The sequence below is a fragment of the Mirounga leonina genome, unplaced genomic scaffold (assembly GCF_011800145.1).
Source record: "Mirounga leonina isolate KUSES-001 unplaced genomic scaffold, KU_Mleo_1.0 Mir_154, whole genome shotgun sequence".
Lineage (NCBI taxonomy): Eukaryota > Metazoa > Chordata > Mammalia > Carnivora > Phocidae > Mirounga > Mirounga leonina.
This window is the reverse complement of record NW_023270389.1, coordinates 24,344,855-24,414,977: the sequence shown is the minus strand read 5'-3', so window position 1 is coordinate 24,414,977 and position 70,123 is coordinate 24,344,855. Positions and strand designations below refer to the sequence as shown.

At 49.7% G+C, this 70,123-nt stretch overlaps 2 protein-coding genes across 4 annotated transcripts; both read right to left on the bottom strand.

The window, feature by feature from the left end:
* Positions 1-17,985: 17,985 nt before the first annotated feature.
* RAB7B (RAB7B, member RAS oncogene family) lies at positions 17,986-39,590 on the bottom strand. Of its 2 annotated transcripts, XR_004680211.1 has the most exons (7): positions 39,437-39,590; positions 34,217-34,285; positions 33,698-33,824; positions 32,783-32,998; positions 25,076-25,201; positions 19,714-19,928; positions 18,728-18,802 (listed from the first exon to the last, which is right to left on the bottom strand). XR_004680211.1 is itself a non-coding variant. In XM_035010198.1 (6 exons), the coding sequence occupies exons 2-6, from the start codon at positions 34,267-34,269 to the stop codon at positions 18,722-18,724; spliced, it is 603 nt and encodes a 200-aa protein (XP_034866089.1). In that variant the 5' UTR covers positions 34,270-34,285; positions 39,437-39,590; the 3' UTR covers positions 17,986-18,721. The 2 variants fall into 2 exon arrangements, 1 of the variants encoding a protein (XP_034866089.1); XM_035010198.1 differs by lacking the exon at positions 19,714-19,928 and having other exon boundaries at positions 17,986-18,802.
* Positions 39,591-49,724: 10,134 nt separating this feature from the next.
* CTSE (cathepsin E) lies at positions 49,725-60,970 on the bottom strand. Of its 2 annotated transcripts, XM_035009516.1 has the most exons (9): positions 60,903-60,970; positions 60,098-60,254; positions 59,400-59,517; positions 58,338-58,456; positions 56,412-56,611; positions 54,302-54,424; positions 52,970-53,111; positions 52,791-52,889; positions 49,744-49,908 (listed from the first exon to the last, which is right to left on the bottom strand). In XM_035009516.1, exons 1-9 carry the CDS (start codon positions 60,968-60,970, stop codon positions 49,744-49,746), a joined length of 1,191 nt encoding a protein of 396 aa, XP_034865407.1. The 2 variants fall into 2 exon arrangements, with proteins under 2 accessions (XP_034865408.1, XP_034865407.1); XM_035009517.1 differs by lacking the exon at positions 52,970-53,111 and having other exon boundaries at positions 49,725-49,908.
* Positions 60,971-70,123: the final 9,153 nt, after the last annotated feature.

The following is a 70,123-nucleotide window of genomic DNA, read 5'->3' as shown; positions in this document are numbered from 1 at the left end:
ATCCTGTCCCTCCCAGTGGGGTTCAGAGTGAGAGCAGGGTGCCAGGAAATCTGGACTCTAGCTCTGCCTCTCCCTCCCAAGGTGACTTTGGGCAGGTCACTTCCTGTTTCCCCATCTGTAAAGTGGAGGTGGGAGGGGGATGTGGTCTCTAAGTCTCCTTCCAGCTCTAACATTGAACATGCTCTGGAAAGTAAAAACTATTGCAAAACGTCCCAGTTCCTCGTACTATCATTTGGCTGTGAGCAGAATGGTCTCTGCTAGTGGCCGGCACTGCCGGGAGTGGGGGGGTCTCTCTTTCACTAAAGCCACCGAATAGGAGCAGTGAACGCTGGCAGACCCCCAACTAGAACGACCCCCCAGTCCGGTCCTGAATTTCTGTGCTGGGTCACTGTGACCTCACCTGATGCTGCAGAATCCTCTGCCAGCTTCCGAGTCCCCAGAGAGGGACGGGCTTGGGGACGGTTTGTGTGATGTGTCTTTCATGACATTTGAATTCTTTGGAACCTGATCATTTGAGGTTGGGATTAAACAGGCAAATCCCAGAGTCTGCTCTTGGGGAGGGTGGAGTCTCTGCGGGGAGAGAAGGCTGACAGGTAACCTGGTCTGGGGAGTGATGGAAGAACTCAGCGCGGGCTGGAGTCTACAGGCTTCGGAGTTGCTTAGGATTTGGGTTTACAGAGGGAGGGTGTCTGAAGGCCAGGGACAAGGCCAGGCCAGCTGAGGCTGAGCGGCCAGTGTCTAGGCAACAGAACACGCATCTGTTTGATCGATGAAGCACTCCCTTTCCAGAGAGTGCCAGACACCCCCCAGAAGGAGCATTGGCGAGGACATCTTTATTTGGAAATCACCTCCTTGGGCACCAGAGAAGCTGAATAGACGTCTCCTTTCGTTGGTTCCCTGGGCAGGCCTACGGTAGGAACACGGAGAACATTCAAAGTGAGTGCTATACACTAGGCTCCTCCCGACGGTTTATCTCATGATTTGATCCTCAAGGGCACTCTGGGCCCTATTTATAGATGAAGAAACCAGGGCTCGGAAATGCCAGGACCCTGCCCCAGGTCCCACTGCTTGTTGGCGGCAGAGCCAGGATCCTGGGCCAGGCCTCTGTCCTGAGCACCATGCCACCCGGGACTCCTTGGGGCTCCCCGATGTGTGTGGCTGGGGGGCAGCAAGTTCGCACAGAGCCTGGCTGAATCTGGGGGTCGGAGTGTAGGACTGTGAAGGGGTCCCCGGACCGGATGGAGTGAAGGGGCAATGGGGGAGTGTTTTCTGCTCGTCTTTAGGCTGGGGGAAGCTCAAGAGCCTTGAGCTGGTCTGTTGGAATGACTCCTGAAAGACAAAGGCAGAGACTAGAGGGACAACTGGACAGCCTTACAGGTCACTGCGGGACCTCTCCCCCGGGTGGAGGTGGCCCATCGCCCTGCCCTTGCCCCCTCGTCCAGCAGTCAGATGTCCCCGTCAACGGGGCAGCCTATCTGCACCTGTTTGTTGCCCTGGGCTTGTCTGCCTCTCTCTCTCTGGCTTCTTGCTACCCTAGGCCCTGAGTTGGGACATGGTGGGAAAGGGTTTCACTTTCCCCCGGTGGCTAGATTCCAGATCCCGGCTGGTGTCCTGCCCCACCTCTCCGTCTGCCTCCCGCCTGGCATGGGCAGCAAGACCAACTCTCTGCTTCCTTTCGGGAGCCATGCACCTCTCATCCCGCTCTCTGGTCTCCTAGGAGAGGTGGTCTGGGGGCAGTGTTCTGGACCAGCAGCACCTGGCAGGCTGGTTAAGGTCAAGCTGGTTGGGACTTACCCCAGAACCTTGGGATCGGAATTTTTGAGGATGGGGCTCGGGCATCTGCATTCTGACAGGCTCCCTAGAAGAGTTCTGAGGAACTGAAAGTCAGGAGCCAAGAGCCCCGGCATGAGATGGCATGAGATCATCACACCGTACCCTGCTGGAGGGACTAATTTCCCAGGATGCCAGGAAGGAGTCTGGGTTGGTGGCAATGATATAAGACCGGTTGAATGAGCAGAGTTTCAGAAACCCAGGCAGGAAGGCAATCCCCTGGCTGGAGGCCCTTGAAGTGGAAAATTGCTCTCACCTCCCGGTCACCACCTCCACCCCACCCCCACCGCAGGCTTCTTCACAGGAGAGCTCTCTTGGGCAAAGCCAGCCAGGAATGCTTAGGTTCGGGTCCAAAGAGGAAATGTGAGGAAGGCCTTGGAGATGGGCCAAGAGGAGAGCCAAGGAAGTGATGAAAGATATTTTTAGGATTACTTATTCCAGCAAAGGCTGAGGGGGCGCCTTATCGCCATCCAAGAACTTGGAGAGGCTTATTTATTAGGCTCTTGACCTAACAATCAGAGATTAAACAAGAAAGGACCGAGGTGAGACGCAGGAAGGGAACTGTGAGGTGCTGACACAGATCCAGGACGAAGGCTGTGGGAGCTTCTATCCTGGTGTTTTTTGAGGACCGTTCATTCAGCTGTTCTCCTCAGATATGGTTTAATGTCTGCTCTGTGCCCGCCACTTGCTCAGTACAAGGAAGAGAACGATCAGCAAGGGCATGATTCCTGCCCTCCCGAGCTGAAGTTCAGGTGGAGAGTCCCTCCCGCCTGGAAAGCCTTTGTCCTTGTGTCCGCCCAGGGCAGACACCCGGGTGGCAGTGGCTCGCAGAGGTGTGGTTTTCGCCCAGAGAGACTGGCACAGTTTGGATCCCCAAAGCGGGAGGGGGGAGGACGAGGGAGGCTGGGTGGGGATCCTGGTGGGCATGGGAGGTGGTGCTCGGAAGGCCGAAATGCCCTTCTGCGCCGTCACTCTCCTCCCTGGGGAGATACCCGTCCCTCCCAACACTGCCTTCATGATCCTGTGGGGAAACATCTAGAGAGCTGGACTGGCTGTCAGCTTTCAAGCATGGGGCCACATTTCCATAGGGGCCTCCTTCCCTACGACGACGAGGCCTGTGGGCAAGCAGCCCAGCCTGCCCTGGCCTCTGACTGTCCCCTTGGGGATACTCCTGCCTCAGAACCAGTGCCCCCAGCCAGGCCTAGGATCTTCCCGGAGGTCCCCCGCCCCATGGCCGCCAGAGTCACCAGGGCACTGCTCCCCACTGCTGGATACCTGGGCCACTCGGGCACCCCTGTTGGGTGCGGGCGTCCTCAGCTCTGTTCAGGTTTCCCTGGGGAGCATAGAGTGATCAGGGAACCACTTCTGCCTTGCCGTCTGTCTGTCCGTCAGCCTCCCCCCTATTTAGTTTCTGAGGGTTTCTACAGCCCAGCACTGCCGAGGGGTTAAGAAGGACACAGGAGAACCATCTGTCGCTGCCTCCTGGGGTGGCCTGGACTTGGACGCATGAAGTAATGAGAGAATGATTCAAGTCCCAAACCACAAGGAAATGGGAGTAGAAACTGGGGCACCCTAGGTCCGTCCAATTCCCCTTCTTGAGTCATCGGTAACCTGTGGTAAGTTCCGGAACCTCTCTGGGTTCTCCTTCTGTAGAATGGGGGGATGATCTGTGTGTTTCCCCAAACCGAGGCGAGGCTGAGTACAGGGACAGAGTGGAACAGTGGCTTGTCCTCCTGGAGCACTTCTTAGGTGCCGGCAGCCCTGCTAAATCTTTTTTTTTTTTTTTTTTTAAAGATTTTATTTATTTACTTGACAGAGAGAGAGACAGCTAGAGCAGGAACACAAGCAGGGGGAGTGGGAGAGGGAGAAGCAGGCTTCCCGCTGAGCAGGGAGCTCGATGCGGGGCTCGATCCCAGGACCCCAGGATCATGACCTGAGCTGAAGGCAGACGCTTAACGACTGAGCCACCCAGGCGCCCGCCCTGCTAAATCTTTTAATCGTCTCATTTAAGCTTCTTGGCGGCCCTGGGAGACAGCACTGCGATTACTTCTGTTTTACGGGAGCAGAAGCTGAGGCAGAGAGGAATGAGTAACTTGGGGCCCAAGTGGTTGGATTCAGCCCCCATCTGCCCAGGCTTTATTGCTTCCGGTAACCAGGAGAGTGAAGGGGCAGGAAGAAATGGGCCAACTGCTTTCAGGCCCGAGGGTTGCCTCCTGGGGTTCCCGGTCCTGGAGGCTGCAGACTTGGCCTTCAGATCTGGAAGCAGGACCCCCATGTCTCCACCCAGCTCCTGTGACAGGTGGCAGCTGGGTGCCTGCTGGAACCTCCACGCCCTGCCTGAAGAACCCTGTTTCCTCTCCTGAGGTGGCCCCCTTGCCCCGAGCCAGGGTCCTTCACATCTCCCTACGTAATGGCTCATGCATTAACTTCTTGGCCATTTCCAGAGCATTCTCTCCATCTTCCCAATGTTATTCTTCCCTTTTGCCAGACGAGGAGACTGAAGCTCGTGGTGTGTGTGTGTGAGGGGATGGGGGGGATCAGAGACTTGCCCAACATCCTGTGGTTGGTAGACGGACTCTCAGCCCAGTAATATTCACTAGACGGGAGTCTCCAGAGAAGGCTGTGGGAGAGTCTTGGTACTTCCCCTCCCTAGGTCCCTTCGTGACTCTACATTACTTTGGTCAGAATTCTGAGGACTCAAGGCCCAGGCATGGCCCACACCTCTGAATTCACTCAACCATTCATCTATTCAACCATATTTATCTGCCGCGCTCTGGGAGTCGTACCATATGTGGGTGCTGTGGGGAACTGCCCCGGGTTGCTCAGAGGCTGGGGTGTGAGAGGGACAGGGAAGCTGACTCCGAGCAGGCAGTTATATTACCAGGTTCGAGTACTGAGGAGGGACCCCTAAATTTGAGAAGCAAAGATGGCTTCCTGGAGGAGATGATGAGGCAAAGTCTAAGCTGAGACCAGAGGGATGAGGAAAACTAGCCTCGGAAAATTAGGCTGGTAAGTGGAAGGGAGGAATGTTCCAGGCATGGGTAGCAGCATTTGGGAAGGCCTGATTGCAGGGGAGCCCTTGGTGTCCCTGCTGCTGTGTCCTCAGCTCCACCTGAAGCTCCCTCCCCCCAGATCCTTCCGTCTCCCAACCTCCTGTGCTCCCCACCCCACCCACCCCTGGGTGCCCAGCCCCCACTTCCTCCCTGCTGGGCAAGTGGGGTGTGGGCACCATTGCATCCGCCGGCCCGCTGCCTTGGCATAGAGCTGTCTGGTGTGAATGTGGATTATTTCCCTCCCGGCGGTAACTGGAGAAGAAGCGGCAGGTGAGGCGGCAGGTACGGTAGCCAGGAACATCCTGGCGCTGGCTCTGTCCTAGAGACCCGCGAAAAGCCTTTGTTCCCAGGGCCTGTAATGGGTTTCAGGAGAGAACTTTAATATTTGCAGCAAACAGAGGCACAAAAGACGTGGAGGGCTATTGTGGGCTCTCCAAAGAGGAGCTAATCCTCAGGCAAGCCAGCTCGGCCAGAAGGGGTTCAAGTGCAGGGCGGGCTGCTGGGGGGTGTTGTCATTTATGAGCAACTGTAGGAGATAATAGCATTGAGGGCGCAGAGCTCCACACAGGTGGAGGGAGGTGGTGAGAGGCACAGAGGCACTCCCCACCGAGGGTGGGGGGGGGAGGTAAGGGGGGTAGGACCTGTCCTGAAAGCTCAGGACACAGGCGACACTCCCCCACCCCCACCCATCCCGCTGTGGGCCCCAGCTCCCCGCTCCTCCGGCTCCGTGCCCCGAATCTGCAGCTCCCTCTAGGCGGCCAGGACTGCCTTGTGGGCTGGCCTTTGCCTGGGGTGTCAGCTGAGTCTGGGGGTGGGGTGTCCATCAGGGCTCTTGGTCTCTCTTTCTTCCCTTTCCTTCTCTCTAGCTCTCTCTCTGGGCCTCTTTTCGGTCCACTGCACATAGACAAGTCATTTCTTGGCTCCAGGGGGCCAAGGAAAGAAAAAAAACAAAACAAAACACTGCTGTATTTGCATATTATTAGCATAAAGAGACTCTATTAGCATGAATCTGTTTTCAGCTCCTCCCTCCTCCAAACCTGCCCCACCAGGTCTAAGTATGGTACATCAATGTCCTATCCAGTCACTAGGACAAAGGGAAATCTTGGGGGGGCGGGCCGGGGTTGGGAAAGGGGCTTTGCCCTGTGGCGGGTGTGGAGGAAAATAGCCCAAGTAAGAAATCTGCAATCCTGGGAGTGAGAGGTTGAAAAATTCAACTCTGCAAGCTTTGCGTTATTAGGACAGCGGGTTCTGCCAGAATCCCCTCACCCCTAAACAACCTTAGGGGTACAAAAAGCTAGGGCTGGAAATAATGAGGAGGAAATGTGACCGTGTACTGATTGGCATTACAACTTGCATAATTCTTTGTAATTTGCGGGGGTGGGATTATTCTGTTTTCTAGAAATTTTGAAATACAATCTTTTTGCTTCTTAAAAGTTTCTTTCTTGGAGTTTTCTTTCCTTTGCTTCTTGTCAGCTTCCTAAGATGCGGATCTGCTTCCTCTCTAGGAGGGAGAAGAGGCCTGGATAGGAGCACGGTGAAGGGGACAGGGAGAAGCCAGGCAGTAAGACACCTGACTTGGAGAAAGAGAGGCAGGGCTCTGCCAGGACCCAGGACACCCAAGGATCCTGAGGTGTGTGGGATGCCCTCTTAAAGCCCTCCCTTGGCCATAGCTCTGTGGGATCTTGTTTCTACTCATAAATTCATGGGAGTGGAGCTGAGATGAGGCCGGGTTTGTCTGTCTACTTCCCATCACTTCGCATAGGGCAGCCAAGGAACATAGGATAAGAACCCAGAGAAAGCCTGACTCCCAGGCCATGCTCTAACAGAGAGTGAACTGATGGAGAAATCAAGAGCCTTGCTCCTGGGAGAAGGGTCTTGTCTTAAGAAGCATCTTCCAAAGGGCTCAATAGATACCTCCTCCAGAGAGCAGGAGATGGGTCCCCTCCTCCCCCAGGGTTATGAGCCACCTCTTTCCTTGGGGGGGAAAGAGAAGGGAGAAGAAATCTGATCCCTCTTGTAGTGGAACCCTGGACATTGATTTAGTCATTTCCATCTGCAGCCTATTTTTATTATATACAAGATGAATGAGGCTTAATTCAGTTGAACGTGAGCTGAAGGAAAACACCTGCAAAGTCCTTTGTTAGCCGAATGACTTTCTCCACTCCCACCCTACTCCACCTTTTCTGCCCTCTTTTGTTCACTCTCTCTCTTCTAAACACATTATAAATATATTGTTATATTTACTATTAACAAACCTGAATGCTATTTATTTATTTATGTTTTTTTTTATTTTTTTATTATTTTTTAAGATTTTATTTATTTATTTGAGAGAGAGAATGAGAGGGAGGAGGGTCAGAGGGAGAAGCAGACTCCCTGCTGAGCAGGGAGCCTGATGCGGGACTCGATCCCGGGACTCCAGGATCATGACCTGAGCCAAAGGCAGTCGCCTAACCAACTGAGCCACCCAGGCGCCCTATTTATTTATGTTTTTAAAAAGTTTATTTACACCCAACATGGGCCTCAAACTCACTACCCCCGAGATCAAGAGCTGCGCCCATTTCTGACTGAGCGAGACTGGCGCCCCTCCAGTGCTATTTAAACAATAATAATATCTCTTTTAAAACACAAATCAGATCACATCCCTCTTCTGCCTGGAAATTTTGGATGCTCCTTTTTGCCTTCTCTAAGGACTTGCATGGTGTGGGTCCAGCTTCTTTTCTTACCTCACCCCTTACTGCTGTCTGTTTTTCTCATGACTCTTTATTCATTTTTATTTTTTTTAAGATTTTATTTATTTGAGAGAGAGAGAGAGAGGTGTGGGGGGGGAGAAGAGGAGGAGGAGCAGAGGGGGAGGGAGAGGGAAGGGGATCCCCAGCAGACTCTATGCTGAGAGCAGAGCCTGACGCAGGGCTTGATCTCATGACCCTGAGATCATGACCTGAGCTGAAATCAAGAGTTGGATGCTTGACCAACTGAGGCACCCAGGTGCCACTCTCAATACTCTTTAGGCTCACTGGCCGCCCTATGGCTTGGAGAAGCCCACCTCATTCCCACCTCAGCTTCTTTGTCTTTGTTGGTTCTGCCTGCAAGGTCTGCTGGAGACCAGATTCTTCTTATCGCTCAGGGCTCAGCTCTGCAGGCCCCTTCTCAGACAGATCCTCCTTTGCCTCCCCACCCGGACAGCAGTGGCAATCTTATTCATTTGTTAAATTATTCATTCTGTCTTCTGTATGGACATTCTGTATGGACATACCTCATTGGCCTCCTCCATCTCCATGTAAAGCACCTGGAACGTGCTCATGAAATATTTGTTGCATGAATGACTGAGTGTGGATAACAATACCCAATGACAGCTTGGGGTTGGTGACAGAGCATGGATTTTGGAGTCAGAGAGATGCAAGTTCCTGTCATGGTTCAGTCACTCACTGGTGAATGGCCATGGACAAGTTACTACCCCTCTGAGCCTCTGTTCCTCCTCTGGGAACAGGGATAATAGTAACTTCTACACTGAAGATTAAATTCAGCATTAGGTACCAGGGGCTCATTACAGAGCAATTATTAGCATGAATAATTATACCTCTATTTCCTACTTATTCTGTACCATGATCTGGTCCTGCCCTCAAAAATTTCAGTTTACCGAGAGACACAGAAACCTACATGGCCAACTATGAAACAAGGGGGAACACACCAAGCAGAGATATGAACCAAGTAGTACAGGAACAAAGAGGCAAAGAACAGCAAACGCCACAAAGCCTGCGTTGGGATAGCATTTCACAGTTTATACATCACGTAGACCTCCTGAGACAAAGCAGATCTCAGTATGCCCACTTGACAGGAGAATAGCGGCCCAAAGAGCTGACAGCATTGGCCCCTGGTCGCCCTCTAGCCCCCTGCCCTGCTGTGTGTGTGTCTCCCCAAAATTTGTATGTTGAATTCTGAAGTTTATTTATTTATTTTTTTAAATAATCTCTATTCCCATCGTGGGGCTCGAACTCACGACCCCGAAGTCAAAAGTGGCACACTCTTCTGACGGAGCCAGCCAGGCGCCCCCAGGTGCTGAATTCTAATCCCCAAGCTGATGATGTTAGGAGCTGGGTCCTTTGGAAGGTAGTAAGTCATGAGAGTGGAACCCTCCTGAATGGCACCAGTGCCCTTATAAAAGACACCCCGGGGAGCTAGCACACTTCTTCCACCGCGTGAAGAAAGAGCAGGAAGTCAGCTGTCTGCGCCCCGGAAGAAGGTTCTTACCAGAACCCGACCGTGCTGGCGCCCTGATCTCGGACTCCCAGCCTCCAAAGCTGTGAGGAATAAATGTCTGTTGTTTATTCTTATTATTTATACCCAGTCGGTGGTATTTTGTTATAGCAACTCCAATAGACTACGACCCTTGCTTTGTTTTTCTTCCACTGCACTTGCCCCTCCGGACACTTTATGGGATTCTTGGTGTGTGGTCTATCTCCCACACTGGAATGCAAGCCCCATATCAGTCCGTTTTATTTCCTGGGGCAGCACCTGGCACAGAGTGAGTGCTCGGTAAATATAGGTGGCATGAGTGAATGGAGGATAGAAGAGGTAGTAAATGGCAGAGGTAGGCTTTAAAACTCTCAAGCAGGAGGCAGAATAGTTGGCTAAGGGCCAGCCTCTGGAGCCTGACAACCTAGGTCTTGATCTCAGCTTTGCAACATACCAATTAGTGTGCAACTTTGGCAAGTTACTTAACGTCTCTGTGCCCCGTTCCCCCAGCTGTCTGATGGGGGTGATAATTCACCCCTTAGTTCATAGGATTGTTGGCAAGGACTACATGAGTTAATATTCATAACGTGCTTGGAACAGTGGACGGTATATAATAAGCCTTAATTCATTATTGACAGCTTAAAAACAACCAACCAGCCAACCAAGAAATCAAGCAACCAAGCTACCAACCAATCAAGGTATCTTGACTCCAAATGCAGTATTCTTTCTCTACATCATATTTTTTTAAAAAAGATTTTATTTACTTATTTGGCAGAGAGAGAGAGAGGGAGGGAGAGAGAAAGAAGGAAAAGCAGACTCCCGCTGAGCGGGGAGCTCAATGCGGGATTCAATCCCAGGACCCCGGGATCATGACCTGAGCCAAAGGCAGACGTTTACTCGACTGAACCACCCAGGCACCCCTCCTCATCATATTATATAGAGCTGTAGAGTTTCCAAATCACCAACATAGTCATGATTTTCTTTTATCTTCATATCATCGTTGTGAGGTAGGCAAGAAATAATTATTGCCCCATTTTATAGAAGAGAAAACTAAGATGATACTAGAAAGGATACTGACTCAAGATCACACAAAGGCTTAAGATGATGTGACTTCAAATATACAACTCTGGCCATGATCTCACACGTAATTCCCTCCCCTAGATGTATCGTCTGAAACAGGGGGGAAAAATCAAATCAGAGACTGGTAGGGACTCCAGAAGGCCTACAAATATCAGTCTCTCCTATTTTCAGGGTTTGGAAATCCACTTACATTTCCTCTCATCATGGGCTGTCATTGTATGTAAGACAAATGTTGCTGAGACTTGAAGGTCAAGGGAAACTCCTATGGATTCAAGAGTGACGGCCCAAGGCTGCAAGAAGGTCTGGGATGCTCTCTGCACACCAAAGGCCTCTTTTCCCCCACAGCAGCTGTCTTGGTGAGCAGCTGTGTGGACCCAGAACTATGCCAGCCGCCATGGGGGCAGGGAGGACCCAGCGAGTTCTTCCCACAGGGATCTTTGGTCCAGTTTGGAGAGCGGAGGCAGGATCTTCCTGGAGCTAATCTTGCCAGCTGCCTGCTTCTAGAGACTCTGAGTGGGTGTGAGAATGGTATTTTAAATTTTGTTTGAAGTGACCACAATGCTAACCAGACCATTTGGGTCCCAGAGCTCACTCAGGGGAGGACATGTAGAGAAATGGATGGAATGAAGGAGCTCATTTGTTTGTTTCACTCATTCATTCATTCAGTTCCCATTTATTCACCCTTAGCCTGCAATGGGGATGCCAGAGTCTTATGCCTTTATTCACAAATAGATTTAAAACAAACATCCCTGCAGCTGGTCCTGACCCAATGCAAACCACCGTCTATTGAGTACTGACCACGAGTTAGTCACCGTACATACAGCGGTCTCCCCTTATCCGCAGGTTCAGTTACCCGCGGTCAACTGCGGTCTGGTAGCTGATGACCTTCCTGACAAATCTCAGAAGGTCAGTAGTAGCCTCATGCTTCGTCAGAGCCTACATCATTCCCCTCTCTTCGTCTCATCATGTACACATTGTATCATCTTACATCATCACAAGAAGGGTGAGTACGGTGCAGTAAGAGATTCTGAGAAGGAGACCACATTCACATAACCTTATTTATTATACTATACTATATTTATTTCTTTTTATGGTTATTTTTTATTTATTTCATATTTTTAAATTTTTGGACTATCTTCTGTCTTTAGGGTGTCTTTATTTTTCATGATTATTATTTTTTTATTAATTTTATTTTATTATGTTAGTCACCATATGTTACATCATTAGTTTTTGATGCAGTGTTCCATGATTCATTGTTTGCATATAACACCCAGTTCTCCATGCAATATGTGCCCTCCTTAATAGCCATCACCGGGCTAACCCGTCCCCCTACCACCCACCCCTCTAAAACCCTCAGTTTGTTTCTCAGGGTCCATAGTCTCTCATGGTTCATCTTCCCCTCCGATTCCCCCCCTTCATTTCTCCCTTCCTGCTATCTTCTTCTTCTTCTTCTTTTTTTAACATATAATGTATTATTTGTTTCAGAGGTACAGGTCTGTGATTCATCGTCTTACGCAATTCACAGTGCTCACTGTAGCACATACCCTCCCCAATCACCCAGCCACCCCATCCTTCCCACCCCCCACCACTCCAGCAACCCTCAGTTTGTTTCCTGAGATTAAGAATTCCTCATATCAGTGAGATCATATGATACTTGTCTTTCTCTGATTGACTTATTTCGCTTAGCATAATACCCTCTAGTTCCAACCACGTCATTGCAAATGGCAAGAGTTTGTGGGTTTTTGATGGCTGCATAATATTCCATTGTATATATACACACCACGTCTTCTTTATCCATTCATCTGTCGATGGACATCTTGGCTCTTTCCATAGTTTGGCTATTGTGGACATTGCTGCTATAAACATTGGAGTGCACGCACCCCTTTGGATCACTACATTTGTATCTTTGGGTATTATATTATACTGTATTTATTTATTATACTATATTGTTATAATTGTTTTATTTTGTTATTCGTTATTGCTGTTGATCTCTTGCTGTGTCTCATTTGTAAATATATATATTGAGCTTTATCATAGGTAGATATGTATAGGAAAACAGTGTAATACATATCTGCGGTTTCAGGCATCCCTGGGGGGGGGGGTCTAGGAATGTATCCCTTGTGGGTAAGTGGGGGACCGACTGTACCTAACTACAACCCTTCGAGGTTTAGCATCACGATTCCCACTGTACAGGTGAGACAATGGAAGCTCTGAGTGGTCCCGTCATACACCCAAGGTCACACAGCGATGGAAAAGACAGGGTTCAAACTCAAGTGAGCTTGACTCCAAAGCCCAGGCTGTGGTTGAAGTTTTAAAATTTGGATATTCGAGTCATAAAAAGAATATGTGTAACATACATCTAAGATGCAAAGTGTAATAATAAGATGACTGCCTGTGGCCCCACAGCCCCACTGGGGACAGGACGGTTCCCACATTGTCTAGTTGCCTTGTGTGTCTGGTGCCTCTTGCATTCGCCTGCTTCTCTCCAACGCTGACCCCCACCCAAGGTAACTGCTTTCTAAGTTTTGGGCTCATCATCCCCTTGTTTGTATGTTTTTTATTATTCTATGTTGTTTTACCAGATGTGTTTGTGATAAATATGTGCAAAGATAAACCGTCTAGTTTTGCTTGCTTTTGAACTTTACTTAAATGGTAACTGTACGTCTCCTTCTGTGCTTGTTATCTTCCATATGCTTTTTTTTTTTTTAAGATTTTATTTATTTATTTGACAGAGAGAGACACAGCGAGAGAGGGAACACAAGCAGGGGGAGTGGGAGAGGGAGAAGCAGGCTCCCCACTGAGCAGGGAGCCCGATGTGGGGCTCGATCCCAGGACCCTGGGATCCTGACCTGAGCCGAAGGCAGACGCTTAATGACTGAGCCACCCACGCGCCCCTTCCATATGCTTTTGAGATTCACCCAGTTGATGTATGTGGCTTTAGTTTAATCATTTCCATCTCTGTGAAATTCCATGGTTTGAATATATCACATTTTATTTATCCAATTTTCTGTAGAAGAACGTCTGGGTCATTTCCAGTTTTGTTTTGTTTTTCTTTCCTTTTCTTTTTCTTTTTTCTATTACAAAAAATGCTACTAGGAAAATTCTTGATCACGTCCTCTGGTGCCCACCAGCAAGGGTTGTATATGTCAGGGCTGGAGTTGCAGGATCATAGAGGCTGTATGTGGTGCTTTTATTCAATACAGCCCCAAAGTAGCTATACCAGTTTATCTTGGAGCCCATCCTTGGAGGAGGATCTTTTCTGGGGTCAGGGTTGGGCTTAAGAAAGTGGGTTCCAGACTGATGACTAACTGGTAAGTCCTGATACTAAGTTTGGGGAATACCTACCCTGATGTGTAGTCATTCACATGGTAATTCACAGAGCTGTGTGCAAACTTGATAGTTTCTCTCCAGTGCTGAGCCTCTGGGGTTGGAAACACCTGTTCAGTTATTGACCAACATCCCAGGCGAACCAAAAAACCCCAGCTGATCTTGTCCCACATGGGAGACTTGGCATGTTGGCCAGAACATGTGGGCTTGGGGGATTTCATTTTCCTTTTTTTGTTTTTTTAAAGATTTTATGTATTTATTTGAGAGAGAGAGAGAGCGAGAGAGAGTGAGAGAGTGCACAAGCTAGGGAGGGGCAGAGGGAGAGGGACAAGCAGACTCCCCGCTGAGCAGGGAGCCAGACATGGGGCTCCATTCCAGGACCCTGGGATTATGACCTGAGCCGAAGGCAGATGCCCAACCGACTGAGCCACCCAGGTGCCCTTATTCATTTTCCTTTTAAAAAATGTTTGATTAGGTAATACATTCAAAGAGTTAAAAATTCAAAGTATAAGATTATATAAGGAGAGTCTTACTCCTATATCTATCTGACTCCCACTTGCCCCATCCCCCCTCTGAAAGGTTGTCACTTTTATTAATTTCTTATGCATCTTTCTAGAGTTTTCTTTATGTACAAGCAAAAATGAATGTGAAGTCTTATTTACGCCTCTTTTTACTGAAAAGATAGCATTTTCTACATATGATTCCACCATTGCCTTTCCACGTGACGATGCTTCTTGGCTGTTGTACTCCGTGTCAGGACACAGAATGTTCCATCATTCTCTTTAAGATCTGTGTGGTATACTGCCGCGTTCCACAATATTTATGTATCATCTACTATGTGCCAATGTCTCTGCTGAGTCCTGGGGTTAATGATGAATCAAAGCAGACTTTAGGGAGCCCACAGTCTGAGGGCATGCAGACCAACAATTAGGATGAAGTATTCTAGGAGCCGATCTTCCAGAAATATTTACTGAGTACCAAGTAATTGTCAGGCATTGCTCTGGGCGCAGGGTGGATGATGGTGAATAAAGCTGATGAAACGCCTCCGCCCCCTGGGTGGAGCTGGTGCTCTGGCACAGAGAGTGGGGGACTCTGGGGGCCCGCGGAAAGCCCCTGACCTGGTCTGGGGGTCCGAGAAGCCTGGCTAGAGGAAGTGATGTGTTAGCTGACGACTAACAGCTAAGGAGGAAGAGCCAGGGGAAGCGCCAGAGACGGGCATCCTTGGGGAACAAGTTCTTGCATGTGGAGCTGAGGGAGGCGGTGAGAGCTGAGGGGAGCAGGCAGCGGCCAGTGGGGAGGGCGGCGGGGAGGGCCTTGGGGACCACGGAGGGATTTTGTCTGTGTGGACGCCGCGGGGAGGGCTGGTGTGTGGAGTGGCTGGAAAGGAACAAGAGGGCTGGCAGGAGCCCCACGGAGAGGGCTGAAGGTGGTCTAGGCAGGATACGCCAGCCGCCTGGACCAGGTGGAGCAGAGGGGAGGGGGGAAGGGAATGGCTTCCAAGAGAGTGAGGAGGTGGTGTTGCCAGGACTTAGTGGGCTGTGCAGGCAAGGCCGGAGGGAACCTCAGCCATCTCCTCGGAGCCTGAGGCTAAGCCCTCCTCGGTGGGCTGTTCTGGGGCCTCACTGACACAAGGAAGGCTCTCCACAGTAACTGGTCCATCCCTCACCCCTCACCCCTGCACTTATTTTCCTGCTTTTGTCCAATCTTAGGAGCTTCTTTAGAATTTTTCTGTACTTCAATGAGGGAAACCCACTGTCTGGCCCTCTCAGTCCCTACCCCCCCCCCACCCCATGCAGATCCATAGGCACACATGTCCCCCCACCAGCACACGTCCTAGAGGGAGCCTCCAGGTGTGCACCCAGCAGGCAGGTCCTCGTATCCTCAGCCTACCGTCACAGCGGGGCCAGCCACACGCGGCTATGAGGTTTGGGTGTCGCCGCCGGCATGGCTGTTCCATGGCTGCCACCGGCCTGTGTGTTCCTGGGGACAAGACCGCCGGGTGGGTGCTGGCCACACATCTGACTCTGCTGGGAGTGGCCTGTGGCTGGTGACAGGGCCGCGAGGAGCCTCTGTCGAGGGGGAGCAAAGAGCAGAAAAAGTCAGCATTCCACCAAACCCCCTGGGGCAGCGTGGCACCCAGCCAGGCCCAGCTCAGTTTATTTGGTGATAAGATTTGTTCCCCCCGACCCCCCAGCCCCAGGGGTGTGTGCCGCCCAGAGCTCTGGCCTGGATCCTCCCTGTTAGTCATTAGCAGCCTGGAGCTGCCCCTTGGAGCAGGGCTGTGGTGGGACAGGGGAGGCCTGGGTCGGAGCCGTCTTATTAACTGGGGTCTTCCTCTCTGAAGGGATGGTGATGGATGGGCCCCCGCGGAAGTGCTGCGCACCCCCCACTCTGGGCTCCAGTGGTTTCACTTAGCCCAGAGGGGCAGCCCCCCACTTGCTGCCTCCCTCTGCCAGCACCTGCCCCTAGTGGGTCTGTACCGAGTCACATGGAAAGTTCTGTCCTGCTCCTGACTCTGGAGAAAACTCAAAATGCCCAGTCTTTAGGCCTGGGGTCGACTCTCCACGTGGCTCTGGCAAAGACAGAGCCCTCATCCTCAAGCTGTAATGTGTCTGCAGGCCGGGTGGGCCTGGCCAGGGGCTCTATCACTCCGGAGAGCACTGAAAACAGAGCTGCTTCCTCAGGGACAGCTCCGAGTGTGGGTAACCTGCTGTCCGAGGACGGTGCGCTTGGTTTAAAGATCCGCTGTCACTGTCTTGAAATTGTTAATCATTTTTGAACAAGGGGCGGGGCATTGTCATTTGACACCGAGCCCCGCCTGTTATGTAAGCCAGTCCTAAATTTTGTTGTCTTCTCTTTAATATCTTTTGAATTTTGAACTATGGAAACATGTTTGTTTGCTTTTTGTTTTATTTCACTTTTATTTTATTTTTTTAAAACTTTATTTGAGAGAGAGAAAGAGCACAAGCAGGGGGAGTGGCAGGCGGAGGGAGAGGGAGAGGCAGACTCCCGGTGGAGCAGGGAGCCCCATGCGGGGCTCGATCCCAGGACCCCAGGATCATGACCTGAGCCGAAGGCAGACGCTTAACCGACTGAGCCACCCAGGCGCCCCTTGTTTGTTTTTTAAACTTAATAACAAAACACCAAAAAGGAGAACAGTAAAGAAAGACACCTTTATTGTTTGTGGTGCACATTTAGGAACGGGTCATGTGTCCACTGCGGGCCTGCACACCATACCTGCAATCCGCAGTCGGACGGACTCCCAGCAGAGCCTGTGTGGCATGCAGAATGCCACCCCCGTGAAGGACACAGAGATGGTGCTTTGCTCCCAGACCCATGCCACTGCCCAGGATGAGCCAGTCCTTACTCCACAGCTGGGTGGGGAGACGAGGCTCCCCAAACTCTCCTGCTGACCCCTCCCCCCCAGGATTCCCCACCTCCGGGGCTATCTTCAGAGTCAGATGACATCAGAAGTCCTATGCTAACATCCCAGCTCTGCTGGGAACTCAGGGCAGAATACTTCTGTGGAGACAGGAGACTTCCATGGCGGGCATTGATGTGGCCTGGGAACCTCTGAGCGGTCATCTTGTCCACCCCCTTCAGGCTGGGCCCTGTCTATGCTGTCTGTTGCCCAAAGAGTCTGCAGGGACAGGGAGTCTATGAATTTCCCTGGCCCCTCATTCTAGTATTTGTCACTGATGTGGATTTCTTGCCTGAATCATTCATGTTTCAGTTTTTGCCCATTTCTTGCTAGGCGTAAGAAATTGGGATTCTCCTACCCCACAGATCTCACAGGGTTAAACATGCCCACAGCCTGAGGACCAGTTTTGAGGATCAGAACAGAGAGAAAAGCACCCCCCTTCAAGTGTGACGCCTCCACGGCTGGCCACTCAGCCTGCAAGGGAAGGAGCACTGCTGCCCTCTGGTGGCCAGTCAGCAGAGGCTCAGGGAGCAGCTGGGGGGCGGGGTCCCCTTTGCTTGTCATGGGACAGCAGCTTTGAGTATTCGTGTAAATGTCCTTTCACTGTTCCTGGAACACAGCAAGCTTGTCCTCACCTCAGGGCCTTGGCTCTTGCTGCCTCCTCTCCCTGGAATGCTCTTTGTCTAGATCTCTAGTGTAGTCTGTTCATTCTCTAGTCCTTGGGCCAACTGACACCTCCTCAGGGAAGCCCTCCTGGACCATTTTGTCTGAAACAGCACCAACCCCAGTTCCTGTCCCTTTCTATCCCATTTCCTTGTTTGCTTTGTTCAAACGCTTATCTACTATTTGAGAATATCTGTTTCAATTCTGTGTCTACGGCTTCTCTCCCTTATCAGAATGTGGGGTCCTAGAGAGTAGGGTCCTTGTTGATTTCATTTGTCACTAGACCTCCGTGCATTGTACATAGTAGACACTCAACAACACTTGTTGAAGGAATAAATAAATGCGTATCAAAGACAGCAACTGAGATTTAAGCAGAGCTTCTGGTCCTCAAAATCATGTATTCTGAGGTGGGCACATACCACCCTCATTTGACCGACGAGCAAGCCAAGGCTCAGAGAGATTTATAGGAGTCGTCTGAGCATTCAGCAGAGAGGAATGAGCCGGTCCTTGGTGGCTTTTCCTGGGCTCTCTCAGTCCCATACCTTGGAGGGGACTGAGTGACGTTCCAGGCCTGAACCGTGGCCGCCGAGGGTTGAGGCAGGCCCCCACGTGAGGTCCAGGCCCTCACCTTCTGGCCCTGGTGACCAAGGGAGCCTGAGCTGGGCCCTGTTGCAAAGCTGTGCTGTGGTTTGCGGGTGTGTGGGGCGGGGGCAAGGAAGGCCCGTTCACAGGAGAGTAGAACAGGACTCCGGAGACAGTGGCCTGGCCGTCTGCAGAGATGTGCGTTCTGGAGCAGGGGTGTGTTCAGGGAGGGTGGGTGGCAGGAAGGCTGGAGCCAGTGAGGGAACTGTGCCTCCTCCGGGGCCAAGATTTGGCTGTGACATTCTGGGTTCCATTGGGGCCCCTGAGGGCCCAGCCATGTCCTCACTACACTCAGCCTGAGGCAGGGGCTGCACTCTGATCTGGACCCAGTACAGACTCGAGGGGGTGGAGGGCTCTGGCTGCAGAGCCCAGGCTGCTGGGGCTGGGCTTGGGCAGGTCGGGGGCTGGTGGGGGCCGGGATGCCCAGGCCCCAGGCAGGCTTCGCTGAGCACCAGGGCGGGAGTCTGGATGATCAGCAACATCTACTCCTGGACTGGTCTTCTGATGAGAGCTTGATGGAGTCTGTGAGGTAATTCTCTAAGATGCTTCGATACTGGGGAAGGAAAAGAGAAGCCAGAGTTCACACCCTGAGGGGCAAAGAGCCTCACTTGCCTCTGTCTCTTACTGGCTGGTGGTGGTTGGGCTTTTTGTTCCCTCCCTATTGTGTTGTTAGGAAGCTGAGGCCCCCAGGGAGTGAGCACTGGTGTTCCCCACCCTCTTCTTTCCTCAACTCCTCCTCAGGTTTTTCCCAGGAGCCCAGAGCAGGTGGACGGCATGAGTCTCCTGACCTCCAACGAGGCCCCACAACTCTCCGTTCTCCAGAGGGAGCAACTGAGGTGACATCTGACCTCAGGCAGAGATGATGACAGCCCACTCCTCCTTTCTGCTGGAGACCTCTCCCCACAAACACCCCCACACCCCAACCTTCTCTCACCACGTCCACCTCCCAGCCTCCCCCCACCACTGCCCGGGCACCTGGAGAAGCCCCGTCAACCCTCTGCCCTTCCCATGGCCTCTACTCTCCCTAAAATAGACTCAGCGTTTCCGCCGGGCCCTATTTGCTTCTCTGCCCACCTCCCCAAACCCTTGGGTCCCAGCGATGTCCAGAGAAAGCCTCTCCACACCCAGCTGGCCACTTCTCTCCCAGGATCCACCCCGCTTGGCTCAGAGGCGAGGGTGGGATGGGGCAAGGGGGCCCTTCCTCCAGGAGATGGATTCGCGGGCAAAAGGGTCTCTTCTTAAAGGTCTCTCTACTCTGCCAGGCTCTCACCGGGCTCAGGCGTCCATGCCCCCCACAGCTGGCATTGCGTGTGTGAGTGCACGAGCTGGTGGGTGTGCGCTCACTCGGCGGGTGAGTGCCTCTCACCCCCTTGGTGTGGCCCCGAGCAGCACCCGTCCCCACTGGTGAATGTCACGGCCTTAATGCCGTGGCCCTGGCTCCCAGGAGGTGGTGTCAGGGCTCACCTGCTGCACCCTGATGATGTTGGCTCCTGAGACCCATGACTCACTGTCACCCCCAGACTGAGTGGTCATTTCGGCTGACGTGCAGAGCTCATGGTGCTGGGCCGGGATCCAGCCCTTTTCCAAATAGTTTGTTTCTTGAGAGCCCTTGTTTCTCAGCCCTCCCACGTAGGGTCTCGCGGGCCTTAGTCGGCCTGCGTGATGGGCCTTGAGGATCCCTAGACAGATTATTTAGAGTTATTAGAATTTATATAATAGTAATTTTACAGGAAGGCTTAGTGCTGGGGGGTGAGGGCAGTGTAGGCTCTGCAAGAGGTCTCTCTCTCTGGAGATGTCCCCACACCCCAGACTGATCTCCCCCTCTGCTGGGGAGGAACCCCCACTGCTTATGCACTTGACCCAGGACACCCCAGGGCTTCCCTAGCTCTCACCCTGAGAGAGCAGAGTCCCACCCGATGTGTCTGAGAAGAGAAAATGGGGCCGAGCGGCTCCTTCTCGCCAGCACCGTCCAGCCTGGCGTGCGGGCCCCAGGCTCTGCAGCCCGGGCGTGTCCAGTCCTCCTGCTGGCCCCTTCTGCTGGGTGCGGGGCCCCCTCACACCGCAGAACGAACATAGTTACAATCCTGACATTTCTGAACCTCCTAGCGAGGGCCGAGGAAGAGCAGAGCGTCCCCGGCTAAGCCCCCCTCTACACCGAGTGAGCCATCTCTGCCTGAGGGGAAGGTTTTGGAAGGATTCTCTTGTTGTCTGGTATTTTCCGGGTCCCCCCCTCATCACGAAAGCCAGAGACCTTGACTGGGATCCGGAACTTTCCTAACTGGGTCTTTGGACCCAGGAGGCAGGGCCTGTTGGTTCATCACCTGCGAGTGTGCCCCACCCTCCCGTCCACCCAAGGCCCCGCTGGGACCCCAGAGCCCCTCATGACCAGAAACCCCTGCCATCGTCCACAACGCCAGCCCCCGGGGAAGGAGATTGGGAGTGCCCCGAGGCGGGGCTTTCTGAGCTCCTTCGCATTTTATTCTAGATTCAGATGGAACGCTGCCTCTGGAAGGTGTGAGAAACTTCCTCGTTCATTACACTGGCAAAGCCTGAGGTCTTCACACCAGCTTTCTTACACCCAATAATAGTCACGCCTCCACGGGTCCGTGTTACCAGAGTGCTTCCCATTTGTGACATCATTTCGGCCCGTCATGGCATCATCTGGCTCCTCAGATTTCCCACAAAACTTTCGAGTAACCGGCAGGCCACAGTTAGGTCTCCTGTGTAATTCTTCCCTCCAGGCCCCGGTCTCTAGGTGATGGGTGCATCTAGCTATAAATTCACATAGTAGTGTCCTCACACACGCACCTGATATGCCTAAGGGATGTGACTGACTATTGCAGTCTGTCCTTTCAAGCCTGGTCACCTCTGTGGTGTCTTTAGATCCTGCAGCTGGAGGACCTCAAAAAGGTCCTTTTTTTTTTTTTTTCTTTTCTTTTTAAAGATTTTATTTATTTATTTGCGAGAGAGAGAATGAGAGACAGAGAGCACGAGAGGGAAGAGGGCCAGAGGGAGAAGCAGACTCCCCGCCGAGCAGGGAGCCCGATGCGGGACTCGATCCCGGGACTCCAGGATCATGACCTGAGCCGAAGGCAGTCGCTTAACCAACTGAGCCACCCAGGCGCCCCTGGACCTCAAAAAGGTCCTATCATTTCAACATGCTTACCTGCTAGCCAGCCAGCCTGCTTCCCTCCTGGACGTGGCAACTACGTCTTTGTCTCGCTAGCTTCGAAGGAACTGGGCCTCCAAGCTGCCGATCACTCCACAGGGACCAGGTCTGACCGGTCCAGCAGGGATGGAGTGCCAACTGGATTTTGATGAGCAAAATCTCATCATCCCAGATCCCCTGAAGCAGGTGGTATCCCTTCTTGGATCATGAGGGCATTCTTAATCATATTTTGGAATAACTAAGTACCCTCCTCTTTGAAAGTGGCCGGATTGGGATACTAAAGTAACTACCTACTATCTTTTCTTTCAACATGTTAGCTGAGGACCTATTCTGGTGCTGGACTCACAAATCACTCTTTCCAACCAGAGTTCACTGCAGAACTCAGATGTTTCGAGGGACTACAAGTGTCATGCGCCCCAATGGACCGCATCACCCTCTCCTCTTGCGATGTTCCTGCTCTCCTAGCTTGGTCCCTAGCATTCTATTCAATCATGCCTCCGGTAGCCAAGCTGGGAACCTGGTCATCGACCTAAATAGCTCCTGGTTCCTTCTCTCCTCTATTCGACCATCATCAACCCCTGAGGCTCCCCTCCAAAGTCTATTGAGTCCACCCTGTCCTGCCATCTCCATTCTCTCATGCCTGGACTGCTGCAGTACCCTCTCATCCACCCATGGGGCCCATCCTCCATGAAGCAGGAAACACCCCTGCCAGAAACCCTTATACAGAGCTCCTGTTTTAAAGCAGCTACCTTTTGTTTAATGCCTTCTTGTACAATGAATTGCTTTATTTGGCCCTTGCAACAGCCCCATTATTCTTATTTGTACTTAAAGAGGCAAGTGGTGGCTGAGGGAGGCTGCACGACTTGCTGTAGGACATACAGTAAGAGGAAGAGCCAGGACTTAACGTCAGATGTCCCGGGCTCTGGAGCCCCAGCCTGGGGCTTCCCTCCCCTGCCCACCCCTCACATCTGCCTCTCAAACACTCCGACTACCTCCCCGGGAAGGAGGGGCAAAGCTTTGGTAGAAAATGTCTTTGAAAACGTGTTTGACTTTAAACTAGAGATGTGCAACATCCAGTTTCACCTTAAACATCCACGTGAATTTTACATCCTATGCTCTGGTAGTTTGTTTGCTTTGTTTTAATGCGAAAATATTTCTCCTTCAAGTTTCTGAGTAAAGAACACACCCGGGGCGCCTGGGTGGCTCAGTCGGTTAAGCGACTGCCTTCGGCTCAGGTCATGATCCTGGAGTCCCTGGATCGAGTCCCACATCGGGCTCCCTGCTCGGCAAGGAGTCTGCTTCTCCCTCTGATCCTCCATCTCATGCTCTCTCTCTCTGTCTCATTCTCTCTCTCAAATAAATAAATAAAATCTTTAAAAAAAAAAAAAAAAAAGAACACGCCCGCTGGGGTTTCAAGGTGCCGGGTGAGCCCCCGTACGCCTCGGGGGCAGCAGCGACGTCTGGACGGTATGCACCTGCGGCGTGAAATCCGAGTTCTGGTTGGGGCTCTCCCGGCCTTCCTGATCTGTGCTGCTGACCTCGTGGGCTTCCTCGCTTGCCCCATACCCCGCTTCCCTTCATGCCACGTTTCCTTCTACAGACGGACCCACAGTTGGTTCCTCATGCGGGCCCTGCAGATTGGTGCCTGGGCCTCTGGCCATGCCCTTCTCTCTGTCCTTCTCCTACCCCCCCTTCCCCCCTCCCGTGTCCAGTTGCAAACTGCGTATCGTCTTTCAACACCCAAGTCACATACCACTTCTCTGGGTAGCATCCTCACCCACCCTCTCCACCAGCCACCACTGAGTCATCTCCGTGCCTTGACTTTGCTCCCTCTGGGGCACTTATGTCTATGACAGCCTGTTTGTGAATGTCTTACTCCTCTACCTGACCTCAGAGCCACCGAGGTCCGGAGCTCCAGCCCTAGCCTGAGAACTCGGTAAATGTTTCTGGGATTGCATTATTTCCATTTTACAGATGAGGAAACGGAGGCTCAGAGGAGTCATAACGACTTGCCCAGGGGTCTACTTGAAAGCACCAGAGCAGGATTCGAATGTAGGTCAGCCGGACTGTGGACACCATACTTGTGACTTCCAGACATCTCATCAGTAAATTTCTGCTGCCGACATGAGGGACTGACCTGGGCTTGCTAAGTCATTCTTTTACCAAGTGGGATATTAAAACAACAACTACGATCACAACCACCACCAAAACAGAACCAGTAGAAAAGCTCCAGAAAGTTGACACAGCAGGAAAGATGTAACTTTAAGAATAAAGGGCACTCCCTCTTCAGAAAGGGCAGATGCTGACCACACTCAGGCTGTGGGCTGAGGGAGCTTCCCTGTGACTCATCATCTGGCAAATCACTGTCTCGTGTTTGTGGAGGGCCATTTATCACAGATCACCATACAAGGTCAAACAACATTCCTCCGCTTTCCAGGGGAATGGCATGAGCAGGCTCATCTGGGGCTTCAGAGCCAACGTTGCAGACGGTGTCATAAAACCACACCTCTTGATCATGCGCTAGAGATGGGCACCCCCAGCTTCCCTTTAACCTGAGGCAGCGAGGGCTGGGGGCTGGGGGGGGAAGCATAAAAACGGCCTGGCGGGGGCAAACCCTGAAATGAAGGTGCTGAGAGGTCTGCATGGCACGCTTGGGGCCTCTCCCCGGGCGGGCGGCCCCTTGGAGGTGGTTGCCGGCTCTCTCCCTGGTGGACGCCCACAGGCAGGGCCAAGGAACATTCTCTCCAGGGCCATGAGCAGCACGTGGCCAGGCAGCCGGTCCCCCATAATGACGGCAGGCACCTCCACAGCGGGGAAAGCCCCAATCTCCCGTGCTCCTTTCCTCAATTCAAAATCATTGCTGCCATGAGCTTCTCCCCTCTTCTGAGAAGCCCACCCTGATTAAATGTGGCAGAATGATGAGACAAGCTGATCCCTTCCCTGTGCTGATCACTCATGAACCCTCTTCTCAGTTTCCAGACTCCATATTGGAAGGGGATGAAAACCCTGCTACCGCTTCCAGGCAGCCTTCCCTGATCTTCCCGTCCTCCCCTCTCCTCCCGCACAGTTGGGCTGCGTGCCCCTCCTCTGAGGTCCCCCACCAAACGCTTCCCCAGCATACGTCTGTACTGTGACCACATGTGGGCCTGTCAGCCTGCCTCCAGAGAGCAAGGGGCCCCGAGCCTTGCACTCTGCCCCGCACAGAGGATACACTCAACACAGGGTCCACAGCTATCCGGCTGTCTGATTGGAGGACGTCAGCAACTCCTACAGGCTTGATCTTGCACTGGGACAGGTGCGTGGCCCTGTAGGGCTTCTCTCCCACCAGCCAGGATTGAACTAGATCATCATTTCTCAAACCCTTACTGCATTAGAATGCCCAGGGGTGAGGTGCAGAACCGTATGTTTTAGAAACTCCATAGATGATGATCAGCCAGACTCAGGGGCCACCGACTCTACCCTCTAAGGGAGCTTTATACTTGTGGCCTTCTGGGGCTCAGAATCAGAGTACTGCTGAGCCCATTCCGGAACTAATGAGGACGATGAGTAATCCTGTCCTGCCCACAGCCCTGCCTGCGCCCGGTGTGTTCTCTGGAAGCTCCTGAGTTCCCCATCCTTGGGGGCAGCCCCGGCCGTGTTGCCACCATAGCCACTCACCCTGGACAGAGCCCGACTGGCCAGCATCTCGAAGGCTTGTACCACATTGATGTCATTCTTGGCACTGACTTCAAAGTAGGGAATATCCTTCTCTTTACACCAGCCTTGGGCTACCTCCGGGGGCACCTGAATGAGGGGAAGACATGATCACTGTCCCTGTATCATCACCGCCGCCATCCCCACCATCATCATATTGCCCACCGTCACATCCCCACCATCTCCCCTCCACTCCCATTTATCGAGACTCTTCCATGTTTCCGAAATTTTACATGCATTTTTTAAAAGATTTTATTTATTTATTTGACAGGGAGAGAGAAAGAGAGTGAGTGAGTGCACAAGCAGGGGAAGCTGCAGAGGGAGAGGGAGAAGCAGGCTGCCCGTTGAGCAGGGAGCCCGACATGGGGCTCGATCCCAGGACCCTGGGATTCTGACCCAAGCTGAAGGCAGACGCTTAACCAACTGAGCCACCCAGGCGTCCCTACATGCATTCTTTCTTAACATAAATCTATGAGATGGTTATTGTTAGCTCCATTGTCCAGATGGGGAACCTGAGGACTGTGCTCAGGGTGTGTGAGGTTGAGCAGGATTTGAATACAGGCTTGGAAGAGAATTAGAGCCCACTGACTAGGCTGCCCTCCTAAGGCTCACACTAGGCACTTCTTCCTGCCATTGGCTCCTTCTTCAGTCCCTTCAAAAGGAGATGAACGTGACTCACGCTAGTCAGGGTGGAGGACTTCCATCCCCTGAACAGGTTGACTAGGGCCTGTGCCCAGGAGGTCTGTTGCTGAGCAGAGACTCAGGTCCTTGCTAACCCTTCTTCCCCAGGGTAGAGTCCTAGGAACAGTTGGTAAGCTGCTTCTATGGGCCAGATACTGAGTTAGATATCTTGTCATATTAATCCATTCAATCCCCCCAGTGACCCTGTGAGATGGGTCTTTTTTTTTTTTAAGATTTTTTTTTTTTTAATTTGAGAGAGAGAGAGAGAGCACAAGAGGGGGTAGGGTCAGAGGAAGAAGCAGACTCCCTGCCGATCAAGGAGCCTGATGCGGGACTCGATCCCGGGACTCCGGGATCATGACCTGAGCCGAAGGCAGTCGCTTAACCAACTGAGCCACTCAGGTGGCCCCTGAAATGGGTCTTAATAGCTCCACTTTATAGGTAAGAACATTGAGGTTCGGAGGGGTCTAGCAACTTGCCTCAGGGCACACAGCTGAAAAGGCAGAGCGGCAATGCAGCCCAGTGGCATCGGGGCTGCCCTCTGCAGGGCACTGCATGAGGACTCTGCCCAGCTGCCTCCCCCACTAGACCACTGTCTCCTTGAGCTCAGGCTCAGGGTCTTTTCAGCTCTTGACCTGGCACCATGGGCCACTCAGTGCGGGGAGAATGAGTACATCTCCACCCGACTGCAAACGGCCGACAGAGTTTGAGCATGTTGGTTTGGAAAGCGCCTGGCAGTCCCGTGAGTTACTTCCAAAGACAATTGGAGCCATTCAGTTTAATGCCTAATCAATTATTTCTGGGAGGAGGAAATGGCCATATATCGAACATTGCTGTGCTTGATACTTTGTAACCATGATTTCATTTTACTTAAGGGGGCCAGGGTTGTTATCATGGACAAAGGACATTCTGCCTCTCTCCCAGAGGACAGCGCAGCCAGGGGGAAATCAGATTGCCTCCCTCACTCCTGCAGGTTCTAGGAATGACTGTCTCTTTGGGATTAAAGGAAGCATCCCTGTCCCGTCTCTTTGGTCCTTGCTTCCCTGGTCTCAGGCGTGGTGGCAGCACCAGGGGCTCACAGCTCTCTCTCCCAGTGACACCAGCATTGGCCCAGCATTGGGAAGCTCGCCACCTGAGACTGGAGGGTGCAGCCTGAGTTCAGCTAAGCAGCCTGTCTTTTGGGGGGCTAGCTGACACATCCACACCCCATGCCCAGGTCCTGGGGGGAAACCCTAGGCCTTGGTCTTGGCCTCTGATCTCTAAGACCCTCCTGCCTTTAGGGGGAGGGCCCCAGAGCTGGCCAGGACTGCTTCCTTCCATGGAGCACGGATGCCCAAGGCCTGGTGAGCAACCAAGAAGGCTCACAGTTCAGGAACATTCTGAACTCTTTGGAGGAAGGGTCAAGCAAGGGTGGCTGGTGCTTCGTACTGTCCTCACCAGTAACCACAAATAAATAAGCATTAGGAACTCACCGTTGTACCTGGATGGCACCTTAGGAATGCAAAGGGCTTCCTACCTTTTAAAATCCTCCAGTGGGAGGACGGGACTTACTTCTTACAGTGCCTTCCTGCCTTCCTTCTCTCTATCCACCCCCAGCCCAACCCCCGCCCCCACCAGGTGATGAGCATGCACTGGAGTTGCAGTAAAAACTGAGGTCAAGTGAAAAGACGTCAAGGCCTCCCCTTCTCCAGGATGTAGGGAGATCTTTTATATTTCGTGGCGTGAGAAGCAGAATCAGTGCCCGCGGAACCCAGCAACAGAGCTGGGAGGACAAGCCTGCAGCAGCGACCCACTCAGCGCAGCTCAGCTCTGTTCTCTCCCACTGGACAGTGACAGGGGTCTGTCTGGTGCCCGCTTGTGACAGGCGTTTTCTCTCACTTGCCCCTGATCTTTCTCTGCTGGGTTTATATGGAATGGTTAAATACACGCTCCAAAATGTCAGTTGAGATTATGCTGTAAATTAACCTTCTTGGGGCTCCTGGGTGGCTCAGTTGGTTAAGCTTCTGCCTTCAGCTCAGGTCATGATCCCAGGGTCCTGGGATTGAGTCCTGCATCGGGCTCCCTGCTCAGAGGGGAGTCCGCTTCTCCCCCTGCCTCTAACTCACTCGTGCTCTTTCTCTTTCTCAAAAAAAAAAAAACCCTTAAAAAAAAATTAACTTTCTTTTCATTCACCCCTTCTCCTTCCCCACTCAACCTCCACAAGCCGGCCTGGGAAGAAAGCCACCCAGACAGCCCCTTTCACTATTCACTTCCAGTTCTTGTTGCGGTTTCATGATTGTTTAAATCATCTTGTCTTTTCGTTATTTATAAAATGACAGTTCTTTATACTTTAGGCTCTGACTGTGGCAATAAATTCAGGGTGTGCTACTTGGGGGACTTGGGAAATATGAAATTTTTAAAAGCGTTACCTGGGTTAATTTTGCCTTTGGCTGATAATATATACTATTAACGCTTTCCTTCTGTTACAATTTTGCTTGTTCATCGGAGGCCAAAAGTTTGACAAATCTAGCTCAGTTTGCATAATTTTATGTATGATGCCTTTCCATCTCCTATGCATTTTAAATGATCAATTGTATAAATGTTAACAGTGAGTCAGGTACATCTTAAACCACTACCAAAAATAACAGAATATTTTCAGAAAATACAATTCCCATGTTATGGATCAGTGATGAGTTAGAAATTGCCTACCTGAGCATAGAGCAAAGAATTCACATTCCAGTGAATAAATTCCTTATAGGATGGGTGCTAACAGAGCTGTTCTATCAAACTGATATTTTTCCACTATGACCTTCTATAGGAGGAATAGGTATTTTTTTTTAAAAAGTCAGTAATTTCTTTAAAATCATTCTGGTGATAAATAGATGTATGTATTATACATACATATATATGATATATACATATATAATACACACATATATATGTATTTTATTGTGGTAACGTATACAACATATACATAAACATAAGATTTACCATTTTAACTATATTTAAGCACACAGTTCAGTAGCATTAAGCATGTTCCCGCTGTTGGGTATGGATGGATGGGTATCACCCCCACGCATTTCCAGAACTTTCCCCTCATCCTAAATCTGGCAATATAGTTTTAAATATTTATTTCCTTTTTATGAAGTGGGAAAAACTTGCGTGCTTTCTCAGCCCATCCCGTGGAGGAAATGAGAGCGAGGCTAGCCACCCCCTCGGTGTATTAGGCTCATCACGTGCTGCTTTCTGGCAGCACTGCCTTCAGTCCCCAGGCCGGCTCATGAAATCCGAGTCCGGGCTCCAGGTCGCCTGTGAGGACACTGGAGCTGACCAGGGGCACACAGCGAGCACGGCTTTGAGTCCCGAGAAGGCGCTCCTTCAGGTGGCCCTCGGCTCTTACCCACTCACCCCTGTGCCAGTGAGAGCCCAGAGCACATCTCTCAGCTGGCCTTCTCTGTTCCCCAAACCCCCTGCTAAGCTGGGACAAAACAAGGGACCCTGGAAGGCAGCGGCTTTCCAGCCTCACCCCTCCTCACTCACGGTTCCTCCTCTCCACTTCCCTGCCCTCATTTCATTATTGCTGAGCACTTCCCCACCTCTGGTCCTTACTCTACCTCCCCCACCCTCACCCCCCACCTTGCCATGCCCTTGGGTGGGGGGCCTTGCCTGCAGAAAGACAAACTCCCCTCACTCTCCTTCCTCCAGGGTCCTCTCTCACTTCCCCGGCTTGGCTGAGTCCTGACTTTTCCGGGAGTCTCTGTTCCCCCTGTCACCCTCACCAGTGGGGGCTATCTCCGTGTGTCACTCACCACAGACCCCAGAGATGGGGATGGGCTTGCCTGGGGCCTCACTGGGCTTCTTTCAAGTCTCTCTCCTTCCTCTCTCTGCAGAGCAAAGCCCCTCCCCTGAGGCTTGGATGGACCCCCCTCCACCCCTCGGAGTCATCACCTGCTCTTTCCATCCTGCTTGTTGTCATCCTCATCCCGTGGCCCCCACCTGTCAGGGTAACCTCACAACTCCTGCCCCTCCAACAGAATGCATCTTCTCTCCACTCAGCCTCTTCTTCCCAGGTCTTGACTTAGGACCTCCGTCAAATATTGAATCTGGCCTCCCATTCTGTGACACAGTCTCCTTCCCTTCGACCTCTTTCCGCCCTCCTTCCTTCTGCTCTGCCCTTCCACCTTGGACACTGCAGCTGCCTGCTCCTTCAAACCTCCCCTTGGCTCTCTTTCTTTGGTAGCTTGTCCATGCCCCCACACCTCTACTCTTCAGCTACTCTTGTCTGGAAACACCTTAGTCCCAGGTCCCTCGTTCCTGGCCCTCCACCTACATGTGGCTGCTGGAGAAACACCCAACCTGCAGACGCCAGCTTTAATTCCTGGTCTCCTTCTTCAGCTGAGCCTCTGGTGTCACCCACCAGTTCTTATCTTTGTCCTTGACTTCTCTCCAGAGTAACTGGCAAAGCTTCACCATGATTCCTGAGACTTCTACTTGGTTCCCTTCCTCCTCCTGCTCAGGAGAAGCTGGTGCCTCTGATTTCACTGAGAAAAAATCAGACTCTCAGGCTTGGAATCCTTCAGCTTCCCACCCCATGACCTACAGGTTCATGAAGCAGGATGTTAAAATGGAAGTTTCAGCAGAGGCGCTACAATTACAATTTGATGGATGTCAGATATAAAGTGGGTTGGGAGACAGACCGCCCCGAGACCTTGCCCATTTCCAAAGGTTCATGACCAAGAAATTGTTAGATGGCTCTAAAACCCACAGCATGGATATAAAAGGATTGAAAGGAGGATTAGAAAGGATTTCTTGGGAAATAGCTGTGTTGTGGGTATATGCCTTCCCCTTCTGCAAGAGGGAGAATAGGTAAAGCCTCACCTCTAGCCAAAAAAAAAAAAAAAAGGCTTTAAGGAGGCCACTTGAAAAGCTAAACATACGACCCCTGTAGTTTGGTGGATACAGCGGACAGGTGCCTGACATGCCTTCGAGGGATCTAAGGCAAAAGGCAACAGGGCAGAGAGAGAACAGAGAGAGAGTGAGAACCAATCACCCTTGCCCCTACAAGGGAGCCAGAATTCGAGGGCAAGCCTTGGAAGGAGATGGGGGCTCCACAGAGAGCTAGCCGGCCTGGGGCTGTTGTAAATCTCATCAGGAGGGCTGCCTGCAGGAATTGGTGCCCTCAGTTGGGTGGAGGAGGAAAAATCAGGAGACGAGTAGAGAGAGGAGCAAAATGCAAGACGCTTGTCATAGGAGGGACAGTAAATGCTTCCAGTAGAGGCTTCTTAAGGACCCAAAGGTAATCCATGGAAGAGACAACTTGAAATACCTGCTGGGGCCAGAGAGTACAAACTATCTTGTGACAGTATCCATCAAATAAGGATTTTCCTGCTCTCCTGACTTCTCCCTCTTGCTTCATTTCTAACAGGGTCTGAAACCAGAATTATCCAGAGAAGGGGAGGAAGTGTGGACACATAAAGTTGGCAATGATATGCAAAGGACCATTCCCTCCACCTAGACCATAGTTTCTCACCTGTAACTGCCCCAAGTGGAAAAAAGAAAGGGAGACACCTTGCCTTTTAATGAACTTAGGACTTTGATTATTATCTGAGACTGGATGTTTACAATTAGAGAGTTGACACTGAATTTGAAACCTGAAGTGACCATAGAATTGATGATGCCTAGATTTCTATTTCCAGCACAGACATCTCCTTTGAAGTTTTATTCTTGTATATTCTATTCTTGTATATTCTACTGTCATCTCCAATTAGTTGTTCTACAAGTTCCTTAAACTCAGCACATCTAAACTCGTCTCTTTCTGAACAGGAGGCTCTTCTTCTTCTTTTTTTTTTTTTTTTTTAAAGATTTTATTTATTTATTTGAGAGAGAGAATGAGAGAGAGAGAGAGCATGAGAGGGGCGAGGGTCAGAGGGAGAAGCAGACTCCCTGCCGAGCAGGGAGCCCGATGCGGAACTCGATCCCGGGACTCCAGGATCATGACCTGAGCCGAAGGCAGTCGCTTAACCAACTGAGCCACCCAGGCGCCCCAGGAGGCTCTTCTTAATGATGGTGGTAGCTTCATTGGAAGCACCATCATCCACCCACCCATCCACCCATCCATCCATCCATCCATCCATCCATCCATCCATCCATCCATCCATCCAACCTGTCCATCTGTCTGTCTGTCCATTCATCCATCCATCATTCCAAATGATGCCTCAGTTCTATCCTTTTCTCTATTTGAACCGTTGTGAAAACGTAGCTCAAATATGATGGCTCAGTTCCTCATTTCTTTTCTCTATTTGAAACACTAAGACAACCTTGTTCAAACGGCTCTTTTTGGTGTCATTTAAGCTTCATTTGGCACAAGAGCATCTTTTGCAAATTAAGACTACCTCTATTGTTTTTTCATTAGTACGCAATAAGGAAAGAGCTCTAATCAATTCCACTATAGCAGTAAACACCTATATGAGCGGGATCACTATAGCTACGGGGCAGACCGGCTGTCATGTGGTTAGCCAGATAATCTGGAATACACTCATGCTGATAAAATATAGTCCCAGAAAATTAATGGAGTCAAGAATTTATAACTGCAATCCCCCGCCTGGCCCTGGGTAGAAATACTGTTCTATAAGTTAATTCAAATTCCACCTGCCTTCCTCTGATGCCTTAATTCTTCCATTCCCTGTCTCTAGACAAAATTGCTTTCACTCACATCATGCTATTTCTTGCCTTTGGTCATGCTGAATCCACCTCCCCTAGGAAGCCCTTTCTATATTCTGGGCTTGAGTAGATGCCCTTTCACTGTAGTCCCCAAATATCCAAGGTGTATCTCTATCATTGCATTTATCATAATCATCTTTTAGAGTGTCTGTATCCACTACTAGACTGCAAGATTCTTAAGGCAAGGACTGTGTCTGATTCAGCTCTCTATGTGTGGGTTCTACCACAGACTCTGGCATGTAGTAGGTGCTCACGCAACGTTTGGGGACTGAATGGAAGTATGGACGGTACCTGCCGGTCTGCGAGATCGATCTTGTTTCCCAGCACCACCATGGGGTAGGATGGCTCCACTGGAATAGTTTTGGCCAGAACATCACCCCGCCAGGTATCCAGCGCTTCAAAGGACTCTAGGTCGGTGACATCGAAAGCCAGGATGCAGCCATCGGAGCCTTTGTAGAATGTGGACACCATGGAGCGAAACCGCTCCTGTCCGCCCGTGTCCCAGATCTGGAGGGGAAGAACAGCCACCCCATCGGGCTGCGATGAGTGCCTGGAGGTGGGCCCAACTGGGTCATGTGATGGCAAAGTTGCCCTTCCCAGGTAGGAAACGGACAGCCCCGGCACAGGCGCTTGTGGTCCATTCACCCACGGGCATCTTAACCCTGTGGCCCATGTATATTACAGCATCTTTGCCCTATCATCTGAACTCTCCTTTCTCCCCTGGGTCATCAAGACAGGCACAGTTATTCTCACTGTATAGATTTGGACCTTGGGAGTGACTTGCTCAAGGCCACTTACCAAGATTTCCAGTGAACCTGAGACTAGGAGTAGGGTCTCCCAACCCTTGGATTTGTCCTTTTTTTTTTTTTCTCCCAGATCAGGGATCAGCAATTTTTTCTTAAAGGGCAACATTGTAAATATTTTAGGCTTTGCAGACCATACCGTCTGTTGCAACTACTCAATTCTGCCATTGTAGTGTGAAAGCAGCCATAACCATAAGTGAACAGTGGACATGGCTGTGTTCCAATAAAACTTCATTTACAAAAACAGGTGGTGGACCACATTCGGCCCATGAGTTGAAGTTTGTTGATCTCTGCGCCAGAGCTTTGTAGATCCCGGTGCACACTGCTGTGTGAGTGGCTAGCTAGGGAATGTGGGGTGATTTTCAGGGATGCATGCTGAAGAGGGGAAGGCAGAGCTGCTCACCTGTAGCTTCAAAGTTGTGTCGTCCAGGATGATAATCTTGGAGAGGATGCTGGCCCCCAGTGTGGTCTGGTAGTCCTCGTAAAATGTCTTGTGCACATATTGGTGGAGGAGGGAAGTCTTTCCTACACTGAGCACAAATCCCCAGACACATGTGAACAACGTACACACACACACACACACACACACACCCCATTCTCAGATCTTGCCATGCCCCTCTTGCTGCCATCTCTCCAAGATTCTGAATTTCTAACACTTGCAGTCCAAGGACCACAGTGAGCAGCAAGGGATTAGGGAATGGACTCTAGAAGCCGGGACCCATCCAAATAAAGCAGAAACCAGGCAGCCCGACTCCCAGGCTCTTTTGCCAACTGAGCTCTCTTCCTGGGGGTGGGATGTCCTCCCTGGTGCCACTCTGAATCAGAAAGGGACCCATGGTAGGTAGGAAATATTCAGGAGGTCTCACCGCCCTTGGGTAGGGGCTGCTTCCCAACTGCCACACCCGAGCTGATCTTGGCTTACCCCAGGGCTCCGATGATGATGAGCTTCAGGTCCACCTTCTTCCGGGGATTCATGGAGGGGCTTCAGAGCCTGTAGGGAAACGGAAGTCAGCTGCATGCTGGTCAGAGTCCCCTGCAGCCAGAGTCCCCTGCAGGCTGGCCTCTGCTTTCCCTCCCTTGATGTGCAGATCACTGCTCTGGGCCCAGACTCAGGTGGGGTTGTTCTCCAAAAGAGATGGATGATCAGCAACCTTTACGCCAGCTCCCCTCCAACTTCCTCTTGGGGCCTCCCCAAGGCTGGAAGCGTGGTGGTCCCACAGGACAGGCACATCGCTCACCCTTTAGCTTTACCAACCCTGCTCTTGGAGGCAGCCAGGAGCACCAAGAAGAATGGATGGGACTGAACAGAGGCCTTGAGGACAGTCAAGCCTGGAGCCAGGGATGGAGGGCAGTGTGGGAAGAGGAGATGGGGGCAGGACAAGGGGTCCATTGTCAGGACTGCCTGAGAGGCTTTGGATGGGAGAGTGCCCCTCCCCCAGCCCGAGGTGTTGCTGCAATCACAGAATCAAAAGGCTCTTCTCCAATGCAGCTGGTGGGGGTAGAACTGGTATGTGTTTCTGGAAAGCTACTTGGCAGCGAGTATTGACAGCCTTAAAAACGTTCCTGCCCTCCATTTCTAGGAACTGGGCCTAAGGAAATAATCTGAAATGCGGGCAAAGATTCTTGTTCAAGAATGTTCTGCACAGTATTATTTATAAACACCCAACAACAAGGAAGTGGGTAAATAAATCATGGCACACAATGAACTATTAATGTTGAGTTTTTGAGAATATTATATTAATATGGGGAAATGCTTATGCATAGGGTCTAAAGACTTTTAACAATTATTTTGAAATTATTTAAAATTTTAAAAATTATTTAAAAAAATAAAAAAAAATTATTTGAGAGAGAGAGAGAGCATGAGCAGTGGAGAGGGGCAAAGGGGGAGGGAGAAGCAGACTCCCCACTGAGCAGGGAGCCCGACCCGGGGCTCGATCCCAGGACCCTGGGATCATGGCCTGAGCCGAAGGCAGACACCTAACAACTGAGCCACCCAGGCATCCCTTTTATGACTATTATTAACACACAAAAGGAGCTTGCAGGACCGACACTATTGGTCTCTATTTTACTGCTGAGAATACAGGTGTTTAGAGACGGGAGGTAGTTTCTCTCTAAAAACACAGCCTATAAATGGTAGGGCCTGGGAGCTGGGATTTGAATCTAGGCCTACCTGTTCATTCTATTGTTTTCCATAAGACTGGAACAAGGATCACACACCTGCCACTTGGTGCCCCTGTCAGAGAGGCTCAGGGCTGGGTGGTGTGGGCTTGGCGTGGGGCACGAAGCTGGTGTGCTTATGAAGGGGAAGTTGGGGGTGAGGGCGGGGGAGGTAGACGGTGTGTGTGTGTAACAGGATCAGTATGCACTACCTGGGGAGCTCCCAACGTGTAATCAAAGATAACATACAACATAAAAGTGGGCAAGGAATATGAATAAGCAACCAACAGAAGTCTTATGAATGATGAGTAGTAAGCTCTGAAAGGATACTCAAACTTACTCATTTTTAGAGACGTACAAATTTTAAAAATACCATTTTTTTTTACCTGCCAGAGAGTGGCAAAAATTAAAAAGACTGATGGTAACATTTAGTGTCAGCAAATGTACAGGGGAAGAGCTATTGTATATGGTTGATAGACTACGAAAAACACGGCCTTTTTTGGAGGGAAATTGACAATATCAAAATGTAATACCCCAGATTCTAATTTTAGAAATCTATCCTGCAGAAACGTACCTATGCTCAAACATACCTTTATACAAAGATGATTGCCGGAGAACATTGTTGTGACCCAGTGCCCATTGATAAGAGAGTCTCTACATAAATTATGATCCATTCAGACTTTGGAATAGTAGGCGGTTTTAAAACGAGTGAAGTAATGAAGTAGAAAAATATGATAACAATTTAAGTAAAAAAGAACATCCCTGAACATTTTGTATAGTATGATCTCAATTGTATAAAAACAACAACCTCACAGGTGTTGACCATATATTTAGTATTATATTTGTGCTTGTCCTGTATATACAGAAAGCTATGGAGAGAGACACATTAAATGAATAATAGGAGCTGAGGGAAGGTAGATGAGAAGCTAGGAGCTATTGTTTTATTTTATATATGTCTTGTCTTAAAATTTGTTACACAAGGCTCAGTGTTACTGTAATTAAACAATATCAAATATAAAACCTTAACATTTCTTTAAAAAGAGCACATGGGTGGATGGCAGCCCAAAGTCATCTGAGTGTGACTTCTTTCTTTCTTTCTTTCTTTATAAAGATTTTTAAAAAAATTTTTATTTGACAGAGCGAGAGAGAGCACAAGCAGGGGGAGCAGCAGGCAGAGGGAGAGGGAGAAGCAGGCTCCCTGCTGAGCCAGGAGCCCGATGTGGGGCTCCATCCCAGGACCCCGGGATCATGACCTGAGCCGAAGGCAGACGCTTAACCGTCTGAGCCCCCCAGGCGCCCCTGAGTGTGACTTCTTGACAAGACAAATTACTTTTGTGTCTGGGGCAGAAGAGGGAGGTCCTCTAGTAGCAGGGATTGATCAGGAGTTTTGGAGTCAGAATTCTCCATACATTCGTGACCTTGGGTGAACTGCTTGACCTTGGTGAGTGTGTTCCCACGTGGGTGAAACAGACATGGCTCATGGCTGTAGCTTATTCTGCAGGGTGGCATGCGTCATTTTTTAGAGCACAGGCTCCCCCAGATAAATGGTTAACAATTGCACGGGATGGGGGTGGTGGCAGAGACCAGATTTGTAGCACCTGCCACCTTCTGCGGTGTAGATACTCCCACCATGGCTGGTTTCAAGCTACCAGTGTGGAGCCAGCTCCAGCGCACTGTAGAGGGACCTCAAAGATGATCTAGTTTAACTCCCACCCAATGCTTGAGCCATCTTGACCATATTCATGGAAGACAGAGCTAGACCTGCCCCCATAGAGCTCCTTCCTTCCACTAGCTGTGGATTTCTCCTGGGGCCACATAAAGCATGCTCAATCCCTCTGCCACATGCCAGGCCTTCTGAGGTTTCAAGGCTTCTCCTTGAGTTTTTCTTGAGTCTTTTCTTCTTCACACCCTTGTGACTCACCTTGGCTTTGACTCTGAGCTCCCTTTCCCCATCCCCACCACCCCCTGCCCCCAGGCCCCTTCCCTGGATGTGCCCTTAAAGTATTCTGCCACTGCAGATATTTGCTGAGCTTGCTATTTAAAATAGCCTGGTCCTTGCACCCAGGATAACTAGCAGCAACAGGAGGGTGACCAGGACCATGTCATTGGCGAGGGAAGGCATCTTGGCAGAAGACACTGGCTGGGCTCACCAAGGAGGCATGTGCAGATTTCAGACGTAGCTGAGTCCCTTCCCATGTCCTCTGGGCTCTGCTCTTGGCTGGACTTTGGCAACAGCTGCCCTTTTGAGCCTCCTCCCACTCACTCAGCTGCCTCGGATGCTTCAAACCTGGGCATCCTCCTGGAGGCCAGGCTGAGTCATCACCTTCCACTGTTAAATAACAGGGTAAAGCAGGCTTGGAAGGCGGTGCCCTGCCTTCAGCCAGCCCCGGTCCACCCAGAGCAAAATGTGCAGGCGACTCACTGTCCACTGCATGTGACTAACTCGTCTCCCCTTCTTGCCTGGCAGTCCTTCTAAGCCTGGAGCCCTGGTCCTGCCCACCCGCCAAAGCTACGGTGTAGCTCAGTCCCTGGGGAGCAAGAAAGACTGGGTTGATGCCCCCCCCCCCCCGCAACGACAGCCCTAGGGCTCGGGGCCAGTCCTACAAGGACTCTTGGATCTGCTCTGCTCTTACCTTCTCACTTCCCTTCTCTCCCTACCCCACTGGCCCCAACCAGGACCCAGGTACAATTTTCTGCCTTGCTGGTGTTGGGTGAGGTGTTATTTCTGCCGACTAGGAGGCCAGTGAGCAGGGGCAGATGGGAATTCTGAAGCAGGCAGTCTCCCCACCTTGCTTCTACTACCTTACCCCACTTTCAGTGCCTCCCCTCCCTGCTCCCACATCTTGGAAAGTGGTAAATATATCCACCCTAAAAATAATGGGATTTACAATCATGGGAATAAAGTTTGTCTTTGAAAAGAAGCCATCTATGGAGTGAAAACTTTATTGCCTTGAGGGAAGGCTCACGAGTCTGCCTTACCCTCCTAAATCCCAGCAGGTCTAGACCTGCTCCCTGGAGGAAGTGCACCCACAGCCCTGGTTTCAGGAGGTTCAGCGCTTGATCGTGTTCTTTAGGTTCTTTGGAAGTATTAGTCCTGTCTCCCTAAGTAGAATGTCAGTGCCCAGAGAACAGGACACTGCCTCCCACTTCTCTATCCCTCCATAGAGCCTGACCCATGCTGGGAATATTGAATTTCCAATAGTCATTCATTCATCCCCATCTATCCATCCATCGGTCCGTCCATGTGTCCATCCATCCAGCACATGTACTATGTGCCTACTCTGCATCAGCACTATGTAGATCTGAGGCTACAGACTAGTTGTTATCTCTATCTTGTGTGTTGGGGCATCGATTGACAAGCTCAAAGAAATTATTTTTATTAATGCATAATGCCTAGCAATTATAGGGCACTTGGCAGTTTACAAAATGCCAGCATAGTCCAGTGGGTTCCTGAGCCAAGAACAACTAATTAGTGGCAAGCTGAGACTAGAACCCAGATCTGTCCAACTCTGTTCATTGCTTGCTGAGCATTGCAGAGCCGTGCCAGGAGACATTTATGATTTAGAACAAGAGGGTCACTTTCCTACTCTAGGAGTTCCTCCTTCCCCAATGAGACCCTTTGGCCAGAAGGTTCCACCCAAGAAGGTGCCCTGTTCATGTGGCAAGCCTACCCAGGGCGTTAGCTGACCTCCTCAGCTGAGCCAGCAGCTGTGTCCTCCTGCTGAGACCAATGCAGAGCCCTGAGCCGGGCCCCAGCTCCCTGGGCTGGGCGGGGAAGTCCTTTCTGCCTGGCTCGCTACCATGCCCTAGATGTTTCTCTGGCGTGGGGGGTCTTGGGGTTGGATCTAAGCCCTGCAGCTGCCAGATTCTAAGCCTCATCCTTACATGCCTTGCCTCTACTCCCCCCGCACCACCCCCAAACCCCAGTACCTCTGGGGATTGCTGGGCAGACAGAAGAACCGAAAAAAACTTCCAGGGCACTTATAGCTGTGGCTGCTTAGCATCCGGCCTCCGAGGGCAGGCGGCGTTCTCTCTGAGTCCGGGGGTCTCCTCGTAGAGCAAAGTTCTCAGCCGGTTCAGAGGAAAAAAGCTTTGGATCAGAACAGCTTGTTGAGGCCAAGTGACTTCTGTTTCCTTCCTCTCCCTCTCATGCACAGACTTGGGAAAGTTGCAAAAGAGGCCGGCCCTGGTGAGCTCAGCTGTGTGGGTGGAGGGGGTGGGGTGCAATGTGAAGCTCGGCTTCAGAGCTCACTCAGTGGGATGGGTCCTGTGAGAATTGGGTTTACGGAATGCTGGCCCCCCCGGGGGGTGGTGGGGAGGAACAAGGAATCGAAGGTTCGAGGGTGGGAGCGTGTGGGTCAGAGCCTGCAGGACAACATGCAGGTTAGTGGGCACCATGCAAAACCTCTGGCTGGTTTAGGAACTGCTTCTGGGGCTGCTGGAAGCCCCCCAGTGAAGGGGACCTTCTGTTTGTGAAAGTATTAGATTCATACGTGCAGTAGCCTCGGTCCCACCACCAGCCCGGCAGGACGACAGTCTGGTCCACACCCACCGCATCATACCACCTTGCCACCTCGCACACACACGCACGCACACACACACCAGTCTTAGGACAGGGAGGCAAGTCCTGACCTCTCCCTGGGCTCCCAGATGAAGATGTGTGGCCCCACCTGAAGTACTAAAAGAGACTACAGTTATTTTCAGTACTGTTAGTATGTGGCTAAGTTCGGTATTCCTTTGAGTTGCTGGAACCATGCCCTGAGTAATGATAGTTGGCAGATAAAAGGGGAATAAAGTGAGTTTAGACAAGCCAGAATTGACTGGGTTCCCAGCTCCCCAGGGCTCGCCTTAAGCCTTCTAACACCTTCGATGCAGCCTTCTGTCCCCATGTTCCTTCTTTCCTGCCTGGTGGGCTGTCCCTTTGTTTCATGATCCTCACTGTCAGCTCATTCTTCCTTGTGTCCTTTGAGCCTCTGGCCCCGCCTCATTGCTACTGTCTGTGTCAGTCTGGTCAGCCGGACTTGCGTTCCCCAAAGGCCAAGCTAGTAACCTCGAACCCCACACCTGGCCACACAGTGCCAGGGACAGGCCTGGGTCAGGAGTTTTCGGTGGGACAAAAGTTCCAGCGGAAGCTCACCCGCTTGTTCCAGTTAGCATTTGTGCCTGGAGGGAGGGCACGCTGATCTCCCTGGAGTGAGCTAGTAGACAGGGGGCCCCATGCTGGAAAAATTCCAGAGCACGTATACCCATCATATTCTGCTTTGTTTGCTTGGGAAAGGGCGCATCCATCCACCCTCAGGATAACCACTGGTGTATGACATCTGATTTGTTCTTAAATGGTTGCTCTTTAGAATCCACCTGCCTCTCCCCACCCTATATTCTACTTTTCTGCAACCAGGTTTTATTTTTTAAATTTTTCCTTTTTTTTAAATTTAAATTTTAGTTAGTTAACATGCAGTGCCATAATGACTTTTGGAGTAGAATTCCTGAGACCAGGTATTCAATGAATGTGTTTGTGTGTGGGTGAGAGAGAGAGAGAGAGAATGAGGATGAGGATGAACCCCTATAGAGCATGGAGACATATGTGAACCTCTCGCAGAGAACACGTTGAAGTCGCCAGCCACAGGGTCTGCCGCTGTGGGTGCTTTTGGGGAGGGGAAGTGAACTACCTTCGCCTAGTCCTTACAGTCTCTGAACACAGGACTGAAACTTAGACTTTCAGGGGATGTTTGCAGAACTGCCCTTAACACCTTTTAAAGCCACCCTCAGGCTTTAGTTCTCACTTCTTCTGTCCACATGGATCAAGGGTCAGCAACTTCCCTTTCTCTTCCTCTGACACACACCCCGGTGGAAAATGGTGACCAGCCTCTCACCTGCCTTCACTGAATTTCCTTCCTTCTTTCCCTCTTGCATGCATTCGTCCAATCATCCGAGTATGTCCAGCCCTCTGGGGGACACAAGATAGATACTTGCATTTAATCAGTGGAAATAAGACACAGTACAAATAATGATACAAGAAATGCAGCTACAGGGTTGTGGGGATTTAGAAGATTTGGAGGAGGAAAAGGCTTTGTGGAAAGGAGGGATTTGAAATTGGAGCTTGAAGGACGACAGGGTACGAACATGTGCAGATTGTGATAAGCAGAGGAGAGAGTCAAGTTCAATGTAAGAAGCGATCTGTGGATGGAGGGAAGGAGGTGCCGACTGTCTGTTTGGCAGGAGAGAGCGGGCACAAAGGAGGCTCCGAGTCAGGGCTGACCACCCGCAAGACAGCGATTTCAATCTGGTTTTTCCTGGCACCGTGTCGAACATCTCTTCGCCAGAATTTTAACAATTGTTGTAAAAGGGATGATTTTGGGTAAACTACTCCTCTCGTGAACAGTATAGACGTGTTCCTTGGGGCAAAAGCGTGTGAGTGAGAAAATGGGGATGGTTTGGTTTGATCCGGAGTGGAATAGTTGTGAGAGGAGGACAGGAGGTCAAACCGAGGCACAGCCCCAGAGAGCCCTCATGTCAGCTTGGATTCCATCCGCGTGCCGTGAGACCACTGGGAGCTGGGAACAAGGGAAAGGGTGTGATTCCAGCTGGGTTCCAGAAATGCGTCTGGAAGGAGGAGAGACCAGAATCAGAGCATCAGGATGATCTTGAAATACACCTGGTGAAAGGTAATGACCAGGGATATGGGGATGAGGAAACAAGTTATAGGGGCAGTTTTGAGACAACACCAACGTGGCAGTTGTGAAGATTCAAAATCCCTGACTGTTGGGTCATTCGGCAGATGTTACAGGGGCCCTCCTGTGCACCAGGCACTGAGCTGGGCCCTGAGTGTTCAGTGGGCCCCAAGACACCCTTCCTTTGCTCACTCCTAGCAGTTAGCTCTCAGTAAATCTTTTTTTTTAATAGATTTTGTTTTTTTTGTTTTTTTTTTGTTTTTTTTTTTGAGAGAGAGAGCGAGCTAGCACATGAGTGGGGGAGGGACAGAGGGAGAGGAAGAGAGAGAATCCCAAGCAGGCTCCACACCCCGCGCAAAGCCTGATGTGGGGCTCGATCCCACGACTCTGAGATCATGACGAGAGCTGAAATCGAGAGTCGGATATTAGACTGAGCCACCCAGGCGCCCCGAGCTCTTAGTAAATCTTAATTACGACGGAAGATGTGCTGGGGGAGTAGGAAGGAGTGCGGGGCAGGTGGAGGGATGAGCTGGGGCTCTGCTCTCTGAGCTGCGTAACCGAGGGGACGCCGCTGCCCTGGCTGAGAGGGGAAACAGTGAGATCGGAAGGGGATATGGGCGCTTCTGTTTTGTCGAAACTGAGGTTGAGGTGTCAGCAGGGCATCTCCATGGCACCCGTGAAGGTCTTCCGGGGCGAACTCTCCCTGTCTTGCTCATGCCTCTGTCCCCAGACCACCGCATAGTGCCGGGCGCAGGCTCAGTGCTTGGCCCTGACCCCCATCAGCCCACCCAGCCCCAGCCCCTCATCTCACTTCAGGCCAGAGCGATTCTGGTGATGGCTCCTGCCGTTTTCCTGGTCTCAAACCCACACGCGCTACCACCATGGGTCAAGGAGCCTGCGAGCAGCCTCCCGGAGAGGCCAGGAGTATACCTCCGAAGTGCAGGGACCCGGTGCCCGCGGGCAAGACCCTGACCAACGGGGACAGGAGAGAGCAGGAACCCGCAGATAGTTCGAGCTCACCTGCCACCCCGCCACCTTGTCATGGGGCTGCTCTGAGCTGCGCCCCGTCCACACGGCCTTGCTGGCGATGTCCTGGGGGGAACCGGGCAGCAGCTGTGCTTGCTGTGAATCTGTAGTAGGCTTAGAAAGTCACCTTCTTGTCTTCATTTCCCTTCTCTCTCTTCCTCACCTCCCTCTTCCCGCTCCGGCTTCCTTCGCATTGAACTTCCCAATAAAATGTTAAATATAAGCTTCTGACTCAAGAATTAAAAAAAAAAAGAATTCCCCGTTAGGGAACTTGGACCAGGATAGGGCTCCATAAATACATGTTGGGTACATGAAGGCGTTACAGGGTTAGACAGCGCAGGGCGAGAACGAAGATCAAAGAGTTCACTGGAAAAGGTCAGAGATTTGCAGACTGTCTGCTCAGAAAGGTCGACGTGGGGGTTGTCTTCATTGCTCAGACCCATGCGGAGGCGCCTCTCTCCTAGGTGAAGGGATGAGAGAGAGGAAAGAGAGGAAGGCTAAGGAGGAACTGGAAACGCACATTTAAGAAGCAAGAGAAGGAAAAAAGATCCCAGCTGAAGGGCTGCGGAGGCAGAGATGACTAGGGTTCATTAAAGCCCCTCACACCTCGGGCCATTGCTACAAGGCTTTTTGCAGCCCAGCAGACAGGGTGTGGCCATGGGTTACGGGTGAGCCAGTGGATAGAATGGTGAACCAGACAGAGTTCCCACCCTCATGGAGCTCAAGTTGGATAGATGTAGAGGAAATGTCCTGCTGGTCCCTTAGTCTCCTTCAGATCTGGTATGTTAATACGCGTTGCAGGATCGGCCACTCTCCCTGTCTATGGGATACAAAGAATAACTCTGAGGTCCTAGGGGCTGTGGGAACCGCAAGACAGAAGGGATCCTCGTTCCTGAATTGTGCGACTCTTTACCTGGATGCTTCATGTGAGAAAGAAACTTTTATTGTGTCGAGACACTGCGATTCAGGGCTTTGTCTGTTACAGAAGTTGGTGTTACATCATAACCTGGCAGGTGTTGAAAAAGCAAGAGGCAGATGTTGAGGCTGAGGAATAGAAGCACATTCTGGTCCTGAGGCCTGGCCTTGCGTGTCTTTCACACACCCTCGGTTTGTGGTCTCACATGTCTCCTCTCCCCTTACTCTCCTCACGGGCACAAGTTCTTTTTTTTTTTTTTTAAAAGCAATTTCAATTTTATTTATTTATTAAAGATTTTATTTATTTATTTGAGAGAGAGAGAATGAGAGACAGAAAGCATGAGAGGGAGGAAGGCCAGAGGGAGAAGCAGACTCCCCGCCGAGCAGGGAGCCCGATGCGGGACTCGATCCAGGGACTCCAGGATCATGACCTGAGCCGAAGGCAGTTGCTTAACCAACTGAGCCACCCAGGCGCCCCAGGGCACAAGTTCTTCTGGATGAGCTCACCAGCCAGGTGGCTGAGCCCTGACCTGGAGCTTCACTTAGAGAAGGGATCAGGCTTCACAGGCCCGAGACCTCTGATGCTCACGGCAGGACAGTCATCTGGTCGCCCTCTGACAGCGGGCTGCACGGGCCAGAGCTCCTCAGCTGAGAACAGAAGCAGCAGGAAGAGATGGACAACTGGATCTTGGGAAGGACAGAGGCAGGGTTGCCGGGGCAGTCTCAGCACTGGGGACTCGGGAGCTATCTCTCGGTGTGCCTGCCAGGCCCCCAACACCCGTCCTCCCTGTGAATCCCACTCAACATTCAGCTTCCCAGGAGAGAGAGAGAGTCTGGGTGTGACTGAAGCCTGTGTGGTCCCCTGTAATGTGGGTGCTGATGACAGGACTGCCAGCCCACCAGGCTCACATAGACTGGGAGAGGGATGACTCCTCAAAGGAGGTGATGCCCAGGCCAGACATAGCAGGTTTCCAGGAATCCTCCTAGCAGGGTCTTATTTCCATAGAGGAGCAGACAGAAGGAAGCTGTCTAGAGCCTCTTGGGATCAGCAACCATTGACTTGTCAGCAGCAAATCCGTTTTTATTTTAAAAGGTAAATATTATTGGGGGGACTGACCAAAATCTACCTGCCATCCTTGCCCTGGTGACATCCTGAACTGACAGATACCTGGGCTTGGGGGAAGGGGTGTAAATTAGAAGCAGGGAGGACGCCTGTGGCTCAGTGGGTGAAGCATCTGCCTTCGGCTCAGGTTATGATCCCAGGGTCCTGGGATCGAGTCCCGTATCGGGCTCCTTGCTCTGTGGGGAGTCTGCCTCTCCCTCTGCCTGCCACTCCCCCTGCCTGTGCTCTCTCTCTGGCAAATAAATAAATAAAATCTTAAAAAAAAATTAGAAGCAAGGGTGAGGGGCCAGGAGACGTGGATTCTACTTTCACTCTACTTTTGACAAATCATTTCATTGTTTCATCACTCCAATTTCCTCATTTAGAAAACAGGGTAACAAAACTTGCTCTGTCTAATTTACAGATTTTTGTGTGTGTGTGAGGGGGAAAACAAAGAGAAGAAAGGGAAGAAAGACAAAATACCAAAATCTCCTGAAAGGACTTTAATTAGCCGAAAATCAAATAAAGAGCGGTTGGTTAGTGACGCCTCTGTTACTGGTTGAATTGTGTTTCCCCCACATATATGTTGAAGCCTTAACCCCCAGTCCCACAGAATGACCTTATTTGGAAAGAGGGTCTTGGAAGATGCAATTAGTTAAGTCGAGATGAGCTCATACTGGAGTAGGGAGGCCCTCAGCCAATACACAGAGAAGAGAAGAGACACAGAGACAGACGCGCAGGGGACGACAGGGCAGAGACTGAAGTGTCACTGCTATAACACAAGGAACGTGAAGGACTGCCAGCCATCACCCGAAGCTTGGAAGAGGTAAGCAAGATTCTCCCTTACGGGTTTCAGAGAGATAATGTCCCTGTTGACCCCTCGATCTTGGACTTCTAGCTTCCAGAACTGTGAGACAGTCCATTTCTGTAGCTTTAAGCCACCCAGTTTGTGGTGCTTGCTCATGGCACCCCCAGGGAATTGAATATACATCCTTTAACAAATTCCAAGAGTGCAGCGAAGCTTGGCCACAGCTCTTGGCCCATCACTGAGAGGTTTGTGACCTAGGATGAGACATGGGACATGGGACAAAGACCTGAGTTTCAGGGCTAACATCACTGATGTGAAGGTCACAAAGAGCAAAGGTCAGTTTTGGAAAACTCACAGCAACTAATAAGGCTAAGTAGGTGCAGAGCCAGCATAGTTTAGTCCACACGGACTGAAAGCGTCACTTCTGCCTCAAGAGACGAGTGTGCTTAGAGCAGAACTGGCTCTGGGCAGCCCCCCAACTGCTCTCACTTCCTGCGTGCATGGATTAAGCATCACCCTCAACACCCAGGCCTCCAGCACTCAGGCTCCTGGCCCCACAGGGACTTGGATGCACATGCAATGCATCAGGGTAGCCCACTGTGCAGAGATCACCTTGAAGGGGAAAGCCGTAGGGATGCTATCTGCCAGTTTGTTCCCACATGGCTTTTGGGTGCTTTGTTTTAGAGGAGAAATCATAAAGCTTTTTTACTCTAGGCCCTTCCGCCCTGTGTGAGATTTGTCCAGGCTGAGTGTGGGTCTGGTCCCTGTGTGATGGGCAGGGGCACACAAACCAGTTAAGTGTTTATGCATATGCATTGTAGCTATTGGATCCTCACAATAAACCTATGAGATAGTTACTGTTATCATGTCCATTTTACAGATGAAGAAACAGGCGCAGAGTTCCCACAACTGGTCAAGTCCAACCAAGAATCAAGCCCAGGCCTGTGTGACTCCGGAGCCTGTGATGTTAACTGCTCTATTATATTGCTTTGATGGTTTATTTGGATCAGGCTGTTCTGAATTAACTCTGGATGTAATAATTTAGTAAAAGAAAGAAGGAAAGAAAGCAAGAAAGCAAGCAAGCAAGCAAGCAAGCAAGAAAAACCAGAAAAGCATGTGTGTATGTGTGAAGCTGGGATCTACCTTGACCTTATACTTAAAGGGGGAGGGGAGCTAACATTATGAGCTAAGTGCTTCCATCCAGGTAAACTCATTGACTCTTCCCCATAGCTCTGGAGGTGGGCATCTCAGAGACATGAACTAACTAGCCAAGGTCACCAAATTGATTGGGGCAGGGCACAAATGTGAATCCGGGTTATCTGACTGCAAGCCTGATGTGTTTTCCATGACCTCTGTGCCAAAAGTGACAGTTGGGATCTGTCCTACCGATCTTGACGGTCTTAGAGTAACTCCCTTAGTGCCTGGCACAAAATAAATATGTATGGGATTGGGTTGAATTAAACCAAAATGAATCTAATGTTCATTAAAAGAGGATTTGATGAATAAATGGACACCATGCAGATGTTACAAGGAAAGAGCTGACTGTGCTGATGTGGAATCTGTTACATGAGCGGTTTAGAGACAAGTATATGTAGTATGATCCCTTTTCTTTTTTGAAGAGATTTTTTTATTTATTCATTTGAGAGAGAGAGAGAGTGCAAACGAGAGCATGAGTAGGGAGAGGGGCAGAGGGAGAGGGAGAAGCAGACTCCCCGCTGAGCAGGGAGCCCAGTGCAGGACTCGATGCCAGGATCCTGGGATCACAACCTGAGCTAAAGGCAGACGCTCAACCTACTGAACCACCCGGGCACCCCTATGATTCCTTTTTTTGTAGGAAAAAAAAATTCCTTACCTATGGCTATCACTGTTCGTATATACAAAGGAAAAGTCAATGTGTGTTAAACAACTTCAAAGTAATAATAATGCTTATCTTTGAGGGTAAGGATCATGGAGGACTTTCACATATTTTATAATAAGAAAAACCCTGAAGATACTTGCATTTTGCAAAGTGCAAGAACAAAAGGAAGGAAAAGAAAGACCTGTTGTTGGGCGCCTGGGTGGCTCAGTTGGTTAAGCGACTGCCTTTGGCTCGGGTCATGATCCTGGAGTCCCGGGATCGAGTCCCGCATCGGGCTCCCTGCTCGGCGGGGAGTCTGCTTCTCCCTCTGACCCTCCTCCCTCTCATGCTCTCTGTATCTCATTCTCTCTGTCTCAAATAAATAAATAAAATCTTTAAAAAAAAAAAAGAAAGACCTGTTGTTTCTGGTGGCAATAGATCCCACCAGAATGGGGATCAACTCGGACCCGGATTCATCATGTCAGCTCCCTCAGGATGGGCCCTGGAGCCCCATAGGAGAAAAGGGTTCGTTCAGAACCCCTTCCCCCCTTCCCTCTCCTTGGACATTCTGAAATATTTTCATTTACAACAAAATTATGAGCCCACAGCCAGGAACCAGGACTCCTTGGGAATGGGGCTGGAACATCTTTTTGTGTTGGGGTCAAGTCAGAAGTTCCCAGAAACTAACCTGAAGGGGCACCTGCTGGCTAAATGTGGGGTGCTTTGAATATTGAAAAAACTGCAATAAATTGAATCACACTCATTTTTCTGAAAGCTGGTAAATAAAGGGAAAAAGCCAAGTAAACTTGCCTTTCCTGTATGAACTATACCTAATAGTAAGCAAATTGTTGATGAACGTTTTTTTTTTTTTGTTTCTGTTTTTGTTTGTTTGTTTTTTTGAATAGAAGAACTCTGGCTAACAAACACAGGAGGAAAAAACAGAATTAGAAAAAAATCTCTATTTTGCAGCCCTAATGATAGCATGGATCTAAGCAATGATAATTAGTGGTTGCAGAAACCTTTGGGTAAAATGCTGAAGGAAACTGGTCATGGATGGATGGATGAGCCTAACAGCTCCCGAACCTACTCGTCAGTTCTAACCTTGTAAATAAAGAGGCTCCAGGCATGATCTACCTCCTGATGGGCTACTATGGGATGTACCCAGCACTACGGATGAAATATTCTTGCCACAAAACCAGGCCCTAGAGCCAACTGCCATTTTGTAGGAAAGATGGACTCAGAACCAAGTTGCATGATACCTCTGGATTTCAACCTGCAAAATTCAGAATGCGGTCAACTCTACACATGGAAAGAGACATAGAGACAGTTCAAATAAATGCAATTTGAAGACTTTATTTGCATACTAATACACACAAGTCACTGGTAAAAATGACCCAACATTTCCCAGACAATAGGGAACATTTGAACACTGATTGCCTATTTAAGAATATTACAAGGATTTATGGATAAATCTTGGATGTGATGATTTATGATGCAATGCTAAGAATTTGCTTCGGGATAATGCAGGTAGGTGGGCTGGGTAGCGGAGGGGGCGTGGGTGCAGATAAAACAGGCCTGGCCATGTGCAGGTGAGTTATGAAAGGTGGGAGGGGTGGTGTTGCATGGGGATTTATTGTGCTATAATCTCTCCTTGTGTACATGTCTGGAGATTTCCGAAAGAAAATGTTAGCAACAAGCAATAAAAAGTATGGGCATACAACTTAATTTTTCCGTCATGATGGCGGTGGAAGTGGTGTGTGTGTGTGTGTTCTCATGCTCTATTTGGACCCAATTCAAGTTGCAGCTCTAGAACAACTGTATCCTCCTGAAAATGACTTTTTGACCATTGTGAAGAATGCCCCAACCGAACGAACGGGCACAGCTGGATTTCTAAGGGGTATCATGCAGCCAGGCTCAAACACAAGGCCGCGACTTAGGGGACTGCCGGGGCCAGCCCAACACGGTTATTCCCACGATCGAAGACTGAGTAAAACTGCCTAATGAAGACATCACCCAGGATCCAGAGGGGCCCAGCGGGAGGCTGGATGTCAAGCCCTTGAAAGCCGCTGCTGCAGAACTCCATTCCATCCACAAAGTCCTGGGGTGGGAAAGAAGGTGTAAGTGACATAGAGGGAGAAAGGGAAGTAGGGCTGCCTGGAGGCTGTCCTGTGTGGTAGTGATGTAGACTATACCGAACGGCCTTGGTCGGTCATGATGTTGGCTGGTTGGTTCTTCCTTCCGCTTCATACACCTCCACTTGTGTTCACACCGTTTTGTATATGTGGACCTGGGCTTCTAAGTTCTACAATTTTGAGAACTGTTCATCTGTCGTACATGCTCCCTGCCTCCCATTTTATAACTGGGAAAAGTGAAACCTTGTTCCATGATCGGAAGAGCAAAAGGTTTGGCTTTAGAAGATCTTGGCTTAAGTTCTGGTTTCTTTAGTTTCTAGTGAAGCTCAACTTAATTTTTTAAGGGAGAGAAATTACATTGCTGTTTTCTTGATGTTCTGGGGAAGAATCCTTTTTTAGGTGTAAGGCAAGTAGGCATCCATTGTCCTGTGAGGAGAGTGTAACGTCCCCCAACCTTACTTTCTAGTTTGGCAAAGACTTGGGGTCTACCAGGCAGGTGTGGGCTTTCCAACAACCATTTGAGATTTGAGGTTGCTGATGAGGGTCTGGGAAGTTTGCAGAGAGCTTAAAGCACCTTCTTGAGAGGAAGGGGATAACCATGCACTTCTGTTGCAGCATTCTTGGCAGATTGAGGTGGCTCTGATTGAAATCTCCTGGCAGAAAAGGACAAGGGCACCACGCTGGGCATAGGGAAGGAAGTGGGGTGAGCAGGGACTCACATAGGGTGCAGGTGGGAGAGTATGAGGGTACCGGAGTGCCAAAGGGTATATAGGCTGATGAGCTTGGCACAGTTAAAGTGTCTAGCTTGTCCCCAGTTTGGTGTTCATAGTGGCAGCTCCAGAATCCCTTTGTTGGGGAAGCTTAGGGGGCTTGACATGAAGCTGTGTTTTAAAGTGAAACATTTGTTTTCTTAGTAGTGCAATTGCTGGACCATAGGGTAGTCCTATTTGAGGACCCTCCATACCATTTTCCAGAGTGGCTGCACCACATTGCATTCCCACCAACAGTGTAAGAGGGTTCCCCTTTCTCCACATCCTCTCCAATACCTGTTGTTTCTTGCCTTGTTGATTTTAGCCATTCTGACATGTGTGAGGTGGTATCTCATTATAGTTTTGATTTGTATTTCCTTGATGATCCGTGATGTTGAACATCTTTTCATGTGTCTGTTGGCCAACTGGATGTCTTCTTTGGAAAAATGTCTATTTGTGCCTTCTGCCCATTTTTAATTGGATTATTTGTTTTTTGGGTGTTGAGTTTTGTAAGTTCTTTATATATTTTGGATACTAACCCTTTACTGGAGTATGTCATTTGCAAATATTTTCCCCCATTCTGCAGACTGCCTTTTAGTTTTGTTGATTGTTTCCATCACCATGCAGAAGCTTTTTATTCGATGAGTTCCTAATAGTTTATTTTTGTTTTTGTTTCCCTTGCCTCAGGAGACATATCTAGAAAGAAGTTGCTATGGCCAGTGTTAAAGAGGCTACTATCTGTGTTACCTTCTAGGATTTTATGCAATTGCACTTCTAAGTATTTATCCAAAGAATACAAAAATATTAATTCAAAGGGATACATGCACCCTGATGTTTATAGCAGCATTATCCACAATAGCCAATAGCCAAATTATGGAAATAGCCCATGTCCATAGACTGATGAATGGATAAAGAAAATGTGGGATATATATATATATGAATGTTAGTCATAAAAAGAATGAAGTCTTGCCATTTGCAGTGTTGTGGGTGGAGCTAGAGAGTATAATGCTAAGCGAAATAAATCAGTCAGAGAAAGATAAATACCATATGATCTCATTCATATGTGGAATTTAAGAAAGAAAACAAATGAGCAAAGGGGAAAAGAGAGAAACAAACCAAGAAACAGACTCTTAACTATGGAGAACAAACTGCTGGTTACCAGAGGGGAGGTGGGTGGGCGGATGGGTGAAACAGGTGATGGGGATTAAGGAGGGCACTTGTGATGAGCACCGGGCATTGTATGAAAGTGTCGAATCACTATATTGCACACCTGAAACTAATATTGCTCTGTGTTAACTAACTGGAATTTAAATAAAAACTTTAAAAGAACATTTGTTTTCACTTGCATTGTCTGTTTATGCTTGGTGGCTTGGGGAAAGCGTTAATGGAGATCAAGGTGTGTGTGAGGGGTAGGTAAGTCCCTAAAGTGCTCCACACCTCAGCACCTCCATTCTGACGCAATCACCCTGGTGCTGTGGGTGACTCTCTGGTAAAGTTAGTGTGTTGAGTGTCACCAAAGAACGGCATGTGATATGGAAAATCTGGGCCAACTGTGGTGTGAATTGATCATAGATTTCCCCCCAGGGACTCCCTTTCTACCTCATCCTACAAACTTAGGAATCTACTGCAATAGAAGACCCTTTCTGGTTTGAGGAGAACGTTAATCTGAACGTGAGAAGATACAACCTCATTCCGTACCTCCTCCCCAAGTAGCTCATATCTTGAGCCTCTTAACTTTCCAAGTCTCAAAATCCTCATCCACAGAATGGGATAATAATATCCAATCTTACTGGGTGTTTGAGGGATTAAACTTGGTCAGTTGAAAAGTCCTACATGACAATGTCGGAAAACTTCACTAGATGGCTTGTCCAAGGTTTACTGCTGCTTCATGGCTGGATGGGAATGGAGAGAGAACCAGCCTGGTGGTCTTTCCCCCATAGGCAGCTTTGTCCTTTCTAGAGGGAACGCCCCTTCAGTGCAGGAGAAGATGGGAGCGGGGCTCGGGCTAGATGCAGCCTGGGTACAGGCGACCGAAAAGAGGAAGTGGTGGGCTCGTGGGGAAGGCCCCATGCCTTGAAGAATAAGGAAACAGTTCTTACCAGCAGGGTATAGGCAGTTGGTTGGAGGGTGTAGGAGACGCCAGTGATGGTGAAGGTGACATCCGGCATGACGTTGAGGTTGGCACACTCCACCCCATACTAAAACAACACAGAGGACCCATTTAGAGGCCTCCCCGCTCCCCTGCTCCCGCCTCCTCCCTACCCCAGGCGGCACTGACTTCTCCATCCATGGGTTCGGCCCCAATGGCCTTCTGCAGCTGCTTGATTTTGTCTGAGGGGCCTGTGATGAGGGAAGTCCCTGTGTCCACAATGGCCTGGCAGCCCTCGGAGCAGAACATCACCGCGCCTCCCACCTGGATTCTGAGGACAAAGAAAATGTCATCAGCCAACCCCTGCCCCCGCCCCCACCCCCGCTGTCCCCCTTCCCCTCAGCCCTGAAGTTTCCCAGCCTCCCCAGCAGCTCTCACCCCCTGCTGGGCTTTCAAATACAAATGATTTCCAGTTTGACTGTCTCACACATCAGTATTTCTCAGTTTTTCTGTGACTGAGATCCATACCAGAAAACACATTTACTTTTGGACCCAGTACACACACACACACACACACACATGAAATAAAAATGTCACGAAACAGGGCTCAACCTTAGTATATGAAGTGTACTCTGATATTTTCTATTTTATTCCATTTCATTAAAAATGCACGTCATGATCCCCTAAAATGAGATCATGACCCATAAATGGGTAAGTCCCTCTGGCTTGAAAAACCTCAGTAGACAGTGAGCACTGAGGCTTTTCGCCGTTACATCCCCAGTGACTAGCACATGCCCTCACCTTGCAGAAGCTTATTCTTGGCGGAACTGAAACCTGAATTGCATTTCTTTAAATTCCTGCATTATCTGACACAGTGCTCAATATGTGACAGGCATCTGGTCCCACGTCCCTGATTGCTCCATGCCCGCCCCGCCACACGTCTGCGCGTATGGATGTCAAGGCCCAGTCCATGTCACCTCCTTCATGAAACCCTTGCTTGAGGAGTTCTTCGGGTAGAAGCTGTCTTGCCCTGTCTGCCAGGCCACTCCTTTGGCACGTCTTGTGGAACACTGACCACCTCCACCTTACAATGATAGTGGTGTGTATGTGTCTCATCTTCTGGACATGCTTCGTGGAGGCGAAACCTGAGTCCAGTTCACTCCTGTACCCCCATGTCACCCACCCCTGGCCCTATGTGTGAATTGACATTAAATGAGCCCCAAGTAATTGGCAGAGGATTTTTATTTATTGTCTCTTGACTTGAGGGCGCAGCATGCGTACCAGGAGGGAAGCTGAGATGTGGTACCTCGTGCCTGTTGCCCTGGCAACCGCGGCCCCTTCCTGTACCTTTGCTCAGCACCTCCACACTTCTGGCTTCACACGACGAGCCCTCAGGCTCCTCTCCCAGGGACCAGCACACTGATTCAGGTCAATTCAATGAAATTCTTTTTCAATTCAACTGGCCTTGTGCCCGTCTTGAGTTCTTGTCTGTACCATAGCTACTTTGTGGAGAATACTCACGCATCCAGGGCAATCTGCCAGTAGCCTTGCTTGGTGACAGGGACCCAGTTCAGATTCCCGGAGAAATGGGAGTGGTCATAGCCGCCGAAAATGAGTTCACTCCCCGCACCGCCTTCTGGGTCACTGCAGGGAAAGAAAAAGACAGATTGTCAGGGAAGGGCCACTGGGATACCCTAGGAACAAGCTGGTCATGTACACCAAGTAACCAGATAGGCAGAAATATCAGCCTGGGCTTTGACACCAGGGCTCCCAACTACTGCAAGTTGATTAATCTGGGCTTTTTGGGGCAGAAGGATAGAAGTATAGAAATAGCTCTGCTTGATGATTTGTGAATGTCTTCTTGCTTCTTGGATAAAAGGGCTAGGGAGGAGGTAGATGGGGACAGCTACTCTGGTCATGCAGAACTCATGAAGAACCAAGGCTAGGACCACTGGGGTATGCACATACCATGCGACTTATGCATCCCCAAAAAGCCTTTTCCACCAAGTATCTTTCCCACTATTGTTTTGGTGGTGCCTGGAGTTTCCATATGATTCACTCCATCGTGTTAAGGTGAGGAAGCTAATGGGAATGCAACATGACTTATGAGAACTTGAAACTTTATTAATTTTCATTGGTGTTGATTTTTCAGAGTGTGATCTGGCACCTAACAGGATTCTGGGGAAATAGGACATGAAACTAATTCATTTTTAGGAGGAAAACGATCAGAAAAATACAAAACTCAGGGCGCTGCGAGGCCTGGTGGTAAAGCGGAAAGGAACCGGGTATTGTGGGTATCTTAGGAAAGCAGACTTAGGGAGGTGGGGGGAAGAACCGCCATTAGTTGACGGCCTTTGTGCAGGGCCCTGGGCGAAGAATTTTACCTGCTTAATCCTATTTATTTCTTACATCAACCTTGTGCCCATTTGAAGAAACTGAGCCTCGGGGCATCAGTCCATGTCAGCCAGACGGCAAAGCCTTTGCTCTTTCCCACCTTCCCCTCTGGCTTTCCGGGTTGGAAGGGAGCAGGGGGGCAGCAGAGGGGTCTGGGCAACCTGCCATCTTGCTCACAGTTCTGCCCTGTAGTTGGTCCCAACTACAGCCATGCAGTTTAATAAAGGAAATTCAAGGCTCTCCACGTGGAAGTGGAAAACAAGGGAAATGGGCTTGCGTGAAAACAGGGTAAGCTGAGGCCAGATATACCGGGGAGGAGTTAGAAAGGTCAGAAATCTCTGTCCTATGTAGGGATGAAGGTGAGATGACCCTTTCAGGATCCCAGGCAAGAGTGGCCAGAGGCCGGTGAGCCACATGACCTTTTCCAACTACAGGAGGCAATTTTTTAAAAAATTGCATAAATTGGCCATTTTTAAATGTACAGTTCAGTAGTGTGAAGGCTATTCATGCTGTGGTGCAGCCAGTCTCCAGAACCTTTTCATCCTGTGAAACCACAAGTCTATACTCATTAAACAACAGCTTCCTTCCCCTCCCCCCACACCTGGCAACCACCATTCTACCTTCTGTCCCTGTGAATCTGACTACTCCAGGCACCTTTGTGTAAGGGAACTCATGCACAATTTGTCCTTTTGTGACTGGCTTGTTTCACTTGAAATAAGGTCCTCACGGTTCATTCTCTGGTAGCCTGTGTTGGAATCTCCTTCCTTTTTCAGGCTGAATAATATTCTATTTTATGTAAATTCTGCATCTTATTATGTCCTTAACATCCCATTATTTTATCGTCAGCTTCCTTTGGAATTTTTTCCTGCCTCCTCCCACAGGAATCAAGCTTCCTGAGGGCAGGGACTGTCTTCCTCGTCTCACTATGCTCCCCGTGCCCAGCACTGTGGTCGCCACACAATAGGAGCTTGATAAACATTTATTCCCTGCACAAATGAATATCCAACCCCAGAGATTCCTCCTATTGGTTCAGTGCAGTATAGTTTACAAAGTGAGGCAAACCCCATTTCCTCAATATCCAGAGAGGGTAAGCCCAAGGTCACACAGCTGGTAATAGGTCAAGCAAGAGATCCAAGCCAGGTGTTTGACTGCTAAGTCTAGTGCTCTTTGAGCTGCACCCATGTTGTCTCCCTGTGGTTGTAACTGACCTTCACCTTGGTGGGCTTGCCAGGCCTACCTGCTCATGTACACAGAGAACATGGGTATATCCACCAGGTTCTGCGCCATCATGTTGTCGAACACTGGGGTCACCCCTCCCACAGCCAAGGAGGGGTATCCCAGGCCCAGAATTCCATCAAACTCTGCGTTCACAAAGGTCTGGCCCGGCTCCGTGACACTCTCTCCAAATTGCTGGCCGGCCACAACCAGTCCTTCCACCTGATGGGAGAAAGCCCGAAATAAAACTGCTTGGGAGAGCTTTGGTACAGTCTCAGATTCCCAGATTCTCCCTCTGGTCTGAAGTGAATTCTTCCCCCACCCAACTTGATTAAATGAGCACAGTGATTTCACCACATTCCCACACCCTTAATTTTTTTTATGTAGACTTCAAAAAAAATTGAAGTTGAATACAGAAATCCTAAGCGTACAGTTCGGTGCGTTTTCACAAACTCACCCTGGTCAGCAAGCTCCCAAACCGGAAGCTGCTTCATGCACCCTGCTAATCGTTGTACCTTTCCTCAATAACACCTATCTGCTGGCTTCCAACATCTACTGCTTTTGCCTTTTCTTGAATTTTACATAAACAGAATCATACAGGATGAATTCTTTCCTATCTGGCTTCTGTCACTCAACATCATGTAGTGTACTATGTTGAAATTTCGTTCAATGTCATCAATATCCTGTGGTATGAATAACCGTCATTATCCATTCTACCATCGATGGGTATTTGGATTGTTTCCTGTGGTGACTATCGCTAACAGTGCTGCTTGGACATGACTTTTGATGAACATGCACTCATACTTCTGTTGGACATATGCCTAGAGGTAAAACATCTACAATGTATTGGAAGTTTGATAATGTGTGAGGTCGGAGTCCAGATTTTTTTTTTTTTAACTTTATGGATATCCAAATGACCTGGCACCATATTTAATAAACACACTCTCATTTCCTCCACTGCCAGTTTCATGGTCAACAGAATTCAGAGTAGTTTCTGAGTTTTCCATTTTGTTCCATTTGTCTATTTGCTTATCTTGTGGCAATACCACACTGTCTCAATTACTATAGCTTTATAATAGGTCTTGATATTCGTAGTGTTTTTCTTTATCTAGATTGTCTTGGTGTATTACATAACCATATACATTTTAGAATGAGCTCATCAATTTCTGTTGTTTTGACTGAGGTGACATTAAGATCTATAGATCGATTTGAAAAAACTTCGACTTGTCCATAATACCGAGTCATGAAATACTGAGTCATTTCTATTTATGTAGATCTTCCTTAATTTCACTCAATACGTTTTCCAGGTTTTGGAGTGGAGATATTGCACATTTTTTGTTAAATTTATTTGTAGGTATTTGATGTTTCTGATGTTATTATAAGTAATGTCATTACAAAATCTATTTTCCATTTGTTTTTCCTGATATTCAGAAATACAAACGAGTTTGTTTATCTAGTATTCAGCAACTTTGCTAAATAATTATTAATCCCAATGGTCTGTAGATATTTTTGGATTTTTTACATATAGAATCTTGTCATATGTGAATAATACAACATAGTTTCTTCCTTTACAATCTTAATGCCCTTAGTTTCTTTTTTCTTGCCTTATTGCGCTGAGAGCACCTGTGACTCTTTTTTTTTTTTTTGCCTTAACTCATTCTCGAAAGGCTGCCCCCCAGGCTTTCTGCTCTGTGCACTCTTCCTCTGTGGTATTCCTCCGTGCTGCCATTCTAGAACCCAGCACCCTGAGCAGACTGGCCCACTGCCGTTAGTTCAGGCAGGGAGTGCTACTCCTGCCTGGCCAGGCTTCCCCCTTTCCCTGGAAGCCAGCTCCTTGTTTCCACCTCTTCCTGAGGCAGATCTGAAAGTGTTCCCCTAAAGGCTCTGAACAATATTCTGTATCCCAAGTTTCTGGCCCAAAGAGAAGAGATGAGGGAATTGTACTCACATAGACTTGGTCAGCTCCGATGATTCCAGACAAGCTCCCAGTCCCATACTGAATGGAGAAATGACTCCCTAGCACACTGTATGTGTTGGACTGGGAAGGGTAGAACCTGGCGTGTGTCTCTGGAAAAGCAAAAATGCCGCTGTTGCCTGGGCCACCAGCTCGCTGCCTTCCTTCCTGCCCTGAGACCCCACAGATGCAGGATCTCTTCCTTCAACTCCCAAGATTGAGAGGGGGCCTCGAGAAAGCTTGGCCATGGCCCACCTTAGTGAGGTACCACATTCTTCTCTAGCCACATGTGGTGGCTTAACTGGGGACCAACTAGTCATCCCTGGGCAACCATGGTGGCTCACAGTGACCTCATGAGGCACACGGAGATAAGCATCATGTATCAGGCGCCGGCAGAAGTCTCTGTCAACTAGGGGGGGTCAGAGCCTGGCATTCAAAAGAATCCCAGGGATAAACAAATGCCGCTCCAGGCAATGACTCTCAATTCCTTGCCCAACCTGTAGACACCTAATCTAGGGGTTTTCTGAGACATCGTGTCTCTAGAACTTATCCAGCATAGACTCAGACATCTTTCTTTAGCTCTTTCCTTTCTAATGCTAACAAAGACACCTGAGTTACCTCTGGCCAAACTGACCCACCCCCGTATCGTGCCCCACCAGCCCCACCTCTGATATCCTGGGATAGGCCACCAAGCCCTCTTGAAGCGGGTGAATAGTCAGCACTAGAACCCAACCCACCTACCTGCCCAGAAACAGACATTTGAATGGAACGTTCCCCATTCTTTTGGGTGTTCCAAAGGGAGTGAGTCATGCAGTATTCAAAGATTTGTACTGAGTTTGTATTTTCGGTGGCTGAGTTTCCTCCTATTAATTCTGGTCAGTATGAAAGTTGCTAGCTTGGATACCAATCAAATTTTAGCTTTCTCCCTGGCCCAGCCCTGTTTCTACCGTAGGTAGTCCCAGGGCAGACTCAGAGGTGGAGAGGGGAAGCTGGTGTGGCGTGCACGGCCAGTTTCTGGAGCTGCCATTCCCTGCTGCGGATCCTGGCCCTACTTACTGCAGGCTGGGCTGGTGCAGTACACAGAGGGGACCCAGAGGTTGGAAGAGCCAGTGTCAAAGATGACGGTGAAGTTCTGCGGTGGAGAGCCGATGGAGATGGTGCCGAAGTATTCCATCTATAGGGGAGGGAGGGAAGGGAGCCGAGTGAGGGTGGTAGGAAAGGGGAAGGTGCTCACCGGGGGGCCTAGGGAGAGTTCTCTGGGACCAGACCCTGGCTAGCACAGACTGGAGCTTACAGAGCCTGGGGAGTGGCAACAGAAGGTAGAACTAGCAGACAAAGGGCTACAAGGGAGGAAATCAAATCAAGTCTCCCACCCTCTACTACTTCTTTAGCTCTCATTTGCGTTATTCCTCATAATCCCTTTGTGAGCAAGGCAGAAGAGGCAGTAATCCTTTTGTTCTACAATCAGGGAAGGGAAGCTGGTGAAGGTTAAATCATTTGGCCAAGGACACACAGCAGGGCCCTTCTGTTTGGGATGCCATTTCTTTTGCAGAGAGCTCTACACATTTGGGCACACTGGGGCTTGCTCGGTCAAATCCATGGGGACCCAGGGGATCAGTCCTTATGGGTTATCCTAGAGGAGAAATCCACACTGGCCTTTACTTCAGTGTTGCTGACCTGACACTGGCCATGCCCAGAGGCCAAGCCATCCTCCCCTCACCCCCTTCCCCAGCCCCTGCCCCAGAATGCCTCACATCCAAGTAGTTGATGAGGGGCTCGTTGGCATCCTGGTTCATCGTGCAGGACTCAGTGAACTGGATCATATCCAAATTCTGGGATTTCCAGAACTCAGAGAGCTGGCCCCGTGCCCGCAGCTTCTTCCGGAGGGACTGATGCCTCCTGAGGGGCACCCTGAGGACAAAGCCCCGTGTGAGACAGAGATGCAGTTCTGCCTCTCTCAGACCCTCCCCTCTCCCCACCCCATTTTTCCAGAGGTAAACTGGGAGATTACACAGGAGAAGATTTGCAAGGCAGCAGAGTTGCCAGAATGGGCCACAGTTTGGCGAGAATTAGTGCCCTCTCTGCCCCTGGCCTGTCGGTCTTGTCTCTGCTCCTGAAGAATCTCAGAATCTTTGACTTGAAGTGGCCCTCCCTCTCAGAGATGAGCTCTTTGAGGTCGTCTAGGAAAACGATCTGCAGTTGTGCATGAACCTCATAAGGGGCTGATTTAAAGGGACAGAAAGACTCTTGGAGGCAGCCATGGTCAGTCCCTTGGGCAAGTACTCGGTCCTTTGAGCTCCCAACCAAAGCTGCAGGTTCCTGCTCTTTAATAATGTGAGAAGCTCCCTGGGACTTGGGCAGGCAGTTCCATCAGAGGTGGGGCAGAGGGATGGCTTGTGGTGGGCTGGGGGTCAAAGCCAACACAAGATGGCCACTTTTCCCAGCCCTCAGTTTCTTCTCCTCTTCATTTCCCCATCAGCTTTCCTCTCCCAGGGCAGCGCTAAGCCTGAGGGCAGGCAGCTGCCCCCACCGGACGCAGTGCTGGGGACGTGGCCTCACCTGTGGAGCCGATGTTGAGCCAGCCCCAAGTCCAGGAGCACCAGCAGCAAAAGAATGAGTGTTTTCATCGTGAGCCCAACCAGCAGCTTCTTCCTCGCTCTGCCGTGGCCTTCCTTGCCGCCTCTCCTTTCTGCTTTCCCACAGGCCAGTGGGCGCAAATCTCCCTAACTCTCAGATCTGCCCTGCCCAGCCTAGTCTGAGGACCCAATGATAAGGCCTCTTGCGTCAATAGCCAGGCCCAGAACAAACACAGCGTGTGTTAACAGGGCATTTCACTTCCTTCCCTTAGCCCCCCTTTCCCTCCAGCAGGGGCAGGGGTGGGGGCTTCGTGGATCTGGGGTGGGACTTGGGGGTCTGTGCATCCTCCAAGAGCAAGACAGCGATGCAGTTTCAACTTCTCCCAGAAATTTTGGTGTCCTCCCCTGATCCCTAGAGACCCTGTGGTCATTCCTTGAGAGGGCACTGTGCCCCTGGGCCCTGGGCCCTCTCCACCCACGTGTTACCACGAGTGGTTTGGCTGAGGACTCCCAGCCAGAAGTGGGTAGAAGACCAGTCATCACTTGTGGGACAGGATTCTAATTCAAAACACCAATCAGGTTGTTTTCTCTGTATTTCCTATTCTCCCCTTTTTCCCTCGGGAGCCCCAAGGGCAGTTGACCCACCCTCCATCCACTTTGAGGCAGAGACTAGCACTCCTCAAAGCCCCTGAAATGGGATACTGGGCTTGGGGAGCTAGTTTTTTGCATCCCAAGGACTTGATGAATCTGGGGTGGAGGGAGGTTTGGAAAATACAGAAGCAGTCCTGGGCAGGGGGAGTGGGAGGTCCTGCACGTGGTGGGGGGCATGGTTCTGGAGCAGGTTCCCGTATTAGTTTGCTAAAGCTACCATAACAACTTGACACAGATTGGGTGGCTTAACAGAAATGTATTTGCTCGGGATTCTGGAGGCTAGAAGTCCAAGATGAAGGTATGGACAGGGTTGGGTTTCCCTGAGGCCTCTTTCCTTGACTTATGGAGATGGCCACCTTCCCTCTTCCCTCTGTGTGTGTCTGTGTCTTGATTTCTGCTCCTTAGAAGTCATATTGGATTGGGGCCCACTGAAAAGACCCCATTTTCACATAATTAACCTCTGTTGAGACTCGATCGCTACATACAGTCACATTCTGAGGTACTGGAGGTTAAGACCTCAACGTAAGAATTTGGGGGGATACAAGTCAGTGCGTAACAGTGTCCACAGACAGCAGGACCCTCAGTCTGTTCTGGTGAGTAGGGGGCGGTGGAGCTCAGTGCTTGGTTATCCCAGCATGATTAGCTATTGCTATGAACCCATCTCTATGGCCATCTCACTTCTTAAACAGAGGGTGGGCTTTATCGCCTTGAGTGAGGATGGAGGGTGGTGGGGAGGAGCACCTTCCCCTGACCATGACCCAGAACCGGGGCAGTCGAGGCTCTGGAGTGTAGGCAGAGAACCAGGGTTCAGGTCAGCTTTGCTCTGACTAGCCAGCGACCTGGCAGTGTTTTAGCTGCTGCCGTGGGCTCTGCTTTCCCTCTTAGAAGCCCAAGCAACAGGCTAACTTGGGGTTCGGAGCTAAGTGGAGCGCTGCCTTGGGCTCCAAAAGTGTTTAAAAGAAAGCCTCTTCAACATTTACCCCCTGTCAGTTCTCTTTGACCTTTCACTGGGGATGGAGGTCTGCCCCCAGGAGGGCAGCGTGAGCCAGAAGAGGCTAGACATTGAGATAATTCGTGTTGGCATTTTGCTCTGTCATGACTTGCCCAGGATTACCCGACCACTAGGTACCTTAGATTTGTTATCTGCCGAGTACCCTACATACATTGTTGAGTTTTAAGGAGGATTAAAAACACAAAATATGGTATGTGGAAGTACTTGAGAAACAGTAATATGTCATCTGACTGAAGATCTTCACTATAAAAACCGTGCACCCGGGGCGCCTGGGTGGCTCAGTTGGTTGAGCGACTGCCTTCGGCTCAGGTCATGATCCTGGAGTCCCGGGATCGAGTCCCGCATCGGGCTCCCTGCTCGGCGGGGAGTCTGCTTCTCCCTCGGACCCTCCCCCCCTCTCATGTGCTCTCTCTCTTATTCTCTCTCTCAAATAAACAAATAAAATCTTTAAAACAAAACAAAACAAAACAAAAACCGTGCACCGGGAGACTTCTTGCCATTACGGCAAGCCTGCTTACATAGCAGACGAAGACACTGAGGCACAGAGAGGCAGAGTGACAGCCCCAGGAACATGTGGTTCCTTTAGTGCAGAGCTAGGGTTAGGACCCTGACCTCCTCACTCCCAGTCCGGGGATCTTTCTGCTACAGAATGATCATCGTTACCACTGCGGATGATTTGGGAACAAACGCCCTTGGGGGTGCCTGGGTGACTCAGTTGGTTAAGTGTCTGACTCTTAATCTCAGCTCAGGTTTTGATCTCAGGGTCAGGAGTTCAACCTGCAATGGGCTCCACGCTGGGCATGGAGGCTACTGTAAAAAAAAAAAAAAAAAGCCTTTGGATATATGCCTGTTGGTGTGTGTATGTGTGTGTCCTTTAAGAAAAGAGAGGGAAGAGCATTTGGGGTGAAATGGTACCATGTTGACAAGAACAGGCCATAGTATGGGCAAGGATCCTATCCTTCAGCACTGAGAGAGGCTCTTTGGAAAGAAAGAGGGATCCTCAGGGATGTGGACTGGAGGCTGGTTGGATGCAGAGCTTTTTTGCCTGTTTCCAGAACATTTGAAAGCTCTTGGTGGGACACCGTCCAATCAACTTCTCGTTTCTGGAGCTTCAGTTTGAGAAGATAAATTAACAATAAGAGGATGGTTTCTCAGTGCTCTGTGGACATCAGCTTTATCATACCTATCCGGTAGGTATTATTTTAAAGCCCATTTTACAGACGAGATAACTGAGGCGCCGAGAGTTTAAGCAACTTGCATAAGGTGCTGTAATCAGCATTCAAAGCCAGGTTTGCCTGACTTTAAAGTTGATGATCTGTATTGGGTGATCTCGAGGGTCTGACGTTCGAGAATTTCTTCCTGGGAGAGAAAGACCAAGAGAGAGGATGGGAGGGAGGGGGAGAGGGGAAAGGGGGAGAGAAACTAATTTTCCACGTGATGGAAAATTTGAGGCCTTTTAATTGTAAGAAGAGAGAAGGGTGTGTGGAGGGTGGCAGGTGGTGGTGAGGAGCTGTGTGATGAGCAATCTTGTCATTGCTTCTTTTTGGCAAATATTTTCTATTTTGCCTTCAAGGAGCCTCTCCGCAAGGATCATTACTGTACTGCTGACAGGTGCAAACCGCCCCCCATACCCCCTTCTGCTAGTTACCCCTGACCCAGACGCTGACTTCTGAAAACTAGAAGTTTAAGGTTATTTTTTGCTTGTTGCTGAGAGAGCTCCTGACACAAAGACTTGCTTTTCCCAGTGGCTTGATCTGCTCTGGTTTGGCAAAGCCTCTTGTTTTCATGCAACTGGAAAAAAAGAAAGATCCGATGTCTCCAGCATCTTGCCGTGTCAAGAATTCAGTTAGTGTGAGTCATTTCCAAAACCACTGTCAACCCTATTCTGGGAAAGTGCCTTTCAGACCAGAAATGATTGCAGTTCACCCTGCAGAGGACACAGGCACTGGGGCGGTCCGTCACTTGAATGCTGCACGTGTGTGCGTGTGCACTTGTCCTGTACCTGTGAGCAGGAAGAACAGCATGCCAACAGCATCCGTTTCTCTGCTTGTTACTGAGCCCAGGCTTTGAAAGCCAGACGAGGCAGGATTTGGCATCCATCCCTGCCACTTAGGTGGAGGTGTGATATTGGGGTTGTTTGGGATCATTAGATTGCTCTGCTGCAGAAAAGGAAGAACGGTTTCCTTGCAGGATGATGTGAGGATTCCATGAGACCATCCTCAGGAGGCGGGCTTTCTATGTGCCACTCAGCCCAGTGCTTGACACCCAATTAGCACTTAATACTGGGGCCCTGGCTACGCGATACAGACCAGGGCAGGTGCCGGACATGGACTAATGCCCGTTCTATGCCATCCGCCGTTCAAAGTGCTTTAAACATCCTCACTCATGCAATTCTCCCAAAGACCCCAAGAGGTAAGTAGTACCAGAGAGGTAAAGGAATTTGTCCGAGGTCACACACCTGGTGGTAATGGAACCGGGCTTGAACCCAACTAATCTCTCTATGAATCTGTGATCGTTTACAACTCCCACTGCCGTCTGTAGTCTATACGTATGTTACTGTATGTATTAGCTTGCCAAAATACGTCGTGGAGACTATCTGCCCTTTTGTGTCTTTTAACAGTTCAGGAAAGCGATCAAGACTTCTGCCTGTCCTCAGTTCTTCCTGTGTGATCAGGGGCTCGACCATTTAAAGGCTGGGAAATGAAAAAATAAATAAATAAAGGCTAGGAAATGAAAGTGCTCTCCGACCCTTAGTTTCTTTATTTGTACAATGAGTTTGTTAGGAAGATTAATAAAAGCATCCGTGAAAATGGGTGATGTACAGTGAGTGTGCAATAAATACCAGATTAAAATTTTATTATAAGGGGAAGAGAGAGTATACTTCACAATTGTGACAGAAATCCGATGCCTTTCCTTCATTATCTCTGTGAGTTTTCGTTTGCAGACTTATAGCACCAGGGGACTCAGCTGACAGTGCTCTTGAATCTTTTCCTTCCCGTACCAGCTCTGCTGGCCTCAGAACTGGTTCCATTCTGGAACTTCTGTGAGCGCCCCCAGGGTAGGATTTAGGCTGTGGCTGAATAGGAAAAAAGGCAGAACTTTAATCTCGGGATCTTTGTAAAGTGTGTTTGTCTCCATTTCTAAAAAGTCTTGTTTTGTTCCTAGTCCATTAAATGCCTTGGAAACCCACCAGAGGGAAAACACGTACTAAAGATGCAGTTAAGATGAGGTCTATTCCAGGACACTGGGATACTTGTCTGATCTTCCTTTCTGGTTTAACAAGCTTCTTTGATCGGAGAGTCTCCAAACGGAGCCCCATTTTCCAAAGCCTTGGCAAACAACACTCATTTACTCACACAAAAATTGGGACACAGAGTCTCACTGAATTTTTTCAGAGACAAGAATCCAAGGCTCCAAGTTTTTCTGCCCAAGGGGTGGGAAGCAAAGACAGGAAATGGAGCGCCTCCCACACCAAACTCTCACATGCATGTTCGCTGGGGGGTGGTGGCAGGAGGTGACAGTGGCTTGGGATGGAGTGGGGATGAAACACCGGGAAAGCAGTGGTGAGCTTAGATTTGTTCTGGAGATAGAACCCATGGGCCCTGATCCTGAATTGGATGGGGACAAAGGAAAGGAGGGACCAAGAACGACTCTGGGAATTTGTCCCACAGACACACTTAAGCTTGTGCGAACAGCTGTTGGGTCCAGGTTATTTATTCATCAAACGTTGATTGTGATGGGAAAGCTTGGAAATAGGGGGTCAGGAAGACTAGCTAAATGGTTATGGTATAGCTGTACGATGGAACGCTATGGAACCATCACAAAATAAGGAAAAAGCTCCAAAGAAGAACCCCTAGTCTATATAGTTGGGTTAAAAAGCATGTAACGGTATGTGCAGTATGCTATACCATTTCTATAAAACGGAAGGGGGCGAATGTTTATAGTCCCATTTGCTTCCATATGCATAAAATATCCCTGGTAAGATATACCAAGAAACTGGTAGCACTGGGTACTTTCTGGGGAGGGGACTAGGTGGGTGGGGCAGAGCGAGGAGGCTTGTATACCATTTTGTAATTTTTGAATTTTGAGTCATTGACTATATTACTTCATTAGTTTTCACGTGACTATATTCCTTTATTAGTTTTCTATTGCTGCTATAGAAAATGACCACAGACACAGGGGCTTAAAACAGAGCAAATTTGTTCTCTGATAGCTCTGTAGGTGGGAGGATTGACCTGGGTCTCACTGTGTTAAAATAAAGGTCAGCAGAGCTGCGTTCCTCTCTGGAGGCTCTAGAGGAAGATCCGTTTCCTTGCTCTTTCCGGCTCCTAGAGGCTGCCTATATTCCTTAGGTCGTGGCCCCTTGCTCTGTCTTCAAAGGCAGCAAGATTGCATGTCTCCATAGACTCCTCCCCCTTTGACCACGGTGGAGGGAAGTTATCTTTTAAGCAATCGTGTGATTAGATTCAGCCCCATCACCCCCAGGTAATCTAGGACAATCTCCCCATGATTGGGGTCCTTGATTTCATCCAGCTTAGCCATGTAATTCACATAAATTCCAGGGATTAGAACGTGGACATCTTTGGGAGCCACTATTCTGCCTACCACAATTACCTGTTCAAAAACATTTTAAATGCAAAAAAGAATAAGTTAATGACTCCTAAACTCTGGGTATGAGCTCTTGGTGGGGAGGGATAATGGTGTTCTTTACTGAGTACAAGATCAGGGGAGCGAACACAGGCTGGGAGAGGTGGAGAATCAAGGTCTGTTTTGGGCAAATTCTTCTGAGGTGCTGGTAGACTTCCCAGGGGTGATGATATCAGATTGATGCTTGAGTATGTGGGTCTTGCGCTCTCATAAGACTTGTTTAGGCTGAAGATATAAGTTTAGGAGACATCAGCAAATACAAAGTTGTTAAAGCCATGAAATGGGCCGAGGACGCCCAGGGAGAGTGCGGGGATGGGGAGGAGGAGAAGCCCCAGGATGTGCTCTGAAGTCCGCAGGTGGGTGAGGGGGAGAATGAGCTGGGAAGGAGCCCGGTGGGGATGCAGGAGGCCACATTCCCTCCTCCCAGAGACCCCTCAGCCACCTAGATCAGAAGAACCACCACCCCACTCTGTTTTTCTCCATCACGCTCCTTGCCCACTTTGCATGTTGTGTTTATTGCTTGTGTCTCCACTAAGCTGGGAGCTCCCTGAGAGCAAAGCTCTGCTAGTTGGATCATTGCTGTATCCCCAGCACCTAGCAGTGCCTCGCTTAGAGTAGGCTTTCAAATAGTTATTAAGTGAAGGAGTGAAGGAAAACAAACCAACTTAATCCTTCTCCCCCACCAATCCATAAATAATGAAGATGGCTTTAAAATCTAAAAGTTAGAGAAGAAAACAGCACAGGCCTTTTAATCCTCCAGTGACCATTCCCCATGGGTACGTTTCCACAGGAGTTGTCTACAGAGTGTGCTTTTAAACGATACCTCTGTTCCACCCTGCTTGGAATTCCATCATTGTCCACTTTTCCCCTAGAGCGAGGCATTCTCCTCTCAGCCTAGTGCCTAGCCCCCAGCAAGCTCTCAATAAATCTTAGCTATTTATTTGGGCTTTTAAAAATGCAAATATCCCTGGGAAAGATGGCTCATAGAGTCACTAACTCCTTAGTATGAATTAGTTTCTCAGCGGGAATAGCTTTTTTTTTTTTAAGTTTATTTATTTTTAGCAAACTCTACACCCAATGTGGGGCTCAAACTCACAACCCTGAGAATCAGGAGTCGCACAGTCTTCCAGCTGAGCCAGCCAGACGCCCCGTCTCAGTAGGAATAAAGAAGGACCTTAGAGTGTGGGCAGGGGTGGAGATGCGGAAGGGGAGATAGTGTTTCCAAAAAAATGTTAGGGAATCTAAAGCACATCTGTTTGTGGTTTTGCCGGGGCCCACACCTGCACGGCATGAAGATTGCTCTGCAAGCTGCATCAGCCATTGGCTTCTGATTCCAGGGGTGTGAGTCTCCCTCCGGGCCCAGCCAGGCAGTGGAGGAAATGAAGAGGCTTTCCAGGGAGGGGCCAGGGCAGGAGGATGGGGTAGGGCGGAGAGCAGCCACGGTGAAGGCAGTTGCCTCTGCAAGACGGAAGCCTCTTCCCGCTGCTGATGCTGCACCTCCAGGAGTCCGGTAAGTGGCTCCGGGGAGTGTTAAGAGTTCGCTTTCAGTTTCTTCCAGCTTGTCTGGAATCCAGGCAAGCCCGCTGTAGAGTCGACACTCTGTGGCTTAAAGGGATGAGAGCAAGGCGCCCACCGTTCCTTACAGTGGTCGCTAGGGTGCTGTGATGCGCCCTCAATCCCCTCATCGGTGCATAAGCTGACAACTGTGCACACAGATAATGGAGAGGAATTTTGTCCTTGTGGTTGGGGTATGTCGAAAGGCTTATAGGAGAAGGATGGAGCTGCCAGCTTGGTGCTTTACGGTGAGCCGTTTGGGAGCCTACAGGCAAATGTGTATTGTTGGGACAGACAGACGTATGTGTCCACCTGTCCTAGATCCCAAGGTAGACAATGAGCACCTTGAGGGTAGCAGCCATGCCCTGGTCTAGACATTTTGGTCCTCCAAATCCCAGCACAATGGTGGGCCCATGGGGATTTGTCGACACCTGCCCCCTGCAGTACAGTGAATACCTGCAATGTGGCTAGTCCGAGCTGAGAGGTGTCGCAGGTGTGAAATGCATACTGATCTCGAGGACTTGATAGGAAAAGAGAACAAAAAATATCCCAGTAATTTTTATATCAGGGGCGCCTGGGTGGCTCAGTTTGTTAAGTGTCTGCCTTCGGCTCAGGTCATGATCCCAGGGCCCTTAGATCCAGCCCCGCATCGGGCTCCCTGCTCCACGGGAAGCCTGCTTCTCCCTCTCCCACTCCCCCTGCTTGTGTTCCTGCTCTTGCTATCTCTCTGTCAAATAAATAAAAAATCTTTTAAAAAAATTTTTTATATCAGTACAGGTTGAAATAATCATTTTTTGAATATATTGGGTTAAATAAAATATATTATTAAGATTAATGTCCACTGTTTCTTTTTGCTTTTTAAAATGTAGTTACTACAACACTTTGAATTCATGTGTGACTTGTGTTACATTTCTCTTGGACGTGTCTGGTCTCTATTGCCCTGACTTTTGTTCTACCCCTTCTCTCTTTCCTCAGCTCTCTGATCAGACTAGAGATGCCCTTCGCCTTGGGCATATAAAGGCCTCAGAATCTTTAATTGGCCAGAGTAAGAACTCCTGTGTATTTAATACATGTTGAATCACTGATTACACCTTAACAAATGTGTTGCTCATACCATGTAATCTACAATCATACCCTTTGTTCTCGGATAAAGGAATTTGGGTGGTAGCAAGTAGGAGGGGGATTAACTTTTATTAAGCACCAGCTTCATAAATGTTTTCTCCTTTAACTTTGTTTTCATGACAGCTCTGCGAGGTAGACATTATTTATTTCTTCAGATAAAGAAACTGAGGCTCAGAGAGCTCTGATAACTGGCTCAAGATCGCCCGCCTGGAAAGAAG

What these genes read in the sequence shown, in the direction of transcription:
- RAB7B (XM_035010198.1), bottom strand. Translation starts at nt 34,269, where the DNA reads ATGAATCCCCGGAAGAAGGTGGACCTGAAGCTCATCATCATCGGAGCC. An exon ending in ATCATCATCGGAGCCCTGGG is followed by an intron (nt 33,825 to 34,216) that starts GTAAGCCAAGAT and finishes ATTTGTGCTCAG; the next exon opens with TGTAGGAAAGACTTCCCTCC. An exon ending in CCAGTCGGGCTCTGTCCAGG is followed by an intron (nt 18,803 to 25,075) that starts GTGAGTGGCTAT and finishes TTCCTTCCCCAG; the next exon opens with TATCGAAGCATCTTAGAGAA.
- CTSE (XM_035009516.1), bottom strand. Translation starts at nt 60,970, where the DNA reads ATGAAAACACTCATTCTTTTGCTGCTGGTGCTCCTGGACTTGGGGCTG. An exon ending in TCGGAGCTGACCAAGTCTAT is followed by an intron (nt 56,612 to 58,337) that starts GTGAGTACAATT and finishes TTCTCCCATCAG; the next exon opens with GTGGAAGGACTGGTTGTGGC. An exon ending in CAACTGCCTATACCCTGCTG is followed by an intron (nt 49,909 to 52,790) that starts GTAAGAACTGTT and finishes TTCCCACCCCAG; the next exon opens with GACTTTGTGGATGGAATGGA.